Source organism: Pungitius pungitius, chromosome 6, assembly GCF_949316345.1.
Source record: "Pungitius pungitius chromosome 6, fPunPun2.1, whole genome shotgun sequence".
Taxonomy (NCBI): Eukaryota; Metazoa; Chordata; class Actinopteri; order Perciformes; family Gasterosteidae; genus Pungitius; species Pungitius pungitius.
This window is the reverse complement of record NC_084905.1, coordinates 9,669,582-9,730,529: the sequence shown is the minus strand read 5'-3', so window position 1 is coordinate 9,730,529 and position 60,948 is coordinate 9,669,582. Positions and strand designations below refer to the sequence as shown.

General features: G+C 40.1%; 3 protein-coding genes across 9 annotated transcripts in view; 1 reads left to right on the top strand and 2 right to left on the bottom strand.

Moving 5' to 3' along the window:
- Positions 1-975: 975 nt before the first annotated feature.
- ppp6r3 (protein phosphatase 6, regulatory subunit 3) lies at positions 976-28,428 on the bottom strand. Of its 7 annotated transcripts, none has more exons than XM_037450726.2 (26): positions 28,231-28,428; positions 25,578-25,751; positions 25,245-25,476; positions 24,503-24,689; positions 24,167-24,304; positions 23,775-23,840; positions 22,913-23,025; positions 22,584-22,697; positions 22,282-22,408; positions 21,978-22,130; positions 19,273-19,422; positions 17,953-18,017; positions 17,243-17,358; positions 16,895-16,980; positions 16,560-16,646; positions 16,106-16,203; positions 6,433-6,487; positions 5,922-6,052; positions 5,672-5,787; positions 5,241-5,463; positions 5,025-5,122; positions 4,664-4,862; positions 3,844-3,861; positions 2,547-2,639; positions 2,268-2,342; positions 976-2,026 (listed from the first exon to the last, which is right to left on the bottom strand). In XM_037450726.2, the coding sequence occupies exons 3-26, from the start codon at positions 25,469-25,471 to the stop codon at positions 1,975-1,977; spliced, it is 2,787 nt and encodes a 928-aa protein (XP_037306623.2). In that variant the 5' UTR covers positions 25,472-25,476; positions 25,578-25,751; positions 28,231-28,428; the 3' UTR covers positions 976-1,974. The 7 variants fall into 7 exon arrangements, with proteins under 7 accessions (XP_037306623.2, XP_037306626.2, XP_037306628.2 ...); XM_037450729.2 differs by having other exon boundaries at positions 2,268-2,339; XM_037450731.2 differs by having other exon boundaries at positions 16,106-16,185.
- A 1,939-nt stretch (positions 28,429-30,367) lies between these two features.
- On the top strand, positions 30,368-42,935 carry ric8a (RIC8 guanine nucleotide exchange factor A). Its single transcript, XM_037450640.2, has 14 exons — positions 30,368-30,644; positions 33,004-33,051; positions 34,789-35,002; positions 35,870-36,018; positions 36,264-36,344; positions 37,230-37,329; positions 37,690-37,877; positions 38,149-38,243; positions 38,335-38,485; positions 38,710-38,805; positions 38,872-39,016; positions 39,304-39,448; positions 40,127-40,246; positions 40,911-42,935. The coding sequence occupies exons 1-14, from the start codon at positions 30,549-30,551 to the stop codon at positions 41,053-41,055; spliced, it is 1,773 nt and encodes a 590-aa protein (XP_037306537.1). The 5' UTR covers positions 30,368-30,548; the 3' UTR covers positions 41,056-42,935.
- A 133-nt stretch (positions 42,936-43,068) lies between these two features.
- LOC119195596 (uncharacterized) overlaps positions 43,069-60,948 on the bottom strand; it is a 42,329-nt gene continuing 24,449 nt past the window's right edge. Inside the window, 11 exon segments of the mRNA XM_062562985.1 lie at positions 43,069-45,825; positions 45,909-46,022; positions 48,900-48,989; positions 49,203-49,338; positions 51,521-51,765; positions 52,191-52,259; positions 52,970-53,006; positions 54,208-54,312; positions 54,971-55,850; positions 57,441-57,544; positions 57,932-57,991. Of these exon segments, the coding sequence (XP_062418969.1) occupies positions 45,323-45,825; positions 45,909-46,022; positions 48,900-48,989; positions 49,203-49,338; positions 51,521-51,765; positions 52,191-52,259; positions 52,970-53,006; positions 54,208-54,312; positions 54,971-55,850; positions 57,441-57,544; positions 57,932-57,991 (2,343 nt within the window). The 3' untranslated portion in view covers positions 43,069-45,322.

The following is a 60,948-nucleotide window of genomic DNA, read 5'->3' as shown; positions in this document are numbered from 1 at the left end:
TACTGGAAATACATTGGGACACTTAAGACTGTGCAGCCTTATTACATAATGACCTTGTACTTACAAGTCTTTAGGCAACAATTTTTCATTACTTAGTATCTGCTGCAATTTCTGTATATGATAAATTCTACTGAAAGTTATCTTTCAAAGTCTCGCCAATTGTTTGATTTACCACACAATATCAAAAGTCAAATTGCTGCATTATACAGTATAAACTACCACCAAATGTTTTTCCTGTGATGAATATTTATTTTCCTGCTTATAAATTGATATCTATAACTAATGTTTGCATAATGTATTTTGTCTGAAACGGAAGAGGAAATGAAACTGACCTTTTCATCAGTGTTATCAAACGATAGCCGGGCCCTCCAACGACCACGTTCTCTCAATCTCCTTCGTTTAAACTGGGTTCAGACAGGAAGGATCTCTCATCCGGACTGAAGACGAGCAATGCCGTGTTTCACATTCGATCCAATTATGATTCCTACAGTTGAAGAACCAGCTTTAAACCAGTGCTGGGATGGTGCAACTTGTCAAATAAAGCCTAAGCCATGACAGGCAAACCCAACGATTTTAATTTAATCAATAATGCGACAGAAAAGTGGGTTGAAGCATGTGTAGAAAGCTTCTTCCCTTTCCAATGCTGGTACGGTACAGAAAACATGTTCTTTTGGGACCAACACCCAACCAGTGAGTCATTTGTTGCAAAGATGTTAGAATAAAATAAAGCCAGAAAGAGTCCCATTTGGCGACAGGGAAAGGCTACAAAGACCCAGTCGGTGCGTTGGTGCACAGCCTGTTCAGGGACCAGAGGGAACCTCACGTGGATACTCGGCAGTAGACCTCCGATCAACGCTAGCTTCTTAAAGTAAAACGCCTGCAAAGTTCATTGCCTCTTGAAAGCAGACTTCCCAGAGGTTCTAAATCGAGGACAAAAGGGGTGCACGAGGGTTCAGACTGACAGTAGCACCAAAAACAGTATGTTGGAAGACGCTTTCCCAACTTAGCAAGGTGACCGGAGAGTTCAGGTTACAACAATCATTGAGCCACTTTGCCTGAGCACCGCCTCACATTTGGTGTAGTTTTTCTTTCTTCCCAGCTGTCAGTCTGAACAGAGCCTAATAATCATCATCAGTTCATTGGAACTTGTTGAGAGCAAGGCACTTTAAAGGAATTTCTGTCTCCAAGCAGCCAGCTACCAAGTGCTTAAAATGCTTCACTTTGTATCTTCAAACTGTTTCTGACGCAGTTTAGTCCCCCATGACGTCTCACTGGATCTTGGTCCCCCAGTCAGCACCAACGCAGCCTTAATGGAAGGAGGGACGGTGTTTTGGTCCAGCTCTTCAGTAACAAAACCATTGTTACTTTCATAATAAATATAAAAATAATTACACCCCATAAAAAAAAGCTTGTCATATCTTACTCAATGCAGAAGAACATTTACAAATAATACCTGCAACAAAAGTATTATTTCAAAAAATGTGTTTGGAGACTCTGGAGACTCTGACCAATGGGGGGGGGGGGGGGGGGTACGGGGGTGGACAGAGATTTAATATAGCTACTGTTGCAGTTTTTCTGACTCTGTGGGAATTCATCTTATGTTACTGTATACATTTCTTTTTATAAAATATTTTATTCATACAATCATTTCTTTAACTAAAAACAACATTACCATTTAATTTCGAGTTGCAAGATATCAGTTGCACATCACCTCATAAGAACATTAGTATATAAACAAATGCAGAAAAAAAGATATTCTGTATCAGTTTGAGTGTCTCTCAGTTTGCTTCTCAGTTCGTCCTGTGTCTGTACACCTGTCTTGTCCGTCAGTGGTGAGCCAATAGGAGTATTGCTGGTCCTGGGGGAAGGGGGAGGGGGGGTTGGTACAGCTCTGTGCAAAGGTCTCCGCTGGTTGGTCAGCAGGAGGTCCTGTGTGGCAGAACAGGCTGGACGTCAGCTGGCATCAGGAGACCCTCACGCCGGCCCGTTGACGGCCGGCTCCGAGGACACGGCACTCTGGTCCAGTCTGGGAAGACAAGGCGTCCACTTTCAGTAACCGTAATGAAGGAGGAGCTCAGTGTGCAGAATCAGGAACATTTATTGCCAAAATATAGCAGTTGGTGCATGACACACCATGTTCTGTTTACACGTCTACATAACACTACAGTATAAAATAAAAAAGCTATGGGCTAAATAAAAGGATAAAAATTAGATTGAATAAAAAAATAAAAAGGTTGTAATTTTCTAGAGGCTGCAGTCAGACTTACTTGGCCTCATCAATGGGAGACATCTCCTCCAGTGGACCGTTGGGAAGCTCGACACCGGGCCGAAACTTCTCACTGCTTAAAAGGCGACATGGGAGGTATGTTAATAGATACCTACAATCACATTTTTAATCATAATCTATTTATAATAGATGTAATTTCTGCATAATAAATTTGCATCCAAGATCAACAAGCTTAATTAACTCAGGAAGACATGACTGAGGTTCAAATTGCTTAAAAGTTGATTGGGGCCTTTTTAAGGTCTTGTGTGTGTTGCCTAACCCCGTGTTGGGACAGCAGGATGCAGCTGAGCTGTTGACGCCTGCCCTCTCTGATTCCACACACTCCCCAACGGAGGCACTCTTTTCCTCATCGCTGCAAAACACACACATACAGCAATCAATTCATCAATACCACACAAGGTGATCGCAACCAACCGCGTTCCCCACAGAAACAAAGAACACGGTGAAATGTGCATGTGACGCATGCTGGGGGGGACTCAAGGAGGGAGCACGCAAAAAAAAAGAGTGTCAAAATGGAGCAGCATGTCGGAGAAGCATCAAAATGTACAGCAAATGGAGAAAGTCAACGGTTTGATAGGATGCCGTTTGTAGTTTCAGAGCCAAATAGTAGGCGGGCCTACCACTTGATTTGGACACCGATTAAAACCAAATTGCCAGCCGTCAGTCTTGCTTTGTGTCAGAGAACCACCAATAATCTTGATGAGACCTCAAAGCAAAACACCCACAAGCACCCAAATAGAATCTAAGATTATCAACACGGTGAGTCACCAAACCAGCTGAGGTGCTGGAAGACTAATACGTGGCCAATTAAAAACAATATCACTAGATACTAGACTAGAAGTTACTAAAGTCATTAACTGGGACACGCCCATTCTGAGCGAACAGTCAGAGTAAAAAGCTTTAAAAAAATAAAATAAAAAAAAAGACAAGAAAGGCACATCAAATGTTGTCCATTTACTACAAGTTGTTAATGTTTTTTAAGGTTTAGTTTTACAATTAAGTTGTACTTAATGGAATAGCTTTTTCCAATGAACATATTTTATTTTTTTCTGATTAAAAAATGATTGTTAATTTTTCAGATGAACTAACCAATGGGAGATAAAAACTTCATTCAATAATATAATTTCAATTCATTGTGTGGTCATAAGTGTGTTCAGTCAGAACAGGATGAAAATACATTTAACTATACTATACTATAATACTGGGTGCACTGCTGTATAAATGCATTATTTAAAATCAGCTGTGCTTGTGCTGGTCCAGTATTGACACTTTTACATTGAATTTGTGCATTGAAATCACAATAAATGAGAACCAAACTCTACTTCAGTAAACTACACTTCCACTTGTGTCATTTAAAAAAATAATGTGGGGTTTAATTCATTTAGCTTGTTATTAGAAGTAATCCATAAACCTATAAATAAAAACACATGCACAATGGAGATAATGAAAGGAGCTGAAAGCAAAGAAGATCAAAATTGGGAAAGAAAAGTTGGTGGTTGACGTGACAACAAGACTACATCACGGCTGCAGGCTGATCTCTGATTGGCTGTACATACCGATAAGATTTCAAAACTCTGAAGAAGACCACACCCACAACGCACAGCAAGAGAGAGAGGAGGGGAAGCTCAGGTTGTAAGTGTCGCTCAGTTCATCAGACAGTTGTTATTACTCAGACAGACAGACAATATAATGCAGGATCAACATGGGGACAGAAGGACAGGACACCCAACTGTAAACCTGTGGAATTATGAGAGCATTGCTGACAGGTGAGGTTGAGTAATTAGTAGAGAGCGGCACTCTAGTCATGTAGTGTGTGATGTAAGGATGAGGTTAGCATTACAGCTACGGTGCACTTCATTTGTCTTGCGGATTGTCATGGAAGTTTATGACAGATGCTAGAAAGACCTTTGACAAAAGCTCACCTAAGGTTGGCTGACCTTTAAGGTGGACCAGCTAGTCTCATTTGGTGACAAATATAGCTAAGGATAAACCAGTTGTATTTTGAATTGTATAGCCTAAGGTGAAGTGTTTGCAGACGTGTTTGACTTTTATAATCAATATTGTTTATACCAAATCTAAAGCACCATGTCCATTTGAAGCATATGAATAGAAACTGCTCCTTAAGCATTGGTTTTTCCCCCCGACACCCTCTCAAAAGGAAGCTCGATTGTTGCGGCGTCTCCTCTGGAAAACAGATGTGGTAGACTAATGACACATCTGGAGTAGCCGTTGGGGAAAATGCGCCATAACGTAAGCGAGAATTAGAGATTTCCCCCTTGTTTATTTTTTATTTTTATTGAACCACTACTATTGACATAGTCATTAATCCCGTGGTGAGCCGTGGTGTGTTTTTGTGTGTGGATATGTTTGGCGAACCTCTTGAAGACTGCAGTCTCAGTCTTGGCATCAACAGTGAGGCTGACCGTCTCCTTCATGGAGCCGTTGATGACCGTCTCTGTGATGCTGCGCTGCTCAGAGGGAGCGCTTTCCTCCTCCTCCTCTTTACGTCTCCCACAATCCTTAGCTGAGGCCGAGGGGGGAGAAGCTACACTAGTACCCAGCCAACCATCACAATCTGGGGGGAAGGGGGATGGGACAATAGGTTTGGATTGAAACATTCTAAATTAAAACTCATCAGCAGTAGAGATAATCTCTCCTTAGAATGCATTGACTTTGGCTTGTTTAAAGAGACGTGTTTCACTAGGTTAATATGGACATGCATTTGCTTATATCTCACTTTCAGGCTGTATGGGTGCATTGACCCCCAGAGGGTCCATTGTCTCTATGCTGGTTTCCATAGCAACAGGGGAGTTGCATCTCAGAGGGTCTTTGGGGCTGAAAGAGAGCCATTTCTATTTTTTAAAAACACTTTAAGATTCAATGACAGCCAAGTGAATTGAAGTTCAGCTGCAGCACTCAGAAAACTAAACCATAGTCAGTGGGGAAGTTTTACCTGACGGGAGTGAAGTTGGAGAAATCTGCCCAGCCTGTTTCCGAGTTGGAGGTAGCAGGAGGAGTGGTGGAGCTCCACGCAGCCTCCTGGAGGTCCTCTGTAGAAGAGGAGGGTGGGGGGGACAAAGTAGTGGGGGCAGCAGGGTTGTTGGGGCTGGTTGCCGGAGCTGTGGACGTACCGGTGTCCATGGGGATGTCATCAAAGTTCGCCGTCCACACAGGCCCTAAAAGATATTAATGATTAGAAAAAATTGCACCACCACTCCTGCATGGGCACTGAACATTCAGTCATTTCATAAACCCAATAATTATAGTTCTTACACATCCCAAACGCAATCAATTATGAATAATGGGAATTGGGCTAAGTGGTATTTGAATCTTAAGGTCCGCTCCCGTGTTCTAGCGCGTCCTTTGGGTGGTTGGTACACCGACCTGTGTCCACCTCCATTCGGTCATCGGTGCTGGGGTTAGAGGCTTCAAATGAATCTCTCTTTACGTCCTCCTCCTCAGAGTCTGTGCTTTCCTCACTGTCTGTGCTGCCTGAACTCCTATGATGGACACACACATCATGTGTGTTAGTTATTTCTTAACAGGTATTGCAGTGGGGTATTTTAATCTAAGCGGGGGGGGGGGGCTGTTCTGATGGTAGGGGAAACACTGCAGTGAGCCTTGTTTTACTGACCTGGGGCGTCTTTGTGCCTCTGGTGCAAAGGTCACATCCTTTTCATCCCAGATGTCCTCCTCGTCTGAACCAGCGTCTTCGAACTGCTGGATTTTGTCCTTACAGCGCGCCTCAAACAAAGCTATATTTGCCTGTGGGGAGAAAACACACAGGGCACAAACTTAGTCAAACCCTTCCAACATCTACAGCACAAACTGGCTGGATAGACACTAACACGTACAGCTTCAGCACAGGCCTCAGATAATACTCAAAGCATCTGCGGTTACATATAGAAAAGTATTTCAATCAGGTTTCTGCTTGATATCTGAGCTTTGCACCAAACTTCTGGTTCAATACAGGTTAACAAGTAAGGTCCTCTTCTCACTTTGGTGCATATGCTTCTAAATGCAGGTAAACCTGATTTTAGCAAAAACTAAACATGCCATAGACAAAATAACACATTTTCTTCTGCTGCTGCTTTTAATTTGAACCGTTCCTGTATGAAGTCAAGATTAATGATTATTGTACTTACACTTTCATTTGTATTGAGTGAAAAATTGATGTCTGATATTCTATCAAAGGGAATACTGCAATGTTAAAGAGAAGAGAGATTAGTTAAATTAGAGTCATTAGGCATCCAGATATGAAAACATACAGGCAGACTGGCTTCAGCAGAATATGTAGAACAAATCAGGTTTTATACTGAAACAGGAACTAAAACTCTCCCTCACCAATCCCAGCTTTATGGGCACATGACAATATTAAAGAAATGTGATTTTTGGTTTGTAAACTGACCACGGAAGCTAAAACCCCTGCATGGGCCATGGTAGCAGGGAAGGACAAGGATCAGCAGACTGAGGAACAGTTTCTTCCGGCTGTGTCCTTATTGAACTCTTCCACACACTGTAAAAAATCGCTGTGATATTTACAGTTATTTACTGTGTTTGTGAGCAGTAAGCTACTGTAAAACAATATCACAGTAATTTACTGGATATTCAGTGAGCGATTACAGTAGCCAACAAGGTACTGTAGTAAATCACAGTAAGTAAGAATTACTGTTGTAAATCACAGAAACACATTGCGTACTGTATAAAACACAGCAAATAAAAAGGTCCTCTAGAATAACACAGTAGCCAAAAAGGTACTGTAGTAAATCACAGTAAGTAAGAATTACTGTTGTAAATCACAGCAACACATTGCGTACTGTATAAAACACAGCAAATAAAAAAGTACTCTAGAATAACACAGTAGCCAAAAAGGTACTGTAGTAAATCACAGTAAGTAAGAATTACTGTTGTAAATCACAGCAACACATTACGTACTGTATAATATCAAATTAACTATTTGTGTACTGTAAAAAAACACAGTAACCAAATAGTCACAGTCATTAAAAATGTGAGAAACACAGTTACCTAAAAATTACTGTAGAAAGTCAGAACACCAAGTAGTGTACTGTGTATTTATTTATTTAACATATGATGGTATTTCTTTACAAATTTCACCATATATACCACATTATGCAAGTAGGTAAGTTTAGATGGTAAAGCTCTCAACTGCAACTTCATTGAATCAAGACGATTGTTAGAACTTGAGGTGGAGTATTCGTTTGCACTCGTTTCCTCTCTTTTTGACACAGCTGCGCTCATTCTGAGTGATTTCAATGGATAGGATGGTCGTACAGCTCAGCACAACAGTACTGGAGTGGAAAAACAAGTTACCCTGCACAACTAGCGTACTAAATTGAGTTACGGGATTTGTGCTGGTTAAATCTTCTGGTTAAAATTTCATGCCACTTTTTTTAACAAATAACGAGTGGGAGAACATTGAAGGACTGGATCTGAAAAGACAAGATATTTGCCTGTAAGTTAAATGCTTTCCTGAACATGCTCTGTCCTGACTAAATCTAGCGTTAATAATCAGTTCAGTAATTTATTTGTGTTTTTTGTTAGCAAAAATGTTTTTTACTTCCAACCGTTTCTAAATTGTGTTTGCCTTTAGCAATCTTCTGTTAACTTGTCCAAATGCCATACTCATGTAAGGTTTGTAAATTCAGTGCAGCATCAATTTCTGCATTCATTTTACATGTTAAAATTCACAGGAATCTAGCAAATAATAGATTTCCGTGTGGAGATGCAGAATGTCCAACTGCTTTTGCAACAGTCAGTGCAATTAAAAAGCACATGTATTGATTCCATGGGCACACAGTCAATGGTAAACCAGTGAGAAAAACACAAGTGGAAAATGATGCTTTGGAATGCCAAATTGAGGGTTGCGGTTACGTGTCAGTGAACATTTCAACCCTGTGTGAGCATCTTAAGCTCCACATCAAAGATGGGAATCAAGTGAGGTGCCCCTATAAGAACTGTTTGAATATATTTAATGTCTGTTCATCCTTCTCCTCGCACTTGACCCGTAAACATAAAACAAAATCTCCCTGCAACTTAAGTACTGCCACTGTTGGCTCATTAAATGGTGAAGTGAGCCAAGCGTCTCATAGATTATTGGATGGTGATGAAAATGATAGAATGGAGGAATTGAATGATGGAAATGATAACGCAAGTAATCAAGTAGATGAGAATGACTTCATGAACAGTCTTGCGTTATTTTATCTCAAAATGCAGGCTAAAATGCTTCTACCAGCCAGTGTTATTCAGAAGTTAATTGTAGAGTTCCAGGAAGTACACAGTTACAGCACAGCCCATCTTTTGTCTAAATTGCATGAAGACTTAACAATGCTAAATGTGCCTGAGAATGATATAAAAGATCTTATTGATAAACTCCTAAAAAATGACCTCCTGAAAATGTGCAATGAGGGTGTACTTCGAAGTGACCAAACGCGAAAAACTCTCTTCAAGAGTAAATTCAACTATGTTGAGCCAACCACAATGTACCTGGGTATTGATGCTAATGGAAAAGAGAGATTTTGCCAGTATGTTTCCATTAAAGATACACTGAAGGCACTACTTGGTCAGAATGTAGTTCAAGACCAATATCTCCAAGCAAAATCTGACACAGCACCATCTCCTGGAGTGTTGGAAGACCTAAGAGATGGTAAAAACCTCAAAAACAATAAATTGTTACAGGAATCCCCATCTTCGATATCAATAATCTTGTATCAAGATTCATTTGAGGTTGCCAACCCCCTTGGATCTGGAAGAAAGAAACACAAGATCTTAGCTGTTTATATGACCCTGGCGGAGATTGCAGCACACAACAGGTCTTCCATTGATCCAATGCAGCTAGTCCTTTTATGCAGGGAAGAGGACTTCAAATTCTTTGGCCAAGAAAAGATCTTCTTTAATCTAATTAATGACTTAAAAGAAATGGAAGAAACCGGAATTCATGGCCCTGATGGGAACATTGTCAAGGCCACTGTAGTTGCTATAACTGGGGACAATCTAGGGTCCCACTGCATTGGAGGTTTTACGGAGAACTTTAGTAAAAGCAAATATTTTTGCAGGTATTGCCTAATAGACCGTGATACCTTCAAGCAAACACCTACAAAATCAGGCCCTGTCAGATCTGTAGAAACTTACAACACCTTGGTGAGACAAGCGTCATTAAATCAGGAAATGACTGGTGGGGTTAAGTTTGACTCAGTTTTCAATCAGCTGAAGTATTATCATGTTTGCCAGCCTGGCCTCCCTCCCTGTTTGGGTCATGACCTGTTTGAAGGAATTGTTTCTGTTGATCTTGCTCTATACATCAAGCACTTGGTGACAGTTGAGAAAAGGTTCACCTATTGCCAGCTAAACAGGATCATTTCAAACTTTCCATTCAAAGGCAGTGATGCTAACAACAAACCATGTGAGGTTAGCCCGAATGGGGAAAAGCTGGGTGGGCATGCTGCTCAAAACTGGTGCCTCTTGCGTCTCCTTCCTGTAATGATTGGGGACAGGATCAAAACTGCACCTGAAGGTGATGTTTGGGAGTTATTGCTAAAGCTAAGGGAGGTTGTTGATCTGATCTGTGCACCCAAGATCCATACCAACCAAGTGGCATATCTCAAGATTCTTATTGAGGAATACCTCCATCAAAGAAGCACTTTGTTTCCAGGAAAGTTGCTAAAAGCCAAACACCACTACCTTGTGCACTACCCTGAGCTCATCCTTCATTTTGGTCCACTTATTAGATTGTGGACATTGCGCTTTGAAAGCAAGCACAGCTATTTTAAGCAGTGTGCTAGGAAACTGCATAACTTTAAAAACCTCTGCAGTACTTTAGCTGAAAGACACCAGTTGCTACAAGCATATTTACACTCCGGCAGCTTGTTTCCTCCATTGCTTCAAATAGGGGAAGCAACTAAGTTTGATGACCAACTATACCAGATTGGCATTCAGAGGGCTGTCAGGCTCAAAGACCTTCGTCCAGAAGACACTATTGAAACACCATCTGTAACATTTAAAGGTACACTGTACAAAAGAGGCATGGCAGTTGTAGTGTCCCAAAATGATATTGGCTACACCTTTGGAAAAATTGTGCTCATCCTGATCAATTAGTCGAGTGTGCATTTTGTTCTAGAGCTGTATCGTTCAGTGCCTGTCGTGGATCTTGGTGTGTACTGTCTACAAATCCCTAATTCTGCTCATTATGAGTGTCTGACCATTCAGAGTCTTGCTGATTACTACCCATTGAATGAATACAATAACTTTGGTCTTCACTTGATTGCTCTTCACCATTCTGTGTGTTACATGTAAAAGACGAATAAATGGATTCAATTGAGAATGTGATAAAGGCAGTGCTGCCACAACTAGATGATGAGAGACTGAAGGCGGTTGTTGTTGAGTTGGTGTCCAAGTTTGGAGTGGAAACACCAGATGATCTTCAGTTCATCACGGAGGGAGACATTGGACATCTTCTAACACCGATTCAGTGCAGAAAAATCATTAATGGCTGCAAAAGGGGTAAGCATTTCGATGTAGTGGCTTATTTTGCTCTGCTATGTATGTACATGTTTAAGTTGTTTGTTGCTCAAATGATTCCAATAAGCTTGCAGCATAGTTGCAAATATTCTTCTCGCTTTTGTTTTTGTATCCAGATCAAACAACATCAACCATGGCCACATCTTTACCTGAGACCGAAAATAGTGCTTCCTCCAGCATTTCGTATTTTACCAGTTCACAGGAGAACAGCATTTGGTTGGACACTTTTGTGGTGCCATGGGACAAAATGAGGCCCACTCTCAGAAGAGCCATCGACAATAATAATAGACCAGAGGTAGAAGATCGCAGACACATGGTGAAAGTCATCGTCGATTCCATGAGAGAACACTGCTTGAACCCCACAAGAAAAGACTGCACAGCAGTAGCAAAAGGTATAACCCAGAAATATCCTGTGAGCTTTTTAGATAAAACTGATGAGGGAGAAATAATTGGATGCGGATACTTCAGTTTACTGAATCAGCTCAAGACCAGAGTTGAGTATGTCAACAGAGGCAACACCCTCTCCCGTCTCAGGAAGCCCAGGTGCTCTCAGACCAGTGATGATGACCAGCCGGCAGTTGCCAAATGTGCCAGAATTGATAGTTATGGGTGTGTTAGCTGGCAGCCACAGGAGAACCCAGAGGGAGAAACATCAGCCTCACTTGAAGAAAAGAGGAAAGAAATGGTGGAAATATTCAATCAAGAGGGGCTAAGAGCAAGTGAGAGAGGGAGAGTAGAGGAGCTAATGGCAATCACATATATAAAACAAAGAGAAGACATAAATGCAAGCCCATCCCCCACTATTCTGGACTTAAGCAAGCGGTGGCCATTTTTCCAGTCTTGGAAGTTTTTACTTTCCCACTTCACCACTCTCACTGGTGTTGAACTGTACACCAGACTGAATGAAGATTTGGACAAAAAGGGGAAGAGGCTCCTGGAGTTCTTCAGTGGTCAGATGATGAAGTGGAGTAAGGACATTAAAACTGTTCTTAAAGAAGCCTTGAAGGAGGATAGAGAGGGCACGGATGGTCTTGCCGCGATGCTGGTCATGATGGCATATTTCAAGGAAGCAGACGATGGCCTTTTTGTCCTAGCTGATGTAAGTTTTCATATGTATATGTAATTTTTTACCTGCTTACAATTCATTTTTTTTGTCTTGTACAGTAGGCCAAAATAGGGAGAAATCTGGGGTCTATGCAATGTAGTAAATCATTTTTTGGTATACACGATTGCATCGTTCTGCACGTTCATGAACTGTACATTACATTTTTTTATTTATTGCTTGTTGGCCATAATTAAAACCTAAACTAAATTCTAGATTGAAATATTTGCAGGCAACAACGACGCCTGCTGATGCCGAGATGGAATGCTCACTTCCCACCACCCCGAGGCTCATTGTGTTAGGTAAAACTCTTATTAAATAAAATGTCTGAGAAAGATAAATACAATTAGGTAGACATACATAATATACAGATAACTCTTAAATAGTACAAATTTAATGATTCATTGGGTCTTATTTTCAATTACACACAGGATAAAAATTTAGAAGAATGTAAACCTTATTGAAACACCGTCAGACATATTGAATTTCTTGTTTTGTTTTTTGCAGGAGAAACCGCATGGTCTGCGAACCGGTGGATGCTGTCGATAGAAGGCCGTATTGTGATCGCACATTCACCACCCATACCAGATTTCCCAACTGCCCTCGCTGTCTTGTTCGCCAGTTTTTACGTCTTCAACATAGAGTATCAGGCGGAAGCCGCCACAACGCTGGAATTTGTTCAGAGGTATCTAAATTAGTATTACGTATCAAGTATTGGAGTACAAAAATGAGGGGGGGAAAACTAGTAACATTGGACACTCACACATTCATGCACATCAAGGCTATTGGCAGGACTCTGGTTGACACGACCGTGTATTTCTGGGAGTATCAGATACTGTATGCATGAGTTAGACAGTAATTTCTGTGAGGGCCACCAGGTAATTTGGCCAGTTCTTAAGCCTTAAACATATAAGGCTGTAAAAAATGTCTTTTGTGTCTGTTTTGTATAACAGACTTTCACATGAAATGCAGGTCTCAAAACTGGCTCATTCCAAATATTAACATCCTTTTTCCTTTATTAGGTTCCTTGTCAGGATCAACCCAGACTCCAGCAAATGTGGTGCCAAATTCAAAAAGAGCGGGGAAACCGGAAGACTGGTTAAACGCAAAAGCTCAGGCATGAACCAACGCGTCCTATCATTCATGAGGGACTTCTCCATGTTCAACCTGCTAAATGATTAGATGGAGGTGAGGCTTGTATAATGATCTTGCCTTTAAATTAAGGAGTTAACTGTTTCTTTATTTATACATGAAGAGGTTCCTATTTGTTTTGTTTTTTTATTTGATTTTTTTTATTATTTCTTTCAATGTTAATGTTCATGTTAAATGTGATATTAGCCTCCACAATATTTGATTAGCTAAAATTGTTTTTGTTAAATTTGCCTCCAAAATGTGGATGGAAAATTTCATTTGCAAATAAACCTGCATGGAGTGAAGAAATTTCAATGTCTGTGGGTCTTCGTTACTAAGTTCCTGATAGTTGGATCGAGTGGTGTCTAGTCCGATATAGAACCAGCCGTTATTGTATTGAATACTGAATTTTATTCTGCAGCTGAAACGGTGTTACCATAAAAGAGACCGTACCACTTATTTTACAGGTCAAACTCTAACCCGTGAACAAAATTACACTACTTGGAGATGGGATTTATATTGCACAATTACTATTACAAGAAATATCTTGGTACATTTTTAATTTGTTTCACAATCAAAAAGCTATTCAAAAATACATTAGTAACAATTACGATATTATACTGTGATTCATTTTACAGTGAGTTACTTGTCACTAGCTGCCAGTTGATAACTGTGATTCTTTTCACAGTAGTATATTGTGATTCATTTTACAGTGAGTTACTTGTCACTAGCTGCCAGTTGATAACTGTGATTCTTTTCACAGTAGTATATTGTGATTCATTTTACAGTGAGTTACTTGTCACTAGCTGCCAGTTGATAACTGTGATTCTTTTCACAGTAGTATATTGTGATTCATTTTACAGTGAGTTACTTGTCACTAGCTGCCAGTTGATAACTGTGATTCTTTTCACAGTAGTATATTGTGATTCATTTTACAGTTAGTTACTTGTCACTAGCTGCCAGTTGATAACTGTGATTCTTTTCACAGTAGTATATTGTGATTCATTTTACAGTGAGTTACTTGTCACTAGCTGCCAGTTGATAACTGTGATTCTTTTCACAGTAGTATATTGTGATTCATTTTACAGTGAGTTACTTGTCACTAGCTGCCAGTTGATAACTGTGATTCTTTTCACAGTAGTATATTGTGATTCATTTTACAGTTAGTTACTTGTCACTAGCTGCCAGTTAATAACTGTGAATTTCACAGTTCGTTCGTTACAGTGCATGCAAACCTCCGCCCCCACGCCCCAACCACCATCTCCCCCCACTGACCAAAGACTGTACACCACTACTGGACCTTCCTGCACTCAAACACTTTGGAATCTGTTTGCACTAAAAACTATGCACTGAACATTTCACTAGTCTAGTAACGTTAGGCAGCTACTGTTTATTATGATGCACTATTTAACGTTCACTCAATCTGTATTACATAACTTTTCATATGCCCATTTGCCTTTTGTAAATTATGTTCATAGTTCCTGCTTATAGTCTACCTACATTTAAATGCACTAATCAACCTGTATAATGTGTACATATTACCTCAATATATCTGCATATCCCATATTATATAACTTCTATCTGCAAGATACTTATTATCTGTATACTTTTACCTGCTACTATTGCACTTCTGGTTGGATGCTAAACTGCATTTCGTTGCTCTGTACATGTGTAATGACAATAAAGTTGAACCTAATCTAGATAGCCACTTTCAAAACTGCAAAATGAATGTGGAAATTACCCCCAAATGAATTTAAGTCAGTGTTTCTCAACTGGTGGGTGGGTCGCGGACCCTTTTTGAAGTGGGTCGCGGGCCTTTGCATGGGAAAATAAAAAATAAAAATAAAAATTCCATCCTGTGCTTTTATTTTGAAGGGACAGCGGAGTGAAACACCGCTACCTGAACTGATGTGTGCTGAACTGTGAGGGGAGGGGGGAAACATACCACCAGTCTGTGTAAGCGATGCAAATCTTGAATTAAACCAATACCTCATAAAAATGATTGCTTCCTTTTCAATCCAAATGATTGTCATCCACACATGGAGCCAATTACCTCCAGTCCCATGATCTCAGAACAGCCTACAAACCCAACCCACTGGAATGTCTCCAATCTATCACCCCAACGCATTTACCCATTGGCACATTTCTATAGAAAACAGCAGTAATAGTATCATTTTACTCTCAAACACGCGTTTCAAAATTGAAAGTATTTGACCTGTATGTAATGTTTTTAAAGCTCACAGGGTGCATATGACGTGCAGGGAACATTATCTCAAGTCCTCTCCTTGTTGGAATCAGATATGGTTAGGGGAGGACCACCAGACAGACCTTCACCTTAAAGAATTAGCAGGTACACCAATAAAATGATTCCTCTAATTTCACACACACGGTGATTTGAAGGGTATCATGTAGAGCGGACAGATTTCAAGACAGCAAAAAAAAGTATAATCTGCCATGATTTCAACCTTTGATTAGACTGTTACTATTGAGTCAAAGTTGTTTAGTAAGATAGAACCTCCAGACGCTTTGGAAATGCATACGTGCATTTTAATCTAGTGTGTGCAAGGGAATAATATGTCAATTAAATGAACGTTTGTATGGATGTACCACTTGTTTCACCCTGCAAAGAGACTCATTTTGTTCGATATTGTATAAAGAGAAAAGGGCTCTATTTTAAGTAAAACTGTTTAAAGTGAAGCCCACAACCGTTGCTCAAGTTTATACCCAAACCAACTTGCCCTAAGGACGAAAGAAAGGGACAGCACACAACACAGACTTGATATTCTGCATTTTTCAGTTTGAGCCATTTTGTCAAATTACCATGGACGCCATATAAAAAAGGAAAATGAGGCAATCCTGAGGTAATGGCATTAGTTTGAATAGTCTAATCATAACATTAAGATTTTAATGTTTGCAAGAACGCTTTGAATATGAGTGGTATTATTGAAAGAATAGAATAATACCTTTGACAAGTCGTAAGTGCGCTGTCCCTTCATTGTTACACAGCAATATTTAGACAGCAGGTACAGTCATGCATGATGAGTACTCACTCCACAACATCGTCCTGTTCAGCAAACTCTTCGTCATTGAAGCCGAACTGCTCAATAAAATTGGACGTCATTTGTTGCATCTGATAATCAGAAAAGGCCTGGCAAAACCCAGGACCAACGATAATGATATAGTCTTGGCTCTACACAAACGTGGTCATTACATTTATGTAGTTGTAAACACAAAAAGAAATGTTTAACAGGTTAATAGGTCAAAGAAATAAAGAACATGCATTTACAGTCAAATGCCAAAATGCTTTTCATTAGATTTCTAAAAATATCAAGACAATTCTATTTAAAGTCATTGTGAATGTTTTTATAACTAACATAAGTAGTTAAGTTTTCAACATTTAAGAGATGTAGAAAGTTAGAGCTTCAGATGAAAACAGAAAGACAACTGAATAATTGTAGATTATGTGTGTGAGAATATGGTTGCATTCAACTGCGTAGGTCTTACTTGTTGTAGAGAGGAGTCCTGGTGAAAGCCACTGTCTTTAAAGTCCACTTCATCATCACTGGAGGAATGGATGTGGTGTGTATTCACCTACAGAAACAATTGAGTAAGAATCCTGAGAATGCGCAGTTCAAGAAATTGGTGTATATACATAACACTGAATGTGGGAAGAAAACACACTGCTTTAGAGCCAGTTTCCTTTCAAATCCAAAATGCTGAGATAGAGATGAAAAGAAAAAAAAATGGCACACTGTCTAAATGACTGCACAGTACAAACTAACATATATAGTGAAATAATTACGCCTCTCGACAGTGTTGAAGTCCATGTGGTTACTAACCAGGTCAACAGTGTTTCTCTTGTTTGTGTCGGACAGCTGCCCAGAAATAAAGGCCTCCCATTTCTCTCGGTCTTCTGCTGGGAGCTCTGTGTCACAAACACACACCAACTCCAAATGTATGTACTGTACACAAATTTAAATGAATGGTGCCCTTGTGTTCATTTCAGAAGACACAAGTTATGTTGATCAACAGAAACGGGCCTGGGAGAGAACCAAGTCATGCCACAGGAAGATTTCCAGCCAGTTACCACTAGCAACACTAGGTTATAGTTATAGTCAGTTGTCTCAAACTTGCAAATTTGCATAACAGATGAGGACGCAGTAGCCTGCAGACAGAATAATCCTTACCAGCGATAAGCTGTTGTATCTGTGGTCCATTAGGGCCTTTGTCACAGTTATGAACTATGGAGTTGGCTATTCTGGTGAGGTGACCCATGTAGCCTCGCCGGCGACCACCTTCTGCCCTAAAACAAACGCATTAATGCAATCATCAGGATGTTCCATTATAAGCAGGAAACCCATGCATCACATTCTGAACCATAACCAGCAGTGATATGAACGACCTAAAGAATTTAATACTTACATGCAGAGCGAGAGTGACAGCAGGAGCTTTAAGTTCTCTCAAACAGTCTAACTTCCATTTCGTTCTGCTAACAACTGTTTTCAGGACATGTGCATAGATTACACCTTTTGTGGATAGCACACAGTGCTTTGCACTACTAGGTACTCGCCTAGTAGTGTATGTGTGTGTGTACATGCCTTAGCGTGGCATTTGAGGGAAGTCACTACCTAAATGCCAGCATTAAGCCTAGTTCCTCCTCCCAGTAATGAAGCTGGTTGCGACGTGTGGTCATGCCCTTTGGGATTGTCAGAACTTGACCATTAAAAATTGTTCACTGATAAAAGCACTACCCCCTTGTCTAGAGATTAGAGATGTTAAATAAATAATAAAAAGCATTTAATATTAACACCTGCCCAACAATCAGAACCGGTCATAAATCTTCCACAATGACGACATTATGCATAATTAAACACTTGCAGCAAAGCAAAATACTCACTGATCCTTCTCATTGGAGCTCCAGGCCTCTATGATTCTCTGTATAAACTGGCCCTTTTGAAACAGCTGGTGGAATAAAATACGAAGATTAAAACCACCATTTAAGCATGCCCACTTTTATAGCAGACACACACGGTCAAATATGCCTGATGTACACCCTCCTCTATTTAACGTATTCTGAGTGACATATGGCTTTCTCCACAGTAAAATGTACCATTGAAACCAGAAGGTTACATACACTGCGCAAAAAGACAAAACACTTTTTTTTTTCCTCACTGTCTGAAGTTAAATAAGATTAAACCTCTGTTTCAGGTCCGTTAGGATTAGCAAAATTATTTAACTTTTGTTAAATGTCACAATAATAAGAGGGAATATTTTAGAGAATTTTTCATTACTTTCTTCAAGGTCAAAAGTTTACGTACAGTTCATTAGGATTTAGTAACATTGCCTTTGAACTGCACATTTTGCTTTTGTTCTGGGGTTGATTTGCACATGTCGGACCAAAGGATGTTCATCTCTGGGACACAGAGCCCGTCTCCTTCCTGAGCGGTGTGATGGCTGGACATTCCCATGTTTATACTTGCGTATAATTATTTGCACAGATGAACGTGGCACCTTCAAGCATCTGGAAATTGCATCCAAAGATGACCGACTTGTGGAGCTCCACGATTCTCTCCCTGATTTCTTTTGACTTTAACATGATTTCAAACAAGGAAGCAGTGTTCTGCTGATGTGAAAGACATCCCGAGGTGTGCCTTCCATTAACTCACATGTTGTCAGTTAACCTATTAGGAGCTTCAAAAGCCATAACATCATCATCTGGGCTTGCCCACATTGTTTAAAGACAGTACTTTTGGTGTATGTAAACTTTTGACTTTAAAGAAAGTAATGAAAAATTCTCTAAAATATTCTCATTGTGACATTTAGCAAAATAATTTTGGTAATCCTAACGGACCTGAAACAGGGGAGGTTTAGTCTGATTTAACTTCAGACAGTGAGGAAAAAAAGTGTTATGTCTTTTTGCACAGTGTATGTAAACCTATGGTTTCAACTGTACATTCTCACCAACAAAAATGAACAGATTACAGCAGGGATCACCCAGATTACTTGTTGAAATGTGACGTAGTTTGTGTCATTAACACTGCATGTGTCCAATTTGACAATTAATGCATTGTTGGGTTTACACTGAACGTATATTTTTTACCTATATAAAAACAGCGTTGGTTTGCTACAGTCTTAGAAGAAAATGCTTGCGCAGAACTTCAACAATGGCCACATAAGGAGATTTAAGATCAATTTTTCCTCTAATAATTCCACTTACATGTTTGATGAGAATGCTCTCCCTGTTATTTTCCTGCTCTGTGTCTGGCTGGATGTCAGTGGGGGCAGGGGGCATAGCCAGAATCATGGCTGTGCAGATCTCAACTTGAATGTGGAGGAAGTTGTTCCAGATGTATTTGAAATACATATCCTGGGCAGAAAAAACAAATCAGGTCTTTAAGAAATGGTTAAGATCAGTGGTTCTCAACTGGTCTGGCTCCGGGACCCACCATCACCCCTTAATGACAAGCCGCGACCCAAATCGAGAAACATTCTCAACATCTCAAATTTATTCAAAATCAAGTTCATAAGGTGAATTTTATATTCAGGATGTTTAATTATCCTAAAAACCCATTGTCTCCCCCATTTCAGAATGGTTTGACCCAACCTGGCACACGCTGCTGAAAATATGGACAGACGAGGCGGCAAAGAAAACGACACTCCGCTGCATTAAAAAAGAGTCCCTTCAAAATAAAATCCCAGGATGAATTTTTTTTTTTTTTAATTCTAATTTTTTTTCTTTCACATGCAAAGGCCCGCGACCCACTAAAAACAGTCCCCACCAGTGGGTCGCGACCCACCAGTTGAGAATAACTGATTTAGATGGTCCGATACTGAACTTTGCTTCAACAGACTACCATGAAAGAACAAAAACGTTATTCTAGAATATCTTAATAGGTTCTTCTGAGTTTGTTCCATTTAACACATTTGATCCTGTATGGTGACAGTGACCAACATAGGTTGGTTACCTACCAAAACCAGTTTAAAATATTTATCAAAATATACCAATTCCTAACGTAAATTAAAAAACAATTCAAACAGAAATGTCAAGTCTAACCAGAGCTTGATGTGTATGATTATTTCAATGTAGTTATAGTATTTAAATTAGGGCCGGGACTCGATTAAAAATATTAATCTAATTAATTAGAGGCTTTGTAATTAATTAATTGAAATTAATCGCATTTTAATTGCATAAATATTTGACCTGAGAACAGTGAGAAGTAATTTTTTTCACATGGATTTTTATTTTTGTTCAACCAATTCCATATTTTTCAAATACCCATTTTCAAATTCAAATTCCTTGTTGCACACAACCATGCTCTTATCGACGCTTCCATCCGTTTGTTTTTTATAATAAGATTTCCCATTCACGGGGCCACCCGACACGGTCTCGTCAGCTTCTTCGTTCATGTTCACTGTGGTTTGTTGTTGTCTGAGGTCATGAACGCTAGTTGGTGCTCCAGTATAATCGGTCCTCCGAAACTCATCCAGTGAGAAACGTTCCGCGGTGCCAAAAATAAGTGTAAAAATGCGTAAAAAATGTTTAATGTGTTATTTGTGTAATTAATTAATCTTAATTCACATTGTAATTAATTAATCGTAATTAATGCGCTAAAGTCCCGGCCCTAATTTAAATACATGTAGCTCACATCCACATCTTCTGCATCACGTAAAGGAGTTTTTTTTTTTTTTTTACAGTTGCACATCACCAGATCTCCTCAATTAAGGCAGTGAATTCAATAATACAAGAGTGTGTAAGTCTTCCTGCTTATGTTCCTTTTATAGAAACAGGTCAAAAGTGCAATCAGAACACGTTTACTGCTGCACTCCCTGTCAAGCTGCCTGCACGCATTGACTGACAGGAAGTGGGGATGAGCTCACAGGCCCTTGTCGCAGGGGATACCTCGCCCTCATGTGTACAAGCTCATCGAAAAAAGAACAAAAAGATGCCAGAAGTGAAATGCGGAAGCGCTTTGGCAAGACAAAATAGTGTCTATAATCAATGCTATGATGCTATTTTATTTTTACTATTATAGATAAGATACCGGTATCTCATGGTGTTGAATTCTGGTATCGTAAGTATCAGGTATTATGATATTTATGGCAGGTATTGTATCAAAGTCCTAATTTTGGTATGTGACAAGCCTACCCTGAATATAAATTTGAAGTGTCAGTAGACAGATTTAAAAGCAGTAGTGTGTAGCGGGTGGAGATGATTTAACTGTAAAGGTCATGGCAAGCGGAGGAGCATGAGAGGCCACCGGCTTCCAAGGTTGGGAGCATTTTGGCTTCCCTGGAAATTATGATGACTGGAAGATAAAACCATTACAGTATGTCGGCATTGCTTACAAAGAAAGCCAAACGAACACGGCAGGACATCAATCATGGCCACATATCTGGATGGCCCCTATCCTGGTCTATCAGTGACGGGGGTAAAGCCGCAGCAACAAGCTATCTTTTAGCATTTAGGAAAGGGTCTGTGGCAGAGTGCGATCGGGGTGAAGCTATTACAGCATCAATGGGTTATTCAGTGTTAAGTAAAGGAAGAGTCTATCAAGTCAACATGATTCATATTGCACTAAAACAGAATTGAGTATTCCAATGTTTTATTTAGATTGATTTATGTCATTTCAAATTTGATACCTTCAATATTTTGGTTTCATGTAAAACTATAGCCAACAGTTCTTTTCTTAAAGTGTTTTGAACTCCTTTACATTTGACTCCTCACTTTTTCTTTGCAGATCCCCAAAAATGATCCAAACCGTGACTCCTAATCCTAATACTGAGTATTTGTAATTCATAACACAATCTCAGATCAAACCATTCTCATTGAGGTGACAGCCTCAGTTCTTAAGGTTGAATTTATTTAAATGCCACTTGCAGTAGTTTGTAATACGGCAGTAACGGAAACTAAACATTACTCACTAGTATGACTCCCAGTGTGTTGAGTTGAATGAGTTCCGTGTTGATGCTGTGCGTGTTGCTCTGCAAGAGACTGGCCACCAGTCTAACCACATTGAGCCTAGTGTTGCCAACAGGAGGGTCCAGCACCCCCCACGTTGTCTTCATCACGTTAGCCTGTTGGCAAAGAAGGAACTGCTCCGTAAATCCACAACTGACTGGGCTACACATTAAGTGATTCCTAAATAATTATAGTATGTGGGAGAGGACTCTGACAGTCATCTTCGGCTGCTTTCCGAGAACATACTAATTCAAATATGGTTTTTACCTTTGGAGGTTCGAGTAGCAGCTGGTGAAAGTCTTTGAGTCGTGGTCTCACAGCCTCCAGGATGCTGTGGTTGACTGAGAATGAAGGGTGGGACATCCCAGGAGGGCAGTCCATATGACCCTCAAACCTAAAATGGAGAGTCAGAGTCTTGAAAACCTCACTAATCAACCATGGTTAGACAAACACACTTAGAGTGTTTTCTCCAAGTGAAGCAGAAGATCAGATCATCTGAATTTACAACCCATTTAATCATGTGACTGAGTATGTCGTCACACACGCACACGCACACGCACACGACGTACGCTGGTCTCCTTGTCTCAAATAATGTGAGGAGGATCTGGATGACACTGACGATTGCAGATTCCTTCTTCTCCTTGTCAAAGATATTAGAAAGCAACTGCTCCACAGTTTCCTGCCTGTAGGGGAGGACAGATATGAAGTTGAAGGGAAAGCGGCCTTTTTGTCAGCAACTAGGTAAGAAGGACGGTAGCCATAGGACAAACCAAATCTAACGAGTGAGCATACATGGGCTTAATAACTAATGTACATGAAAATTACCACAGCTATAAGAACCAAATCTTTAACTAACTGAAAGTTCTGCATGTCTAAGCTCTTGGAAATGAATGCCTACTTTTCAAGTGTGGAAAGAAGTGGGTCTGGATCAGAGGAGCCCTGAACCTGGAACATCTGGTCCCGGCTCAGTCTGATGATCTCACACAGGGACTGGGAGGCATTGGAGTGTCTCTGAGTTAAGAAAGTTTGATTAAATAAATTACAAAGAAATCATAAATCTGGGTTGTCGGTCAGAATTACTTGAAACAATGTATTAATCCAACCCAAATCTTAATACTCTCTTGAATCAACTTCGAGTAAACTAAATGATGATGTGAGACTGCAGCCTAGAGTTTGTTCTACTTGGGGTGAGCACTTCAGACTCCCTAAAAAGTCTGCAACCAGCTGATACTAAAGGTGAGGAATTCTCTTTTCTAATTGGCACTAAAAATTTAAAATTATTGTAATATAGAATTCAAAGATTTAAGAAACAATTCCCAGCCTTACACAATATGGCTCAGTCGTTTTTCTACAGTACTGCAGGTACAGGGATCAACACGGTTCGGTCGTCCCGGAACAACATTTTTTTCCTGACAACGCTATGAACAACAAATCAGTATTGACATCTTCAGATTGAGAGCTAGCTAACATTAGCTGATGGCAACATGGGGGCAGAAAAGTGCGGATCAGCTAAATAATAGTAACACAACAGTATTGGGAGAGAAATTCTAATGTTATTGTGATGTGTTCAGGGGTAGTCATGTGATATTTAGATTTGCTGAGGAGTATCATCTACAAATACATAATTAGAAAAACAGCAATCAAACAGTATTAAAATGAGTATATGCAGTAAGCAACAGTAAATATATCCTAAATGTAAACTGAACAAAACCTTCCCTTTCATGTTGACCAATGCAAGAAAGAGCTGATGTGAAACTCACGTCTTCATCTTGAGAAGGTTGTACCATGTCCACCAGTCTCTGAATCACCTTCTCCTCATTCAGCCACTGAAAAAGGACAGATGAAATATGTTCATCCAGCAAGTAGCAAGTCTAAAGATTCAGCGTATTAAAATAACATTTATAAAACTAAAGTTTATTATTTAGGGAAAATCAGAAGCAAAGACGAGACGCCAACACATTTGGACCTGTCCAAACATCATGTTGATGTATCCGGGAAGTGCAGCGGCATGCATTCTCTTTTGTACAGCATAAGCCAAATGACATCAAGTGTTTACTAAACTCTGCCAGATCACACAGGAAAATGTAATTCTGTGGGAACAGATAAGTGAACAGATATGGGATATGCTAGAAAGGGTTATGCTGCTACCCACGTTGAGAACGTCCTGTCGTAGTTGTTGTGGTTCGATGCAGGTGAGCATTCTGAGCAGCAGGTCCATAATGGCCGATGTCCCAATGTGTTTGATCATCAGGTCCACAAAGTCATCCCGCTTTCGCAGAAACTCCACTATCTACAAACACAGGCAAACAAGCCATACACATACTGATATCAGCACACAGGATGAACAAAAAAGGTCTAAAATATACATCACAGCATGTGACCCGATAACCCATGAATATTGCGGTTTGGCATCGTTTATGGAAAAAGTATGTCAGTGGACAACCTGGATACCGTTGCCAAATACAGCAATCTCTGGATGCCGTCTTACCTGCTCTGGCTTGCGTCCGATAAGAATGGAAAGGACCTTGGAGAAGAAGCTGGCCAGGAGCGGGTTGAGCGGCGGCTCATTCTGCAGGAAGCCATACAGTTTTATGAGCAGATTTTCATCTTCTCCCAGTCTGTCGTTGATCTGGCCCACATCGGATGTAAGCAGTTCACATGATATGTTCGGATACCTGAAAGAAAGCAAAGGCTTCAAGATTTTTTTCAACATGAAGTTTACAAAACTGTAGATTAACCTTTACACCTGCCACCACCAAATACATATATGATGTTAGATTCCCGGACTCATAAGTAGGGGATGAAAGAAAAACTGGATCTGACCCTCAATGTTCAATCTGATTAACTTTGGATGCCAAATAAAAAACTTTGTTCTAACGGCTACCAGAAGTTTGAGCAAATTACCTGAAGATAGATATACATCCACTCGAGCCTTAAATACTGATTTCCGGTTCAATTCAATTTATTTTGTAGAGCCCATAATCATCAATTTGTCTCAGAGGGCTTTATGATATGTACACATCCTCTATGCTGGAACCCTCACACTTATTTACATATCCATACATATATACCTGGATCTACTTCTGAAACCAAATGCTCAAAACAATTCAAAGACAACAGGAGCCGTGCAGACTAGAAATAAAATGGTAGAAACTTCTTGAAAGGAGACAAAACAGGTCTTTAATTTGAATGGCTACACCCCCGTTATCCTTTGCTAAATTTTTACTCACTTGTATTTGACCTTCTCCTCAACTTCAATGCTGGGTTCCTGTGTGATGTAGGTGACCAGGTCCTCCATGCACTGGGGTCTCAATAGGAAGTCAACCAGTTTGTGGTTCTGGGCCTTGCACTCCTGCAGCACATCGTCCTCATCCATCACCTCTGTCAGAGTCACATCCTCCTTATCCAACAGCGTGTCAATGTGGGACGTGGTGTGTAGGTCAAATTTCCAAAACATGTTGGCTTTAAAGAGAAGTGAACACATGACCAACAGTGTGAGAAAATCAGCCTTACATAAGAGGTTATCAGAGTATAATCATTAAGGATAGAGGTCCAATACTCACAGGTAGGCAGAAGAGGGGCTGTCAGTCCAAACAGCGGAGCTCAGGTTAAAAATAACTGTGTTCTAGTCTTTGGGAGTTGTGGCCCATTCCAGGTTAGCCAGGTGGACAGATCGGGGGCAGACAGATGATGGAAAGACTGACCAAACACACATACAGTAGATTAACAGCACACACCTGTGAGGAAGAAAAGGACGTCATTATATTGCAAAAAGGAACAAATCTTTCACATGCACCTGTAAGTAAATACAATCCTGACTAGGCTGAACACGTGATAACAATTCAGAGGACTAAGGCCTGCTTAACAGGAGAGGCTGTAAGAATGTGTAAATAGGTGAAAATATAGAAATATTACGCAGAATGGATTTTTGTTGCTACACTAGTAAAACTCCTGGACACAAAATATTGGGATGTATAGGTTTCATTGTTTGCCAATTTTTGTAGAGAAATCCAACTTACTTTTTTCCATGTATATGCCACAGAAAAGAGTATCATACCACACAAATATTTCAAAAGGTCAGGCATATTGCAGTAATAATGAAAGCCACATAGAATTATATGATGGGAACACAGAGGCATGAGGTTCAGACGGTTAAACGCACTTCATAGACGGGAATACGAGTTTCCTCCCACCCATCGGGATCTAAACCAGGGGTGTCAAACTCAGAGAACGACAAAAATCAAAAGTGGTTTTGCGTTAAGGACCAAATAAGGGGAGCATTACTTAAACCCGGATAGAAAGCACATTGGGTATAGTGCAAAGAGAAAACGTATTAATGTACGATACATTCTTTATGCATATGAATGGGCCAGATGTTTGCCATCTTTGCTTGACTGAAAGTTAATGCTTGAGGTTAGATTCGATGCTGTGGAAACCTTGAGTAAGAGAAGACTCCGGGCTGGGTTTTTGTTCATATTCGTCAGAGAACAACCTGCTCACGGTTATGTGCTTCCCCACATGGAGAGCATTTGAGCAGCATATAAAAAAAGCAAAAAGTTTGGAAGTATGATAATGACACGTCTGATTTAAAGGTATGCACATACATATTATTGCAAAGCAGCTATAGGGCATTTGTGGGTTCAGTATCTTAAAATGGGTCTCAATAAATCAACCTCACACAGCTACACAAGTAAAGTTCCTTCATTAATTATTGCAATCCTTCCTCAGGCTACAACTGAAACGGAAAAACCAAAAGGTCGATTTTGTTACGGCTGAAACATATTTGTAAAATGTATATACATTTCATATTATTATTATTCATTTAAAAAGTACACTACATACACTCTGCACCTGATCATTAACTTCTGCCACTTAACCCACCAAGAAACAAAAAATAACTCCATCAAATACGTTGGAAAAGAGGACAATTACTATTTAGCTGCAGGTATTATAACCAGGTTATTACCATGCATCCAAACCGATTTTCAAGTTCTGATTGAAAAATGAAAAACAAAAGCAAACAATTTTCAAACATCTGATGCTAGCCACCATGAACTCCAAACTAATAATGTAATTGTGCGAGTCATGATTATACCAATTACGTTGGTGAAACACCTTAAAAACAGCTGTCCACCACAGGGACAATTAATACATCCACAATCGTATAAAGCGTCAAGATCAAGGACTAAAATGTATCCCTCTACCATTAACCCCTGAATCAAATGGCAAGACAATCATCTTGGTACCCATACGAAAGGTCTAGAGAACCGCAGTAACAGTGTCCTATCAGGAGACCTAAAAAAGATCGATCTTGGTACTAATTGACTGACCTTTGACAGTTTTCAATCCAAGCACCGTGCGCATGCCCAAAAAACATCGACAACCGTACTTAAAATCAACAGAGTTCCAAAAGCTTATAAGCCTAGACTTGTAGGGTTTAGTGATGTTTAACATCGCATTCCGAACAAGTTGAGGACGCCGGTAAACGCGAATGACTACATTATTCAGGCGGTACAGTCTTGCCGTGCCATCTAACAAACGAACGCGAAGTCGGCATTTAAAAATAAAAATAAAAAACAGTTGACCTAACGTTCGCTTGTCTTACCAAATAACATCGCTAACTGTGATTGCAGATCTGCGTGGTTTAAAACAAAAGGTAAAATATGATCATTCAAGCCTGGCTTATAAAACGATAACATTGAATATAATAATTTATTTACGTTTTACTGGCGGAGTACTAACGTTACGTTTGCAGTAACGTCAGTACATTCACATACCAGGGCCCAAAACAGACTACTGCTAACGCAAAAGAAACGCACCGGCTCAGGCCAACAGGCTAACGTCACTAGCCTTGATTAGCTATTGTTAGCTAACCTGGGCACCTAACGTAAAATCGGGTTTAAACTATCGCTATGGTCAAACGTTACGTCGAACTTACCTGTATCATTAGGCTAGGACAGTACCACCAATTAGATGACAAGTGGGACAACTAAATACCGTTATAACTCCACACTAGCTACCAATAATATGGAAAGTTAAAACTGTAGCGTTACCCCTGTCCTAGCTAGAGGCACAGCAAAAGCGAATGACAACATAGCGTTAAGATGGCCAAATATGTTCCTTGCTAAGCAGCTAACGTTAGCCGGCTATCTACAGACTGCTGGCTAACCGTCTCTTCAGCACCAACCAACTGTATGGGCTGGCAAGTGTACCTACCGATAGACCACAGTGAACAACGAGTCTCCAGCATGTAGCTTATCTTGCCATTAGCCCCAGGTCTTATCAAAACAAACACTGAGAAAACACGAAATTGCGTAAGAAAATAACGCGTTTTAAACTGATTCTGACAGGCGCGAAAAGGTAGATCATCGGACAGCACTTTTCAAGATGGCGGTTCCGTCAACTTCAGCGACCCCTTCCCCCACTACCGCTACAGTGTCTGTCACTCAAAATATCTCTGCAAAACTATTGGTTGTAATCCCTTCACTCAAAGTACGCCTTGCGGTTTTATTGGCTACAGAGCGTGCCACTTCTTCACGTCATTTAATCGAATGATATATATTTTGCAGCCCGGAAAAGCGGAGTTTTACTGCTTGTACTTAATTAATCTGTTTGGAATAACACCTGATCAAAGTAAGAATTGAAAAAAAAATCTCCTTGAGTTATATAGTCACATATGGATAAAATTGGGTTAATATACAATATCATGATTAACTCTGCTCACACGTTTGCTTGGTATTCAAGATCGAACATTCTCTCACATTTCCAGTATACTCTTGGCTTCGCGAGAAACGGCAAATCGACAGAGGTTTATGTATCTGTTGTTATCTGAGATGTTTTTCACCTTTGGCCTCGCATACATGTGGGCGGAGTCTATCCGTAGACCATATTAATGTAACCAGGTAATCACGTTATTCAGCTTATTAGTATTGTGACATATACGCTCAGAGATGGGCATACAAATACATCAAAATGTATTGTGATACAAAATACCCCTCAAATAAATGTATTAAAAGAAAATACAAAATACTGGTGACAGAAAATGTAACAAAACACAATACATGTATTTTGTATTTATAGTATAGGAAAAATATTTCTCTGAATTTTCCATTTTCTCACAATTTAGTATAGCGGGTTTGGGCTATATAATGTACAAAAACTCTGGTGAACCCCACAAAAGGCAATAACAGTCACAGAATGCCAGTTTAACTAAGTAAAGCTATTAAAAGACAAAAACCACTATTTAAAAATTGAATTAAAATCAGTTGGACACAGGTAAAGAGCCTAAATCCCATGCAAGATTGCAGAAACCTGTGGTTTCATCTGTGCTTCTTGATGGTCCTTCCTGAACATAATGTTGCTCCCTGGCAGGATTTATGAAATAATGAAACTAAAAACACTTAATTTGCCTTTTAAATAGAATAAAGTGGATATTTCATGTTAAAGAAATGGACAGCTACTGTCAGGGCTTGGCTTACTAAACTATAATATCTACTGGTTGATATGGCATTAAAAACATTCACATCAGGAAGATACAGCATAACTTGTAATACAGTGCATGATTGCATGATGAGACGTCTCTTAATAAGGTTATCATGAACATACAAGCTCCATCTTCCTAGAGCTAGCTACTTCACTAATAAATGAACTTGCGAAACACTAGCCTAGCCAGCATGCTAGTGTCATTAGCATATTAGCATTGATCGCTGGCTTAACATTGTAACCATCACCATGTATCTACAATAGGCTATGTAGCCAGACCCAGACATAAATTATACATCAAAGGTAGTTGAGTCATACTCCAATACAATATATACCTTGACAATCAGCTGCATTTGTGAACTGTTTTTTGATTTGTGTATTTTAAATATCTATTTTGATACAAGTAACGTTTTTATCCAAAACAATATAAAATACTCAAAAGAAATTGAAATACGTATTTCAAATACAAGTAATAGAAATACTGCCCATCTCTGCCTACACTTTAACCTTATCTAAAATAGTTGCACATAATACAGATGTATTGTTGTTCTTATTATCATCAATATCATTTTAATAAACATGATCATTTTTGTTAAGATTGTTGTTGACAAGATATTTCGTCAGGACTATTTCTGTAAATTATTTTCTGCAAGAAGCATAAACTCTTGGACTATATATTATACTTAGAATATATTAATATATTGTCCTGATAATTCCTACATTCCTAATCAAAATAATCGTTCAATAAATGCATACAAATTTATAATATCCGAAAACCGAGATAAACTGCATTTCGAACATTTCGCCATTTCTTCGTTTTTCCCTGCGACACCTGAATGCAGCATTTGGCTCGCTAATCCTGTTTGTTAATCTCTTCTCCCGGGCCCTACTTCCAGGTTTGCACACAGTGATGCAATCGTCTGTGGGTGGTGACAAACAGCGTGAATATTCCACCTGAGTGACAATCATACACGCACAAGCACACACACACACGCACACCCACACGCATTCTGCTGTGAAGGTGGATTCAGGGGAGCGCTGCAGCGAGCTCAATGACGATGAAAATGGATATAAAAGGCACCATAGAGCAAATGGAGAGGGGAGAGCAGGATATTGCGTTATTGGCTCTACGGAACTACAACACCCAGGTTTGTCATCGATGTCTTGTGAATGGAGCATCAATAGCTGTAGTTATGCTCTAAATACGAGAATCGATTGGATGATGTCACCATTTATCCCGACTATGGGGTATATTATTATCAACATCTCTAGGAATATTTTTTTTAATTAAATAAAATAATTTTGACTTAACGATGAGCAAATATTTTGAAACAATGTGAGATTTGTCATGCAATTATTCTTAAGATTTCGAACTGAAATGGAAGTGTTGAAATAATGAAGTACTACATATATTTAGTTTCTTAATGTAGACCAAAACCAGTTTTGTTAATTATTTGGCCACTTGGAGGCAGCAGAATATCCTGTAACGCATTATAATGTCGTTGCATCAAAGCTAGCAGTTATGTCTGTCTCCACATGATGAAGTCCAAAACATTGGGCAACGTTAACATCAAAACAAAGATCTACATCTCTGTAGAGCCACTATTTGCATATATAAGTTCCATTGAAACTAGAGCTGGAGGAACCCATTTTTCAACTGATTCCGATGTTATAATTTGATTATAGTATTAATACCAGCTGTACAGTATTGATTATGAACCATGTGATCTGGATGTACTATCAACGTTTTCTAGTAGTATTATTCTACCGATGCTGCTGCATTGTGGATGTGGGTGTGTTAGAGGTGGACACGTTGGTTCAATAAGTGATTAAAACCTCTCTGTTGACCATTGTCTCCCACTAGTCCTCCCCTGGTGTTTCCTTCTCATCTGGTAACCTGGGCAACAGCTCTCCTTTTAAACAGGCTTCACTCTGACTCTGAATTAATATTAACAAAACAGGTGAAACATGGTCGCCAGAATCACATTTCACAGTGTGAAGTTTCTGTTCCCAAATCCTCAAAACGTTTTTTTTTAAATGAATTCAATTCTACAAATTGTTTCAGACACAAAAACTAGAAACATTTGGAGTTCTTTTATCAGTGAACGGTGGTCAAGAAGATCCCTCTGAGGATCAAAGTGTATTTGGGAAAGGTGAGCTTAACTGTAATCTGCGCAAAAATAGAACTCTCGATCTCGACTTGTCCAAATGCCACCTGACCTCCTCACCACTGCTATAGCTGGAGTGGAACATGCTGCATACTCCGCTCGGCCTCGATAGTTGTGTGGGAGTTGATCTTGAAGGCAATAGGATTAGATTCTCCGATACAGAAATACAGGCTCCTACGGACCCGATGAAATCCTGCTCTTCTTAAGCCTTTAAGAGATGAGGAGCTTAGTGCTGAAGGTCCCTGCCTCAGAGCGCTGTTATCCTGCTTGGGTTCCTTCATTCCGTTTACAAAAATGTGACAATTTAAATATGTTCAATTTATTTGTTATTTGGTCGGAAATAGTCCGGACATCAGATAGTAAACATTTAATCCATATGGAGTGAATGCACTCGTCCTCCATTCTAGCTGCAGGTTCCTTAAGGAACTCGTCCTTGGTTCCGTAGCTGTGGATGGAGCCTCTTTGATTAGTCTACACTTTGTATTGGGGACGAGTTACCATGAATCGCTGACAACACGAATACTTTTAGACAATTTGTGTCTCCTGTTGTCCCCCCACGGTATTATGAGCCAATAAAATGTTTACACTCTTCAAACCACGCAATCAGGAATAAAAGAGTAAAGGAAACGAAACTCAAGGCAGCAACAGAAAATAAAGGCTGAAAAGCCCAAAGAGGGAATGGCAGCAAAATTGTTCTTTCTTTGATTTTTTGTTGTTTCTTAAAAGACTACAATCGACAATAACTTAATTTCATAATCTTTAAAACAGTTGAATGTTTACATCAGCTGATATTTATGTGTTTACATCTGGTGGTAGAGTATGAAGAGCATACTCAGGACACTTTGTACATGGTGGTAATGGATCCATGGAGGAGCTTAGCACACAACCATGACGGTACTTCAAACTTCATAACAGGATGAAATGGAGAACTATCTCTAATTCTGCTGTTCCCTGCAGCAGGGATGTTGTCATATAGGCCAAGTGTCAAGTTGCCTTTATTGTCCATGTCAGAGTCCCGCTGTTACACTGTGTTGGGAACATGGTGGATAAAATTGAAGGAACGAACATTGATTGTTGGTGGGAGACGGAGTTTGTTATGGTCAACCATCCACCCCAACCTCCTTTGCTAGAGGTTTTCAGTGACAAAGAAAGAGCGCAGACAAGTTGGTATATGTTTATATTCATGAATGTCTTCAACATTTCTTTTGGATGTTTTCTCTTTATTCTCCCTCCATCCCCATCATTACCAGTGTTCTTCTTGTCATCTTTGCCTTTCTGTTATGTTTTTTATTCTTTACCTGACACCTTTATTTGCATCCTCTGCTTTTCGCTCTTCCAGATGAACCACTGCTTTAACTTCAGCAAGGAGGATGAGCTGGACCGACAGGTATTTCATCCAGAGAAAGGAGTGGGGCGACTGTGCTTCAGTAGAGGACAGGGCTGTCCTTCAATCAGAGGATTGGCTTTTCAGTACCCGGGTCCGCTAGAGCATTGGTTCTCAACTGGTGGGTGGGTCAACTGGTGGGTGGGTCCCGTTTTTAGTAGGTCGCGGGCCGTTGCATGGGAAAATAAAAATTTAAAAGATAAATAAAAAATCATGTGATTTTATTTTGAGGACTTTTTGTAATGCAGCGGAGTGTCGTTTTTTTGCCGGCTCGTCCGTCCATGTTTTCAGTTGGCGCCGCAAAGACAAGGCCCCCCCCTCGACACCGCTAGCACCCCCCCCTCCCCCGTCAACGTTGACACCGCTAGCACCTCCCCCCCCGTTGACCGATCGATTTGGGTCGCGGCTTGTCATTAAGGGGTGATGGTGGGTCCTGAAGCCAGACCAGTTGAGAACCACTGCGCTAGAGGGTCCTTGGGAAAGACACTTAACCCCAAGGTGTATGAATGTTGGTCACTGACGGGTAGTGGGCCATGTGTACGCCCCTCAAAGGCTGCTAGCTGGCAATGCTAACAATGTGAACCTTGGTGTGGCAGCTCAATATGAGCGCCGTGGAGCACTTTAACACGTCGAAACATGCACTAGCAGGCAAATCGTGGGAGTTTCAACAAAGCACAGACGGAGAAAGACTAGTCTGAACCAATATAAACTTTATTACACTATATCTTTTGAGTACTAAATAGTTACTTAATGCGTTTTTTGGATACCAAACAGAGAACCTTCAAGTCATTTCCTGATTTTGCTTACCACAGAAAAGACGAAAAGCACCTAAAGGTCAAAGGTCGGACATGATCAGCAGTTGGATTCTCACAGCAGTCGTGAGAATCTAAACCGGTGTCAGATTTTAAATGGGCATTAAATAATATCTCTGCACTGTTACAATTTCTTGGAAACACTGTAGCTAATCATCGTATCAAAATGTGAGTCAACGGCCATGTCTAATCTGGATGAACGTGTGCTGTGAATAGCGTTGTGATGATAGAGATTAGTGTGTCTAGTCTTTAATACTATTCATAGGTGATGTAAACCTACAGTGTTGTATCACAGATCGGATCGGATCAGTTTCCCCTCATTAACAGGCATCTCTTTATGGTGTTTGAGCTCGGTATATTTCACTAATGAACGCACACGCAGGTCTTACATCGACTAAACATCAGATTAACAAAACAACAACGTTTTGAAAAGCATTTATTGAGTGTTTTGAACATGTGTTATGGTTTAACGCGCGACCCTGTCAGCTGCTGACTTTCTGCCCAATGACCCATCCTTCATGACCATTGGTGACGGTGGGAATGCAGGAAGGACACCTTATTGGGCCTTACCACTGGTGTCCAATGTGTTTATTGACTACGCCCATCTGTTCACCCAAAACATGAGGCCTTAGATCAGACAAAATTGAGTTACACTGTTAATGTCACACAGCGTTGTATCCATTGTAGTTCCACCAAGAGCCCAATTGTTTACCTGTATCAGCACTGTTACCATAGTTACTATTACCTCAGCCGACACCATGTTGAGAGCCACGTAGATAGTATAATATATATCTTTTATAGTTATAGTATCTATTATTTGGGAAGAGGGTTTTTAACATTTAAATAATTAAGTATTAAATTGTCTCAACACTATCTACTGTATATCTACCTATAAGATGTAATTCTTTTATTTTCTTGTGTGATGCAGCTTTTGGGTGGATTGGTCCTCAGTTTCCTAGACAGGGAGCTGCAGCCTTCTTGTCAGCTGGCCTGTCTAGAAACAATTCGAATCCTGTCCAGAGACAACCATTGCCTGGAGCCCTTCATCACCCTCTCTGCCATGTCAACGCTTGCCCGCTACGCCGGCATCGGCGTGGTCAATAGTGCAGCACCAACCCACAGCCAGCTGGTGGAGGGCCAAGGTAATTCCTGCCGACTCTCCCAGGTTTCTGCAGGGTTTTTAGGTTCAAAGACTTTTGCCCTATAAAATAATCACTTTAATGCACCAAGTCTTTTCAATGCTCCCTGGAAACTCTAAATGTAGACATATACAGTAGATGTTGTATTTGAGTGCATGAATTCTTAGGTGCAAATTCTAATTGAATGCATGCTGTCTCCCTTTGAAAACCACATAGACAAGATGTCGTAACATTACAGATTATTTTCAATTAAGTCGCAGGGCAAATGCAGCTCGTAAGGTAGAGCGCTTTGTCCCTCTTTAAATGTTCTGCTGTATACTATATACTTGACCACAAACTGCCCCTGAACACTATGCCATTGAGTGAGAAGGGCACTTATCTGAGTGAGAAGGGCACTTATTCTCTTGTAGAGCGTGTATCTACAGGATCGTATTGTCGCAGTAATGTTGGGATTTAGGGAGAGTTGGCTGTATTGGTCTAAATGTATATATATATATATACATACAGTATAGACCAAACCAAAAATAAGGCCTCAATGGCCTCTTTAGTATTGTTTCTGTTGCTTATGTGTATGTGTTCTTGACTAATTGGGTGCGGATTTAAAAGATTATGCACAGTTGATGGGGTTTAAAACCCATTTATTAGTTTTTAACATAGTGTAAGATCACTCATATACAATCTGTGCTCAAAACCTTTGTGAGTAAAATGTGTTACACAATACTAAATTCTACATAACATTTACTTGAATTGAAATACAAATAGAAGCAGTTCGGTTTGTCTTTAGTCCCAACCTCTTACCCTACAAGCAGTCTACAAAATGGTTGGATGTGCTGCTTGACTTGCTGCCAATCTCTCTCTTTCTGGTGGAAGGTGAAGAAGAAGGGGGAAAAGAAGCAGCGCAGGTATCCAGCGAGGAGGTAAAGGAAGTCTCTCCTCCTTCGGAGAACTCTGACCAGGAAGTCATTGCTGAGTCACTCAAGTCCATCTCTAACATCCTGCTACACAACGAGACAGGGCAGGTCAGTCTGCTGTGTGGCCCCTCCCACACTGGCATCAAACCTTTACATTGTTAAATGTAATGTGGTCTGTGCTCATTTTCTAAAAAGCATCTTTGATGGATGGATAAATGAATGGATGGATGGATACCTGAATGAATGGATGGATGGATGAATGAATAAATGGATTGATGATGTATGGATGGAAAAATTAATAAATGAATTGATGGATGGATGAATGACTGAATGAAATGATGGATGGATTGCAGGGGGTAGCAGCAGATCTACAGCTGATAAAGGGTGTGGCAGAGAGGCTGAAGCAGTGCTATGATCCAAACTGGATCCATGAGGTATGGACTTCATTTGCGAGGATAGATGTTTTAATTTGCAAGTCTAATTAGAAGTGTGAAAGTTGCAGTTTGGGGGCATACTCAAAAAAGTAATCACCTGAACTCCATAGATGTCAGATCAGACATGGACGTTGTAGTCCCGAAGTCCCCCTTGGTTTTCTGTTACTACCGTTTGTAGCCTCTGGTTCTTCACGTTGGCTTTTGCCATTTACTTTTGTTGCAACAAGTAAAGGAATGTGACCATATTTGGACAGGTCTATAGTAGGGACATACTAAATGAACATCATGCTGTATCGAAGAGGACTTGAAACTAGAGATTGAGACCATTGAGACCATGTTTACCATGTTTACTGAGGGAATAAATCAAGAGAGAAGTAATTGTCTCATGGACTATACAATGAGACTTATTATGCAAAGAGAGTTATGAGCAGTTCTGCAGTTCATCTTCCCTTGGTTTACAATGTTTAATAAGGGAATACATTCATTTGACAAGTAGGGGCATTTTCAGAACCAGATGTTTCAAATGGTCCTGTCAGTCTTAAATTTTCCAATATTTTAAACATTTTTTTATTAACTAACCAAGAGCTTTCCCTGAACATAACCATAAAATCTATGAATTTGGTATTGCAAATATAATACAAATATAAGTATATAAGTCTAAGATATCAGGTTACACTTTTACAAACATGATACGTTTAGATTCAAATACCCCAAAAGATGTTTTTAGATACAAGACCACAAGAAAAACAAAGATTAACTCAAAATACACTCTCCTGTGCCTGCTTTTGGTGCTACATATTGAGGTTTGATATCCATTAATTCACATTCTGAAGAGAAGTCAGCAGATAGATGAAAGAAGCCTCCATGCATCTGCTCTCCGTCCAGGTGCGTTTCTTTGACCTGCGCATCACCTTCCTGCTGACCGCACTAAGAGTGGACGTCAGGGCGCAGCTAGTTCGGGAGCTCCACGGCATCAGTCTGCTAGGTAAGCCATTCAATGTGAGACCAGTGTACATACTGCTGGGGTTTATTTGTTGACAAACAAAGTTCTCTAAGATGATTGTGTGTATACACACACACACACACACTTATTTGAGTGTTAATCATTATCATATAGAAATGATTGTCAACGAATATATGTGGAGTCTCCAAGGTAATTACTACTAGTTACTAATACTGAGAGGCCACTCACCTCCCTGGTCGTGTATAGGTCTCTAACACCAATGGGGATTTGTTCATGATCATGACAAATCTATAACAGGAAATAGAGGAGCATTTAAAAGGAGCTACACATTCACTGAGTTGAAGAGCCTTAGTTGATAACCTCCTTTCTGTGTGTGTCCAGGCAACCAGTTGGATGCCACCCTGGGTCTGTGTTGGCCAGATACACTGGAGACGGCGAGGGCAGGGTTAGAGGACGTCCCGCCTGAACAACTGCCCCCACTAAGCCGGCAGCAGACAGAACTAGCCATGGAGATACTGAAGATACTGTTCACTATCACATTCGACACAACCAGGCGCCAGGTCGACGAGGTACTGAAGACCGTCGGGGGATTTGGTTTTCTATTTGGGTTCAGGTTTCAGCAGCCTCTTGTACTCCTCAATAATTGTGAATTGTGTTCTCAAAAGTAATTTAAAAAAACGATCTAAACTCCAATTAGCATTTTTTAATTGGTTAATCAGTAGATAACACAATGAATTTCCTGTTTTACAATTAATCATTGAAATGAATTTAATTTTACAATAATAAAATGTATATATGGAACACGTGAACATCATTTGTGTGTAACATCTATGTGTAAAGGAAGAGATGGCAGAGTACAGACATCTGGGAGCTATGCTGAGACACTGCCTTATGAGCCATGCAGACGGAGAGGAGCGAACTGATGAGTTTCACAGGTCAACATGCGTCTCTTTTTCTCTTCATCATACATGAAGTCACTGATCTTGCTTGACGAGGTCCCCTTCCTCTCTCCTCTCCTCCTCTTAGCCACGCTGTTAACCTGCTCGGCAACCTCCCACTGCCCTGCTTGGATGTACTGTTGATCCCTAAAGTGCAACCGGGCTCCATTGAGTACATGGGGGTTAACATGGATGCTGTCAACATGCTGCTGGAGTTCATGGAGAAAACACTTGACCGGGTAAGAGGTTCTATGCATATCTGGGTTCATTACCTCCAATAAAAAAAAGTTATCATTACTGCAAAGGTGTAGCAGTATCACTTTCACAAACATTAGACTGAACAGTAGCAATATAACTTTTGGCTAATTGTTGACGTCTCAGAATCAGGTGACAATGGTAACAGCAACATCTGGCTAGACAAAAACTATGGAGCTCAGACTCATTAAGTTGTCTATCTTCCCAGGGTCTTAAGCTGAAGGAAACCCTTCTCCCATCTCTAAACCTGCTGACTGAGAGTGCCCGAATTCACAGAGAAACCAGAAAGTTCCTCAGGTCCAAAGTAGGTACTGGGCTTTGGGAAAGGTAATCCACGATGAAGAGTTGAAGTATATATGCGTTTGTTCAGGTGCTGCCTCCACTTCGCGATGTGACCAACAGACCAGAAGTGGGCAGCGCTCTGAGGAACAAACTGGTCCGTATTATGACGTCCATTGACACTGATGTTAAGGACTGTGCTGCCGAGTTCCTCTTTGTCCTCTGCAAAGAAAGTGGTGAGGGAAATATCTGTGTGTCGATTTTTTTCAACAATTCAAAGCAATGTAAAACTTACTTGAAGCCCATGGTTATGCATCAAGCAGTCAATTGATCAATGCTTATTTCAAAACTAGCTGTGGGGTAATGATCAAAACTAAAAAAAATCCATCTCAATACAAACCTTGGCTAGTGTTAAGACCTAAGGGTAATGGCCTCAACCAAAGTCTTGTTGAATGGATGTTCTAATGAGGTGGAAATACTTATACCATATGAACAGCACTGTAATGTTCTATTCCTGGTGCAGTTTCTAGGTTCGTTAAGTACACTGGATACGGTAATGCTGCAGGTCTGCTGGCTGCTAGGGGATTGCTCAGGGGGGGCAGAGACTCTGGGATCTACTCTGAGGATGAAGAGTCTGACACAGAGGAGTACACCAAAGTCAAAGCACAGTCAGTACTACAAACACAATGGACCTTTCTCCGTAAAAATATATTGTGTAGCTCTAACTAATGAACTTGACCAATACTTAATTATAGTTTTTATATTTGATGAACTATCCATCCATCTGCTGCTCATCCCATGTCATCGCATACCTTTTCCAAGGTTTAAAATGAATAGATAAGATGTATGTCTCACCCTATTGAATATGCCTGGACACCTCCACAAAGAAGCGTCCAAGCGCCCCCTGAGGCGCGACCGTAAAAAAAAGTTAAAAAAAAAAGCAAAATTCACAGGCGGACTTGACATGCTTTGTGTTCAAACCACGCCCCCCCCCTCTCCTCCTCCCCCTAATGCAATTATTACAAAGAAGGAACCACCCTATTTTTTTTACAATGACCCTATATCCTCAAAGAGGGGTCTGACAGAAAAAGGGTAGGAATCACTGTGTGGGGTGAAGAAAAAGCTAAATCTGCAGCTCAGGCTGCACCACAAGTCTGCTCCTTTCCGGTTTCCTGTCAAGACTAAATAGCTAACATTTCAGAACCAAAATTGAATCATGCCTTGTAAACTAAACTATTGAGGGATAAACAATAGAATACAATTTCTTAATTACAATTTCTGTTTTTTAAAACATGTTTCCTTTTTTCTCTGCCTTTGATGTTTCTCGCTCTCTTTTTCTGCTCCAGTATAAACCCAATAACAGGAGTTGTACAAGAAGAACAGCCCAACCCCATGGAGGGAATGACAGAGGAACAGAAAGAATATGAAGCCATGAAGCTGGTCCACATGTTTGACAGACTGTCAAGGTCAATAAGAGCAGGACACACACTCACACACAATCTTATTTCATCAATTCTGGGGACATTCAAGTTAATTTCCTGGAGACGTACCCCTACCATAACCTCTACCAATTTGACCCTATGAAAGTCTTCACCCTTAATCGTAGTGTCAATTATACTGTCCCAATTCAATTCAAAGTCCCCTACGCCAAAAAAATCTTAAACCGGGAGAAAAAAGGATTGCAATACCGTTCCAGCTGCTCCGATTCTCCATCTTCTCCTGTCTCACGACCACGACCCTTAGGTACTTAACCTCCTTCACTGGAGGTAAGGTCACATTCCCTACCCGGAGTAGGCGATCCATCGACCAGATGTTTAAAGCTGTGTGCCTACAATCCTGAAACACTTGAACACCCTTATGTTGAAACATGCTATACGTTATGGATAATCTATGACTAGTCCAACAACAAGCGAGGCCTGTCCATTGTCGCAGTCATACTGGGACTACGGTTTTCTGAACCATTGTTTTGAGAACCTTGCCTGAGATCACCATATTTAGTTTGTCAATCTATTATGAATTATGAACAATAGATAAACCCCATTTAAAATAATTTGCATCTTATTTTTAACAATACTTGGTCTGTAATCACAAATGCACTCATAGTTACATTTGAACCATTTCTCCCTGCAGGACTAATTTTATCCAGCCCATGCAGCTCGGTATGGACGGAAAGATGAGCGAGATCTCTCCAGGAGATCTACACAAACTGGCCCACAATCCTTTGTTCCAGCCAGAAGAGCAGGCTAATTCAGACAGTGAAGAGGAGGCTCAGTAAACACAAGAAGCAGAGAAACAGAAACACATTCAATTCCTGGAAGAAAAGATTGGTCTCATTAGTTTATTTATTCACATTGCAGGGGACAATCAGTTCCCATTTACTTATTCTATTGGAAAGCGAAGGACAGAAGTGAAGTCAAAGTGAAAAGTACATGGGAGGCACCTTAAAGATTTTTTGATATGTGCTCATTTTTCAATGACAATATTAAGTGTGTAGATGTGTTTGTTTCCTCTCAGACATTTTTCTCGGTTTCTATTCATATACACATTCATAAACGCAACGACAGAGATACCTTTCAGAACAATCACGTGTATACAGCTCCATCACCACAATACCAAACAATCTCTGTGTATAACATATATTTTAAATAATTATGCTAATAATGAACTGACTTGAAACTACGGAATGCCATAGAGGTGGAGAATAATCGTATGATATGTAAATGGGCAAATAGGAGCTAAGCATTAGTATGGTCCAATAGATGTGTTCCTTGTTTGATTAAGACAGTCTAGTAAATAAAGTGAAGGTTCTCCAAAAAGCTGCAAGCTCCATAACAATGACGTTTGAAAAATCAACATTCAAATGCAGCGTAGTTTCTATTATTGCACTTTAGTTCATAGTGTTTTAACGCTGTATTTTGGCACATTTTCAGATAAATATCAGGCAACACTAACATTATCATTTGTAGATGCATAGTTTAGGGTCGGTAAGATTGTTACCAATTCATCTAAAGAAATATTTCAATAATAAATTGAAATAATAATATGTTATCAGTTTTTTTTTACTGAAAACATAGTCTGCCATTTGTTGTTTAGCCTTTCAAAAAACACAATTTCCCAGCCAAACAAACCGATCCTTCACACAGACACACAGGAACGCACACAGTGCTATCTATTCTATTCTTTAAAGAAAGATGATCTAAAAAAACTAGTCATTTCTATTCTATTCTTTAAAGAAAGATGATCTAAAAAAACGTCATATCTTTTCTATTCTTTAACGAACGATGATCTAAAAAAACGCCATTTCTATTCTATTCTTTAAAGAAAGATGATCTACTAAACAACACCAATCATTTCAATCTATACATTTTTTAGATGACGGGGGGGATGGTAACATATATTTGAAGCTTCATTCAAAAAACGTTGATAAATGCTTTGATTGTAAAAACAAAATAAATTCAGTTCAGTCCTTACAATGTTTAATGAAAGATTCAAAACTTTATTGCATATTTGTTGCTGTTTTGGCTCTATTGCTGTACACAGCACTTCATACTGCAGCTGTTTGTTTGACTATTCTTGGCTCCATAACAAATCGAGCTTTTCATTTCTACTTAACACGAAAGGAGAGATCGTGTTTTGAAGCCATCCAAAAAGCTATACTGTCCGTTTTGTGACAACAGAGGTATAACCGGTGTAACTGTATTTTGGGATTTTAGATTTCTGTGGTTTTACAAGTTGTTTTATTTTGTGAAACTTTAGAAAGATAAATCAGAATGCAAGTAGGAGGAAATACTTGTGTGCAAATATATATATAGTAAGAAGAGAATCTGAAACACATTATTTTAAGGGGATACTCTTCTACATTGTTATTGTAGCTAGCTGTCATCTTGTGGAGTATTGTATATTAAATGTGATAAAAAAACAGAGTTGTCTTATGCATCCATCTTCAAACTGCTTATCCTTCATACACGGTCGCGCAGTTGTCTCACGTCTATTTTAATGCAATTATTTTGCAAATTTTTCCAAGTGAGGTAGTTTTTAATACTCGGTGGGAAGGTGATGGTGACCCAGCTGGAGTTGTTCTGTTGTCACACAGACCCCATTGTAAAGAGTATATGAGTAGGTTTTGCATAATAAGTCAACGCAGTCTAATAAAATGTAGGACAAGGAACTATGTACCGAAGATCCATAAAGTCTGCAACCCTGGTGTCGTCCATCTGGCATCAGCAGATTATTGTCTCAACTTCTCAGTAGCGACGGAACACATTAAACCAAACAAGAGAGAACACGATTATGACACAACTTAATCATTTTAATCATTAACATGTATATATATGGATTTACACTCTGTTCATAGCTGTTTCTATTTGCTTTATGTCGTTTTGTACATATACTGTGCGTGCAAGGCTAAGAGCATCATGAGGGTGAAAATAAACTCTCCCCCAAGATGAGATGGAGGCTCAGGTCGCTGACAGCAAGTCTGAATAAAGCACACCATTCATCACAGCCACCCTGAGAGTTTGATCGACCAAACACACTCCTGTTGCTATCTCAGATAATGTCTGATCATATACTTGGATTCTATTCCAATAAATGTTTTTTGTGTGATAGGACATCATTACATGTGCGGTTGTGTAATGGACGGTTGAACCTCAATGGATTTGAATGTCACATGCTGATTTGAGTCAACAGATACATGCAGAACATTAGTGACCCATGTGCGATTGTTAAAAGGTGGATATAAAGACATCTTAACGAGTCAAGACACATTTCATCCCATGGATGGCATAATGGGACTAAAAATTGTGTAATGGATATGAATTTGACATCATTTTCAATGTAAACAAATTGTGATTCTTTCATTGGATGAACTATATTTTTATAAAGATGTTGGGTTCACCTCAATTCTTTGTAGCAAGAGCATAATTTGTATGAAAAACTCTGAGGCAATGTGACAACCTTAAGCTTTAGATAGCCGGGCATTTGCCTTGTTTCAAACCTCCTAGTTACAACGTTACAATTTATTTTCTGAGCAAGTTGAAGTTCTTGTGCTGTTGCGCTGAATGAATGATTCCCCTGCTGGAAAAAAAGCCAGTCTTCAACTTCAGTTGACAAAAATCATTTTACCATGCCAAATATGGTGAGAGGACTATTAAACCGAATTGTGGATTGACTGACTGAACTGGACCTTGAGTTTAGCGGTTGGCCCTTTTATAAAAAAGAAAATGGTATAAAACATGTATTGTTTGTTTGTCAATTGTTTTCTTAACATAGTATAAAGAATGACCTTAAACAGTTACAAGGAACTGTCATGGTGCACTGCTGAAGTCCTAAAGTAAAGTTAAATCTCTCCCCAGCAGCTGGATGGAGCTGGTCCATAAACAAAAATGGCTAATTCATTCATTCTTTTCTGCCCCCTACCAACCTGTCTCACATGCTCATTGATAGAGTGGTAAGAGAAGGAATATTAGACACATTTCTAACACTCAAATATGTTTGTAAATCATATTCTATTCTATATATCACATTCTCATTTGATATCATGTTTTATGTCATTACACTTTTAGTGTCCCGCACAAATTATCAAAATATTATCAAAATTCTTGTATATGAAATTACTTATCAATGAAGTGTTTCTGATTTGTATTCAAGCTCAAAACTACATTATGATGAACAAAAAAAACATGCCTTCTCTTTATCACTTCCTTCAACATGTATTTCTTAGTGAGCTGACTTGAATATGGCAAATACTTGTTCAACCAGAAATGGCATAGCTTGTAGCACAAACACAGGATCAGGATTAGCATGAGCACAATAAATCACAACATACAACTCGCTGGATAAAAGTATCATGACAAAGCCCTTTTGTGCTCACAACTTTAACACAAGGTCCCGTCCTATGAAACTTTATGTCATCATGTATGCCAGGTTCCTCGGGAGTTAGTATTTGCATATCTTTATGCAAGCAGGTAAGGAAGATAAGGAAGAGTATCAAGCTCAGTGGTATTAGTGAGCACTTCAATGACCATGCTTTACGTTCCGCAAAACAGATGACCAACGGTTGTTGGCTATCGCTAACACAGCTTCTGTCTGGACTAAAAATGTTGAGTGAAAGAATGTGAGAAAATAAGATCAACCTCCAAATCAAAATCACAATTAAACATGTCTATGCCTTTTTCCTGGAACTTGCTCATCTTGGGAAAAAGAATTCAAGAAAGCAAAGTGAAAAGTGAAAGAATCACCTCATAATGACAACATGTAGAAGCAGGTGATGTCAATCTGTCTTTGACATAATGATGAACTTCTCCTACAAACATTTTGTTAGACAAGCCGTTGCTTTAGTGGAGAGCATACAGAAAAGGCTTTGCCATCTGTGAGCTGAAGCTAGCTGTGTGCCGTCTCAAATGCCACATTATTGGAAACAACGTTGGTGCAACACCTCTGGCATGGGATCTAGTACACTTTCCAACTTCCTAATTTCACTGACGTCACAGACCTTTGGCTCCCCTCGCTCCCAGGTCTCCTGGTGTCAATCTGTGTATATATTATTCAGATGGAGGGGGCTCAGTTCTTTGGTCTGCTGACTTGGCCTTCATTGTGTGCTGTTTAGAGACTGCGTGTCCTCCCTCCACATCAGCCGTGGCCGGTGACGTGCCAGGGCTCTGCTTCTTGTGGGACAGAGGGCTCACTCTGGGGTTTTCCGGCGATCGGGATTGCATTGTGCTCGGGCTCTTTTCTCCCGGTGGGGGGGACAACGTCAGTCTTTCGAAAGTTTGAAGCAATGGCAGGGCGCCTGGGCTCTTTTTCTCCCACGTGGCGGGAGAAGCAATCTTCTTCTCCAGGTTCTCGGTTACTGCTGGAGGCCTCTCAAGGATGGACCGAGCTGCTGTTGGACTCGCAAGTCCAGCTGTTGAAGTTTCTTGTAGAGCACGAGCTGCAGAGGAGGGATACCCTGAGCCCAGGGTCTCCTCCTCACAACTCGTCCTTCCTGGCTCTGCCTTCAGATCTTCCTTCCTGTCTTCAGTTGTCTGTTTCCCCATGTCACCAGCTGGATGGATGAAGAACAAAAGAAAATCAAAGAATCAAAGAATAAATAATTTCAATTATTTGAACTATAAACACCTCTCTCACCATCTTGAGCTCCTTTGGCTTCCTGCCTTCTAGATGAATCTTCTGTGCAGGTGAGCAGGTCTCCTCTGTTTCCACGGAAACGGATGGGGGATCTTTGTAACACTGCCTTCAGCTCTTTAGAGAGAGATGGAGACCAAAAAAGGAATATGAGAGTCTTTGACCAAGAGTTATTCTTTAATTTGTGAAAATATTTCTGTATGTATCTATTAACGAAATGTGTATTAATAAAATGTGTCCATTTGTTTCAGAATGATATAAAAGTGAAACAGATCTGGATCTTCTACTTGACTTTTGGATCCGATTCCGTCTAAGCTGCTTCATCAATCACTGTATCCTGCTGCAGAGACTAGAACATTTGATTGGTATTAAAGGAACTGCACGTTGGTTTAAATCCTATTTATCGGATCAATCCCAATGCTTGTAAATGGTGAATCCTCAAAGACCACCACTGATAGTCACGGAGTCCCACAAGGTTCTGTACTTGGACCAATTTGATTTACCCTGTATATGCTTCTTTTGGGCGAAGTTATCAGAAAACACAGCATAAACTTCAATTCTCTTCGACCCGGATATGTCCTTCAACTCTGAAATAAAGAAGACACCAAGGACTGCCTTTTTTCATCTACGGAATATGTCGAAGATCAGGAACTTCCTGTTTCAAAGTGAAAAACTAGTCGATGCATTTGTTACTTCTAGACTGGATTACTGTAATTCTTTGTTATCAGGCTGCTCTTGTAAATCGCTTAAACCTCTCCAGTTGATTCAGAATGCTGCAGCACGTGTATTAACAAGAAGTAAGAAATGGGATCATATAACTCCTGTATTAACTTCTCTGCACTGACTTCCTGTCAAATCAAGAATAGAATTTAAGGTACTTCTCCTCACCTACAAGGCACTTGCTGGTGAGGCACCGTCTTATCTTAAAGAGCTTGTTACACCGTATTGCCCTACAAGGCATCTGCGCTCGATAGATGGTGGGCTACTTGTGGTTCCTAGAGTTTAAAAAAATAGGATGGGGGCAGAGCCTTCAGTTATCAAGCTCCTCTTTTGTGGAACCAGCTTCTACTTTCAGTCCGGGGGGCAGACTCGGTCAGCTCATTTAAGATAAAGCTTAAAACGTTCGTCTTTGATACCTCTTATTGTTAGGGCTAGATCAGGTTAGCCTAGGCCAGCCCTTAGTTAAGCTGCTCTAGGCTTAGACTGCCGGGGGACTTCTTAGGACACGCCAAGCTCCTCTCTCTTTCTTACTCTCTCCTTTTACAGTAATTAACGTTTTATTATTGCACATCACTAATTCAGCTTCGTCTCTCGGAATTTGTTCTGCTTTCTCGCTGTGCAGGTCTCTGTAGATCATGGTTCCGTCTAGACCCTAATCCTGACTCCTGCCTGGTCCACCCACACCTACCGCATCTAACACCATTGATATTCCCATTTCTATTACTTTAAACATTCATGTGCTTCACCAACTTGGTTTATTCAGTATTAGGAGTGCTCTCACAGGTTTCCATAGATTATGGTTCTATCTGGACCATGTTCCTGCCTCCTGCAATGACCCTGCTGATACCTTCTACAGCTATCATCATTATTACTATATTAATCATATTACAATTACTGTGATCAGAAACTAACATTACCCTTTCCTCCCCACAGAAGCTTTTGTGGATGGTGGTGGTTGTCCCTGCAGTGGCCCTGCACCTGGCTTACTATTTGTATCATTTCTGTTAGAGGAATTGAATGTATTGTACATCTTTTACATTGTTGATTCTGTACACATGACATCCATTGCAGTCTGTCCATCCCGGGAGAGGGATCCTCCTCTGACGTTCTCCCTAAGGTTTCTTCCCTTTTTTCCCCATCGAAGGGTTTTTTCATTTTTTGGGGAGTTTTTCCTGTGCCGATGTGAGGGTTTTCGGGACAGAGGATGTTGCATGTGTACAGACTGTAAAGCCCTCTGAGGCTAATTTGTCATTTGTGATTTTGGGCTATACAAAATAAAATGAATTGAATTGAATTGAATAGTTATGAAGACAAACTATTCATGCTATGTTATATTCACTCATTGAGGCATAAAGCTAAATGTTTCTACATAGAATGCATTGGAATGTGAGGGAGAGATAAGACAGAGAGGTTTCAGGTTACTGCAGCAGATTCATACTTGGATGTGAAGAAGATGAACACTTTGAAGGAGAAGCCAATGACATTTAAATGCATCCAAAAGACAACCCCCCTCAGGAGATTTCAAAGGACCAAACTGGGAGAAGAACTGTTAGAATTTTCCTACAGCCACTTTGATAAGTCACCTTTGACTTGGTCAGAGAGTTCTCTATTTTGCGAAATACAGCAATGTTCACATTGTATTTCACTTTGTAAATTGTATTCCTTATCACTTTGTTTAGTTATTAAATACTTTTTGATTTTTAAAATTCGAGCCAGGTAACTTTTGATTCATCGTAGTGTGATCTCCCTCAAGGGGCCTTCAGAACCCTAACAATAGATGCCACCATAATAAGACTGGAAGAAGAAGATGACCAGCAGCAACAGCAGAGATATTGAGGTTTAGTTAAATAACATTTGACAAAGTTATCATGTTGTTACCCATAGCATCACTACTGGTCCAAATGAAAATGGGCTCAATTAAAAATCCAATCATTATCAAAATATGATCTAAAAAAATTATTAAATATTTTAATATATTAAAATTATGTTTACATTATGTTGTAATGTAAAGGTTTGCATAGGCAAACAAATGTAAACAAAACCATACATTTTCTAATCTTCTAAACTTCTGCCGTAGTCAATCAGACTTTCTCCCAGATTAAATTTTAGCAAAAACAGACATTTGAATATAACTATTAACCTTTTATAAACGTATGGTTTGATCTTAAATTGTTTTATATTCCTGACCTTAGTGTTATGCTTCTAGGAATTCAATGTTACCAGCATTTTGTCAGATTCCTAATGTCTTTAATAAATAATAAGGCAAAGCCTCACCTTGTGTCATAGCCAGAGCGTCCTCATGGACGGACACAGCTCTGCGTTGTGGGGGGGGCTTCATGTGTTGCCGTGTCTTAGGTAGACTCTCTGGGGGTACACACACATTCAATATGTTAAATTGACTTCTCTTCAGCAACTAAAACTGAATTTAAACTTTTAAGTTCAACTTAAAAAAGAAAAAGAAATTATGAGTTGTTCAATATGGGGTTCTTATCATAGACTACCATTAGCCTCCTCCTCTCCCTCACTCTTTCCATTAAAACCTTAAAGTTTGGATGGACCATCTGGATTGACAAGTACCGTCGGTCACCGACTGTGCTTTCTCAGAACGATCCTGTGCGCCGGGACATCTCCATGGAGACGGGGATTGATGAAGCAGCTCTGTCCTGGAGGAGGGAGCCAAGTCGGCACCCTGGGGACGCTCCTGACTCCCATTCTGGGGATGAGGACCAGAGGGAGCTCAGTGGACTGTGACTTAGCAACATGGACATGAGCATGTGGAGTCTAATCCAACAATGCTGCAAGCATTAGAGTAGTAGAGCATTAGAGTTTAACTTAACTTTCCTTTTGCATACATTTTGAGGACCAAAAACTAATTAAATCGTTGAAAAGTTTGGTTAGCAGCTTCTCATAGGAACCACTAAAAAAACAAAAACATAAATTGTTGCATTGTTTAAAGTGTTGTGTATCATAAATAGTTAGTCATGTATCAATATTGCCAATCTGCTTTATGCCCAAACCAACAACTAAAAACATATTGAAATTGCTTGAGAGCAGTATTCTATATTCCACCACGGTACCTTCTGAACTCCCTTCACCAGGGCTTTTTTGCAATCCTAGCTGCATAAGGTTTACATTTATGAATATTTATAGAGCTGACATTTCTATCCTACTTAAGGTTTTCCATATTTGCTTTAACAAAATATAATCTCATCATCTCATTAATTTATATCAAAGTTAATTCAATTACGAAATGACTACGTTTTCACTTAATACCTCCTAGTAACCTGCATGTTGGTCATTAACTGGAAACAAAAATGCATCACCCTGTCCATTGCATGCAACAGTGGTTTCCTAAACCTTTTCTGTTAGGGCCCCTTCCAGGATTTAGGGGCTGCACCGCCACCCCCCTGTTCCACTGTTTTTAATTTATTGCATTATAATAAAAAAAACTCTATATAAATAAGAAGGTAGGAACAGTGCATGTATATTTCCACATTTAACAGAACATTTTTGTCTGTTTTTCACTGTCCCGCTATCTACCTCTCTCCCTCTTCCTCTCCTTCTCCTTCTCTCTCTCCCTCCATATTTTTTGTCCCCCTCTCTCTTTCTCTTCTTCTCTCTGCCTTTTTGCTGCACTCCGCTGGTACCCTGAGTTGCCCTGGGGGCCGTGGTTCAAACTCAACGCATGTCAAGTCCTCTTATTGGCTTTGTACTTTTTTTCTTTTTTACTGCCAGTTTTGGAACCATTGGTTTAATCTCCCCGATTAGCTGCTCCAAGATCTGCCCATTGTAGTCCGCTCCACCTCAATGACTTACAAGCATTGAGATCCCTTCGTTGTCCTGATCAAGTCGTCTCTACTCTTTGATCCTGCTACTTCCCCAAACAAATAAATGGTGGTTAAAGATTTTCCTTTCCCTTTTGTTAAGTTACGCAGAAACTTTCAGTATTTTTGTAAGGTTTAAAGCACCATTTCTAAAACAAGGGCATACGTTGATAAACACAACAAATAGAAAAATATGCATAAAAATATGCATAAATTAAAATGAATAAAATAAAATGTCTAAAATCAGAAGGCAATGACTTCAAAACTAGTCAAGCTCTTCTTAAAACAACTTCAGACACCAAATAATTGATTCAGTAATAACACAGCTGTAAATAAAGACCATGAACACTGCAGCAATGTGTTTAATCTGAATCCTTATTATAGTACCACACAACAACAATCAAAGATAATTGTTGTAAATCTAATACGTTGTTGGCTCTTCACAGCATGAAGTAAACCTGAATCCTGGGTGTGGTGTTCAAGGTTGTTTCTAAGAAATGAGATCACAAGTTGTTTTTTTACAGGTGCATTCTGGGTGCAGGGGATTGAAAATAGATTTGCAATCAATGGCAGAGTTCAGCAGCATTCACTGGTTTTTAGTTTGATGAATGTGTCTAAAGCAGATTGCTGTATTTTTCTTCAGCAGATGTGTTCTGTAGGTGACAATCAAGAAACTTGCACACTAAAAAGTCCTCAAGAGGTGAGAAGGAGAGATCAGAGAGTTGTATTTGTGAAACAAATATCTATTGGCATGGAATGCAAACATTCAAACGTTTGGAAATGATCTCCTGGTGGAAAAAGGAAATTGACACAGATAAAGACGACGATAGAAAAAAAAAGTTATTACTGTAATTTGGCCATCAACAAATAATGAGACTCCCCCTATCGCCCTTCTCCTTCCACCGACTAAACTTAACCAAAGACAAGCATTATCTCCACGTCTATGCCCGACACCACCTGACCACCATAAATAACCAAAAACAATACATGGCTAATGTAATTACACAAAAGACAGTGAACGTTTGCGGATGATATTATTAAAGTCAATCAGGTGACTGAGCGCTTTGTTACCTGTGCTGTGGCCTCCGTTGGCCCGCCGTCATGAAGGTGCGCTCTGAGCTGGACTCTCCCCGCCGAGCTCCTGGCACGAGAGGAGGACCCGGCAGGAGAAGCCGGGCCGGGAAGCGGAGGCTTGGCCTTCACAGCAGGTTTGGGCGGCAGGGCCCCGGTGGGGCGCTCAGAGAGAACGGGCTTCAGAGGAAGGGGAGAGTCGGGGCGGGTAGTGTCCAGCGCTCTCATAGGATGCCTGGGTTCTGCTGGAAACAAGGTTCAAAAATGGGGGGCTCAGGAAATAGTTTTAATTATTTATAAATTGAATAAAAAAAGATCTTTAAAGAAATCATTTCCCATGTTATTGAATTATATTAAAACATCAACGTTTTATGTATTAGTTATGCGTTATGTATTAATAGTACACAAAGAAGTAAAATAAACTCCTACAATATATTTTTAGTTTGTATCGTAGTTTTCTTCTTTTGTTTTAGAAGTCAAATATAACATCATTTGTCCAATGTTTACCTAAAGAGCAATATTCTCTCCTTGTGTCTCGCCTTAAAATGGGTTCAGTAATTCCCTAAAACATTCTCTCACTGCAGCAATAATATACAACATGTGTATTAACGTTAATGAAGAAACATTTTAGTTTATCCAGATACAGTAGGGTGATAGAGTAAATATGTACCTGATGAAGTGGACATGGTTCTTGGCTTCATGTACGTGGGAGGAGGGACAGGTTTTTCCAGGATAGCACCTGAGGACAAACATGGAGTAAATTTAAATCCAAGTTGTACATGTAATAAGGTCTGTGAGTGGTCAACTTAACTGAAGTTGCATATTTAGGTCAACGTAAACATCATCAGAATAAAAAATATTTCATAAAAAGTAGATTATTACATTACATAATTACATGTTTCACTTAGTTATCCTTAGAATTACCACAACAGCTGGCACAAGTTAAACTTGAAATGCATTTCTTATACTCTTTAACTCAGTGGTTCTCAACTGGGACCCACCATCACCCCTTAATGACAAGCGACCCAAATCGATCGATCAACGGGGGGGGGGGAGCTAGCGGATTTCTTTGCGGCGCCAGTCTAATCTTTTCCTGTTGTAATTGCCGCGCTTGAGAGAAAACATGGACGGAAGAGCCGGCAAAAAACACCGACACTCTGTTGCATTAGAAAAAGTCCCTTCAAAATAAACACTGGATGAATTAAAAAATATATATATATTATTTTTATTTTAACATGCAACGGCCCGCGACCCACTAAAAACACGACCCACCAGTTGAGAATCACTGCTTTAACTCAATCTTTCAGTGTTAATAATTGAAGATTATACGATTTGTGTTCTTAAAAATGATGGTGGTATTTAAAAGCGTTATCTGTTAGTTTTTAGATATATACTGTATGAAATGATCTGACTGAAACATAAAATGATTGATGTAAACAAACCACTCACCTTCAGAGTTGGCCTTTCTCAGTTCCTCCTCTTTATTCTACAGCAAAACAGACATTATGAAGATTGATCAATAACCTGCTGGGGCACTATTGATGTCTGGATCTTCTTCTTGTTAAAACAACACATCTCAAATATATCAGGAATCAGGAATCGTTTATTGCCATAATATGTCAGACATACATGGAATTTGACTTGGCGGTTGGTGCATGACAGCAGACAGTACAATAATGGACATGCAATCCAGAGAAAGTCTGTGCAGAAACAGTTTCTGCTAAACCAGTCAATCGTCCGATCCGATGTAGCAAAGAGTCGGCACAATGTAAAAATAACCGATTTTCTCACTGGTGGTCTTATTTTTTTACTTAAAAAGATTCATTGGGGGCATACATTTTAAACTGAGAACTGTTTTATAATTAGCTAAATTTTCCCCACACCGACTTTAAACTCAAATGCTGCTTCTAATCCTCCTTTGTACCAGCTGTAGTCTTGTGTACACAGCAGGTAAAGGTCAGAGCTGAAGCATGAAGAAGGTCAGAAGACTGTGAAGGAAGTCTTCATCTTACTGCGTGTGTTTTTGACGTCCTGTCAGTGATGTCACAGTGTTATTAACTTGAGTATGGTGTTATTACAGACCAGATGTATGGTTTTTAAACTCATTACTGCAGTAAACATGTTCAACTCCAGTTTCAAGTCTCATTTGATAGAGCAGGATGTTGATTTTGTAAATAATACTCTAATTAGAGTCAAATGGACCATGAACGGAAGCATAAATTTGGGGTTGGCTTACAGTGATTGTACCCCAGGGCCGGAGGACTAATACCACGGGACCCTTTTTTACTCCTCTGGGGAAGCAAACGTTTGCCATTACAAAAAGTTGTTTCTCGCGCTCCACGATTGACGGACTCGTGGTGGCAGGAGACAATTAAAGGTCGCCAAGTCACCAATTTGTTTGTGGACTGTGATTGGAAAGCCTCAAGTTTGACATTTTGACCGTTGCCATCTGTTTTTCTTTTGTCTGTATAACTGATGACTGTAAAATTACATTTCATGGGTTCAGCCCATACAGGTAAAATGCTGCTTTTTAAAATTAAAAAATAGAACTGATAGGGGACAGAAAGAACTAACTCACTAACTAATGTGTTACTTTTCACCACTTTGCAACATTTTAAACACATAGACAGACTAAATGTACCCCCCCCCCCCACCCACACACACACACACACACACACACTTTCTACCTGGCTTGCCTTGGTTTCGGCTGGTGGAGTTTTGGCCACGCCCATCCTATGTAGCATCACCTGAAGTCTCTGTTCAAAACTAGATGTGCTCTCAGACGCATATTTCTGGAGGACGATACATAGATATTAAACATGAATTTACACACACACACACACTGAAAACTGGGTAGTGTAAGAACCACACTGTTGCTATGGTATCTATGTTATTGTTGTGTTATGTGTAATTTCAACACATAAAACACAATAATTTCCATCCATTGCAGCATGAAAATGTAGTCTAGACTTGCAGAACACTATCCATAATTTTACATGTTGGAGCAGACCCAAAGATCAGTTCTGCTCCAAAAATCTGGAACAAACTCCCAGAAGGCTGCAGGTCTGCTGAGACTCTCAGCGGCTTCAAATTAAGACTGAAGATTTTTCTGTTTGCTTCTGCCTTTAATTAAACTAGACTCAAGGATGGAGTGGATGTTATTTACTATTCATTTCGTTAACTGCATGGCAACTTTCATTCCGTTTTAAGCTTGTTTATTGTTGTGATGTCTGTTTTTAATGTTTCAATTAATGTTTAATTTACTTCTCTCTTTCCCATGATGCCAAGTGCTCTCCCTGTCATTGCCTCAGATCTTTGGTGCAGATCAAGCGCCTGTATCTGAATGTCTCTAATTCAGTGCCTGGTTCCCAGCAAAACCTAAGAATTGCCCGAGCCTTCTTTGATGAGATGACCCGACTGTGAGTGCGTTCAGAGCATCATCAAACTGACCTTATGTCTGCCATCCTTGTCCTCAGGCTCTAATCCCGTCAGCAGTATGAGACTCTGGCTCTTGCCCTCTCTCAGTGACCTCTTGGTTACCTTCAATCTCCTCTCTCCATACGCAGTCCCTGCCAACTTCATCTCCTTCATCTGCACATCGGTCCTCTCCTGCTCCGTTAGAGGGGAGGTGACCAGGGGACTATGGGTGTGACCTGCCTCTTCTTGCAGGTTGGAAAGTGTTGTGGCGGTGGCGTCGGGGCTCATGGTGTCGGTGGGGAAGGAAGAGGAAGTAGTCTCACTGGAAGCCGTCGGCGTGGTTAATGTCGTGGCAGGCGGCATCATTCCCCTGGCATCGCCTGCAAGATGTTGGCCGGTGGCGTAGATTCCTTCTGTGGTGGCGGCATCATTAGAAACGTTAGCATCCTCCACTGACCTTGCCCCTCTCCCCTTTTCTCTCTCCCTCTCCCTTTCTTTAGCCTCGCGAAGGGGTCGAATGAGGTCTGCAATGGAGGTCCTTTTGACCTTCACCCCCTCTCCTCCTCCTCCTCCCTCTCCCCCTCCTGCCTTGCTGGCTCGGCCGGCCCGAGACCTCTTGAAGGCAAAGAAGTCGCCAAACTTTTTCTTGATGTTTTTGTTGGGAAGTGTGGTGTTGGTGTTCGGGACAGAAGAGAGGGTGGGGGAAGTGGAGGATGTAGAGAGGAGTGAAACATCAGTGGATGTGAGGGATATGTCAATATGTGGAAAGGAGGGAGAGAGGACAGTGGAGGTGGTGGTGGTGGAGGGGGTGATATTGTCAGACGAAGAGGAAAGGGGGGTTGATGCTGAGGGGGTGGAGCTTGATTCTGAGGGAGTGGCTGGGGCAGGGATTGACTCCTCCCACCGGCCTTTTCTGCAGCAGGGAGACAGCAGAAAGAGCAACAGACAAGAAGAGACACTCAGTACTACAATAACTGCTATAGGACTCAAGACACATGCTGCTTCAGGTACACATCAACAAGGGTCATGCAAACAGCCCACAGTGCAAAAACATCTCTGAGTGAGCACTACTTCCTGCTTCAGTAGAGGCCTGCCACGGAGATGTGGGCCAGTTGGTTAGTCTGACGACCCTTTGGTCTGCAGCACAATATCTGCCACAATAGCAATGGGCTTCCTTCCTGTTTTGCAGCCAGTAAATGTTACAGGGCTGGTTAGTGAGTTAGTTAGTTGTGTTTGTGAGAGGGAGGGGGGTCATTATATTTACATAATGAGACTGGTGTTTCCTCCCAACTATTCGTCCTTGCATCATCATTGTCGGGTAAACTATCCCCAATGTTGTATAAAGACCATAAATATGCAGGAAGATATGCTGCTATTTTAGCTGCTGCCTGCACTGTTTGAGGATGGAACAGTTTCAGGCTTCAAATCATGTTTTCTCCCTACTTACATTAGAAGATTATGATTTGGGGAGTGAATTCTGTGCTGATGCTTTTGCTTGGTGGCTGTTGTTGACAAAGGGTGAAGTAGAAAATGCTGAGATGAACGCCAATAGCAGGACATTTAGAAGTAATCAATGCTCATACTTTAAGTGTGACACTTCATACTACATTGGGTGTGATTACACTACACACACTGTATTTCATTTAGGAACTATGTTAGAAAGCAGGTCAGGTAAACCTGAATTAATAAACATGAGGGTTACCATCCCTAGACAACTTGTGTAATGAGTTATGTGATGATGCTTGAACCACTAATGAAGATACTGTTGGAAAAAGCAAATGTGGAACCATTTTGATTGTCACATAGTGAGTTTACTACTTCTAGACACTGCTATAGAGTCAAAAGGACATCAAGTGGATAGGGTCACAGTGAAAAGCAAATTAATGCATTCCCAGTGTGCAACTTATATATATATAACCATATGAAGAAATACAACCACCTTAATCACTCTGTGTTTAGTGAACTGAAACAGAAAACTCACACAAGGTATGTATGTTTATGTGGTATTAAACTGAACGGACGAGGGATTTGTTAAACACTATAAAACATTCAGCATGCGTTCTATACATAGAGGAACAGGGACACACACACACAATACACATTTGTTTCTTTAGTTTTCCAGAGAGGTTTTGCCTTCCTGATTAAACAAAATACAAACGATATAAGAAGACGCTATATGCTCACCTATCAATGAATATTGATTATTAAAAGGGTCAAAAATGAATTCAATTCAAATCTTTCCATTGCTTACTCTGACGCTTACTAAAGATTCTTAAACTCAAGGTGTGTTTTGTTACTATGAAAAACCGGCACTCGTGAGTGGTGGCAGGTTAATTAAATGCTATCAAAAATAGGACTTAAGAATCTTGCGGCACTCTTGACCCATTCCCAAGACAACTGATCTCAATTAGTAGATGTGGATATTTCATCCCCAGTATACTGCTGTTTTTATTGGAGAAAATGTGTTTGTGGTTCAGTTTGTAAGTGCATGTGCCTAACTCACAGTGCATGGTCAGGAATGATTTTCTTTGTGAAGAACTCCTCTACTCCTTCATCCACTCGGCCCATCGCTTCACTGGCCTCATTTTCCACCTTTGTACTCGGCTCCTTAAACAAAAATCACAACAAAATAGCATTCAGAATGCAGATATTGCATTGTGTGTGTGTGCAACAGCCAACATCATTATTACTTTGACGCCCCAAATTTCATCCACAAACGGGAATGTTTTTATTCAGTTGACAAGGAGCAAAGTTGTTATGTTGCTTAATATCAGTCATTAAGGACATAGCTTAAAGTTCTACATGTTTTAAAGGAATTAGCTAACATTTTAGAATAAACTGATTGTCAATGTAAGTTTTCCATCTTGTTAGAACAGGATTATTTTAAAATCCACTATGTTGTGATGGGTATTTCAGGGGTATGTCATGTCAAACAATACAATGAAACAGTACTTATACTACATAAATATTATTTATTCTAACATAAATCATCACCTTATATTCAGCTTGGAAGCCTAGCGACTGAGAGGTACTCCAGTGTGTGTCCAGGCAGTTCTAATAGACAAAAGACACACCGTCCAAACAATTAAAGGAAGCACACTGTTTGCCCCGCTACGCACTTAGCTGTACAATGGACGTTTAGTTTGCTGTTTTTAATCGCCTGTCTACAGAGTAGCTGATGTGGGTCATGCACTCTCCACAGCTGTGTTATCACTAGCTGTGGAGACACACAGAGGTGCACAATCACTCAGGGACACAAGCACAGACAGACACACACAAATGCGATCACATGATTTATCTAAGAATAAAAAAGCGGAATAAGTGTAACCGTTGTGATGAGTGCTGATAAATGGACCCGCTGAAGTTGCTATGGACTAAGCATTGACCGTTAGGATGTGTAAATAATATTTTAACTTCAACTTCAAATCCAAAAAGCAGAAAACGTATTAATGCCCGAGCACCCGACTATGTTCTTTTTGTTCCTGTTGTTCCTCTTTGGGTGCATTTTTAGGGAAGCCACCACCTAAGACTCTTTAGCCACCCATTCGAAGTTAGACCAACAACACCCCTTCCTCATGAAGTCCCATTTCCTTGAAATTGGATATTCGTCCGGCTACTTCAGTTCTACAAAAAATCTCTCAGATCCCCTCAAAATTGTGTATAACTTGTTGTTTAGAAGATATTGGCACATAACTTCCAAACCATTTAACCTAGCATCATCAAATTACATAATGGATTATACCCCGAAATTCAGCTCTTTGCCGTTGTTTGCGGTTTTCAGAATCTTCTTAGAGAACTTTATGCAATCAACTTCAAATCAGCTCAGAATGTTTGTAAGACCGTGACCGTGACGTGACCGTGCATTTTTAATGAATGGACATTAAGGGGCTCCCATCTTACACACATTTTTTGATGAAGTACTATGTCATTAACCAATCTGCCCAAAATGTCTTGGAAGTTCAGGACTGAACCCATTTCCATGCCAAAATTTTGATTTTGGAACTTAATCAAATCTTTGCCAAACGTTTCATGCTTGATAACACTCATTACGTGAGGATATCACCAAGCAATTTTGTACTCATTCATAGCAGGATGAGATAAAAGCTCAATAGATTGATGGTACAGAAATAAGATAAGACAAGAAAACAAGTGCTGTCATTTCAGAATGTTGGCATGTACCTGGGACCAAATTACTGTGGTTTATTACCAGTAGAGTGACTATGACTGTGTGTTTGAAACATTACATTGTGGTTAAACAGGTCATTGTTTATTAAGCTCGCCACAGCTGAGGGCAGCACCTGTAACCGTAGTAATTGAACACATCCAGAGGCCCCACCAAAGTGTTGTGGTTAAGTCCCCATCCCTGAACTACCAAAGTACAGCTCTGATGGTTGTTCAATGCCTTTCAAAACCCTCCCCTCACATTTTCCATCATCCTTCAAGGCAGTCAATTAAACACGCAACAAGTCTAAAAAGTAAAACTAACAATAAGCAAATGGCTAAATAATCTACTCTTTTGTCAAGACTAAAACTAAATCGGTAGCCAAAATAAGTGCTTGCAATACCACCTGAAAGCTGCAAAGTCATAACAATGGGTCCTCTTCCTATTGGTGAACACAGTATTTTTCTGAAGGATGAAATGTCTCTGTCTTATCCATTGCCATCTCTGTTGCAGCCACCTGTCTCCATGAGCTACATGCCAACACGGCACACCATTGTTGGCCTACAGACTCTCTCTCTCTGTCTCTTTCTCACACGCACAAAAAATACACCCACGCACATAAACACACACACTTGAAACCATGAGGCAACACAGCTTTCTCCACACACACACACACACACACACACACACACACACACACACAAACCAGCCTGTACACACACCATACGTACGATGGGCTGATACATAAAGTGACATCTGCCCACCCGGCAGCCAGCCCTGACTGGGCAGCAGGTGAAGGTGAAGCTTTACCAGGCAGCAGATGGGCTGGGGACATCTGTGTTGCAGGAAAACAGTGGAAAAAGATCATGTTACAATTGACTTCCTTGTTGGAAGACTGTATTGTCACCAACTGACCTTATTTTTCAAGATTCAAGGGTCAGCAATGTTAAAAGTTATATTTGCTCCCTTTTTTCTTCTGTGCTGCTCCAACTTTTGATCCGTGAAATGATCCGAACAGTAAGCTTTATGATCTGTTTTACCACTCATGACATGCGGTATAAAGTTCTTAGAGTGGTTGGCGGTAAACAAATCAAGTTGGCAGTTTACATTGCAAACATTGGTGTGAAAACTGTAGGTTTTCTGTGAGCAGTAAAGATTATGCTGAAAATATGATCTAATGATAGACACACCGGGCCTGGACATGTCCAACACCGATGCTAGAGGGGACCCTCGCTTGCTTTAGTTTGAAGCTTAGGGTTGCTGATCAAGTGATGGTATTTGACAAGTTGGGGCTGAAAATGACTCGCAACACTTTCTCTGAATACTGGAGGTCCTGAATCTCTCCTAGAGAGTGGATAAGCCTATTATATGATCTGCATCCGCCTCAGAAGTGCTTTGCCCTACGTGGTTGATGTCATTCTCCACATTTGGTTGTGGCAGATGTGTCCAAAAAATGCCCCCCATGTAATCAGGGACCTTTCTAGTGTATTATATTAGTACCGTGTTTTGGTTATTTAATACCTGACAGCCTTTTTCCTCTTTGCCCACTCCAAGCCTTCCAGAAATGCTAATGTGACGCCCACCAATGTGTTTACACATGTGTGTCAATGTGTTTGGTAACAAACAGTATAGAGTAGGCCTACAGTATATTCCATGTAAATGTATGTAACTGAAACTGTTATTATTAGTTGTATTGCGTGTACATTACACCCTATAGCCAGCAGGGGGCAGAGTGGCGCTCCATGTCGCTATAGACAGGTTTCGCGGCAGTGGAGCAGTTTACGACCACTACGTTGTGAGTGACGTTTCCTCATTCTGCGGAGCGAAGCGCAATGACCAAGAAGTGAAA

What these genes read in the sequence shown, in the direction of transcription:
- ric8a (XM_037450640.2), top strand. Translation starts at nt 30,549, where the DNA reads ATGACGATGAAAATGGATATAAAAGGCACCATAGAGCAAATGGAGAGG. An exon ending in TACACAACGAGACAGGGCAG is followed by an intron (nt 36,019 to 36,263) that starts GTCAGTCTGCTG and finishes GATGGATTGCAG; the next exon opens with GGGGTAGCAGCAGATCTACA. An exon ending in GAAAGTTCCTCAGGTCCAAA is followed by an intron (nt 38,806 to 38,871) that starts GTAGGTACTGGG and finishes GCGTTTGTTCAG; the next exon opens with GTGCTGCCTCCACTTCGCGA.
- ppp6r3 (XM_037450726.2), bottom strand. Translation starts at nt 25,471, where the DNA reads ATGTTTTGGAAATTTGACCTACACACCACGTCCCACATTGACACGCTG. An exon ending in TTTGAGACAAGGAGACCAGC is followed by an intron (nt 22,409 to 22,583) that starts GTACGTCGTGTG and finishes TCTCCATTTTAG; the next exon opens with GTTTGAGGGTCATATGGACT. An exon ending in TGCACCCATACAGCCTGAAA is followed by an intron (nt 4,863 to 5,024) that starts GTGAGATATAAG and finishes CCTTCCCCCCAG; the next exon opens with ATTGTGATGGTTGGCTGGGT.